Genomic DNA, 72,089 nt, shown 5'->3' with positions numbered 1-72,089 from the left:
AAGGTATTGCGTCTTTTATATCATTAAAAACATACTGTGCTGTATATGGACGTTATTTGTACTATCTAGCTTAAACTAAGCTAATAATATAATGAAGCTATGCTAGCTGCTAAGGATGTTTATGAATCATCTGAATCTCAAGCCTGTTAACTTATGTTAACTGTTGCTGCTGTCTGGTTAACTGTTGCTGCTGTTCAGTGTCCCTCCTCCTACTGTACCTACAGTGTTTGACATTGTGCTGAAATTCACTGACCGATATGGGTAAATAATTACCCATATTGTTGGACATGTGTAACTATTTAATTGTAGTGCAACCTCTTTTATTTTACTAATGCATAATCACAAGTACTGTAGGTAATAATTTGTTATGTTGAACCACTTGTGCCAGTAGTAGTGTGCAGGCTGCAGCAGTTGTTTGTCCTTCTCTGTCTGCTGCAGCAACATATTTTTGCTTGTACAGTAATAATCAGGCTAATCTACTCGATAACTGTCCAGATGCACTCAGAAGCCTCCGATAGCTGCTGGAGAAGGGCCTTCTGACCTGCCACCTTCACCACTCTGAAGCATGTAAGTTCAGAAAATGATTTGTGGTCTCCGATACACTGCTATGTTATTATTATTTTTATTCTTGTTGTTGTTATTATTTCTATTATCACTGAATGTTAATGCTGGTCTTTGAATCAAATTAAATAAAGGTGAGGCAGGTGAGTTCTGTTAATTGTATGTTACTGTGTCTATTGCACTGTTTTATTCAGTGTTTTTGTTTGACAAGTAATTAAACTGTTGATGATGTTTCCCATGGCTGTTGTCTGTATATCCTAATCTCTCCTAGGGCACCAAAATGGCTAGAGCCGGCCCTGATGGTCACTGCAGTCGTTGTTCTATAACTCCTTATAATTGTAACTTTTATTCAGACTTTTGTCTTCATTGATTTGTTTCTTTTTTTAATCTCTGCCTTGCTAGTTGTCACATTTAATGAGAAGATTGCACAAGTCAATACACTGTTAAATCTCTTATAACTCAAATATTATTTCTATTGGCTAAACAGAGAGAACACCGCTGGTGTCAATTCGTTTTTCAAGTGTCTCTCCTGTTGTGAGGTGAGAGCTGTAATGTAGTGGAAAAGCGAGTGCTCGATCAGCTCGTACTTGTGATACTGAGTTGTAATTCTCCTCTCAGTGGGGATCTCCTTTTACTGTTTGGATCATTATTTTCCTCAAGTGTTTGCATTATGCTGATCCCTGCTTTCATTGTATTCAGTTTCAGATGTCAAGTGAGGGTTTGCTCAGCAATGGCAAACACGTGGAAATGATTGTGAATGTTTTCATAAATGGTGATGCATTACTGAAGGACTTACACCCTCTAGGGCAGGATTATGTACCTGTGTCTGTCAAGGATGCAGGAATGATTTTTAATCTAACGCCATGCTTTAAATTCACTTAGTTCAACCTCAGTCCTCTACTAGTTTGAGTGTTTATTGACCTCTGAGAGTCAATCGTCAGGCTGTTATCAGTGCTTTGTCTACTTCAAATTATGAATATTGTCAAACTGGATTATTAGGTGTGTGTCAACAGGTCATTTAAAGGACATTGAAATCTCAGCAAAATGCTAACATCAGCAGGCTAACATGTTCACAACAACAATGCTAACATGATGATATGTTGCAGGTTTAATGTTTACCAATTTGTTCTTAGTTTAGTGTGTTAGCATGATGAGCTATTACAGCTAGTGCAGCTAAAGTTGATGGAGATGTCATTAGTTTGCAGAAAAAGTATTAGTTAAACTGATCTGATGATTAAGGATCACCAGTTACCCATAGAAACAAACAAAGTGGATTGTGCCAATTCATGACTGTATATAACCTAACCCCCTAAAAGTGAAGCCAAAACACCTCGATCGCCCCTTGGTGGCTGGTTGCAGTATAAGTCAAACACCACTCCCCCTACATGTTGTCAAACGAAAAACTTAAAGTACGCATCAAATACTTTCATTTTTCTTTTCTTTTTTGCAAAAAGCAGTATGTAATAATGTATTAATTTTGGTAGTTCTTATCCCCCATGTGTATGTTCAAGTGTTAATTTTTCTGATGGGTTTGGTTTTATTTGATTTGATAAAAAGGTTGCGTAATGTCATGACTGACAGCAGCCCCAGGTCATCCTCATCTGAAAAATGGCCTTATAGGTCGACGGTGAAAGCAGCTTACAAAACCCATATTTAAGTTTCTTGTCTATGACCTCTAGTGCCATAATTATTACGGTAACAAAGGAGGAAGTCAGGTGAAGTATGTAGAAATAAGTATAAAAAGGGAGGACGCCCTGGACGGACAGTTGGGTCAAACAAGATTAATACGACTTCTACCTCTGGAAGTCAACGGTGACTTCTTCTAACTTACAAGTATCATAGTCATTTTGAAACAAATCACGATTTTTTTCTAAACCTAACCAAGTAGTTTTCTTGCCTAAACCTAACCAAACAGCAGGGGTACCATGAAGTTCTGATAGGCCTGTCATTATTACTGCAACAGTCACGTTATAGAACTTGAAACTGCAGCTTCACTGCCAGAACTGCACACACTGTGGTTCCAAACGTCACCGGGGCAACATGGCAGCACTTGTATCCTTGACATTTTGGGTTCATTTTTGTACAGTATGAGGACATGGGAGAGAAGTGTTGTCCATCATTATGTATGTCGATGGTGCCAATTTGTTGAATAGATAATGAGATATTTCACTGGCTAAGTGAAAACTTAGTAACTTAATATCTGCATCAAATTTGATGGAAATCCACCCAACATTTCACTACAAAACATAAATGAATGCGCTTCACGAAAAGTCAGGGGATCATCAAAGGGAGAAGGGTTGATCTTCAAGGGACCATGAATGTTTGTACAACATTTAATGGTAATTCATCTGTTTTGATGTTTCTGTCTTTACCAAAGTGATCGACTGACATTACCACCCGCTGCTAGCATGACTAAAAAACAAGTCTATCTAAGAATTCACTTGTTGTGGCCTCAGTTTCTTGTTTAAGTATAAAAATACTTATGTTACAAAATACATTAAAATGGTAAAACGAAGGATGCTGTTCTATTATTCTCTTGTCTAAATTAGTGATCTTCCTTTGACTCCCAGGCCTCCATCACATCTCCAGTGGGTTTAATGGGGACGTAGTGATTCAGCAGCAATGAGTGAAAGACTCCAGTTTGTTCCCTTGGTTGTAGATGGTTGTTCCCTTGGTTGTAGACATAATCATAATTGCCACCTCCCATGACTCATTTATCTGCTTTAAAGGCAACGGCTGTGGCGGACACAAATTACACCAACTATAAAGCTCAGTCACTCTGCATGCGCGAGGAAGCGGAGGGCAGCAGTCTGGAAGTTAGAGGAGTAAAAAGACGACAGAAACTGATTTCTCCTTTTTCTATCCGCTGCTGCTCAGAGAAGTAGCCAGTCAGCAGAAAGTGAGCCCAGGGATTGCTTTGTGGCGGTGCAAGTAAGGTGAGTAAAAAAGGGAGGGGGGCATCTTATCAGCTGTCAGTTTCCTGCGCTTTCATTCTGGTGACAGATAGAAGCTACAGAGCCTTACTCTGTAAGCGCACTGGCCAATATAGGCACACACGATTGCACCAAATGAACATGCTGTATAGTAGTAACACAAGGGCTCACACATGCATATAGGTATACTTCCACACGTGAAAACACCAGCCCAGTTGGCAGAATGAAATGTTGGCATTTACTGTAACATTTCAGCAAACCACAGATATGTTCAAATATGTACGTGTCACGTGCACCATATTGATTTTTCTAGATGTCAGCTCAAATTTACATTTCACACGTATATGAGATTGCTATCATGTTGAGAGGTTGAGGGCATTGTGTTGACGTTTCAACACTGACAAGCATAAAACTATATATTTGTTGTGTTTGTGGAAGAAAAAACAGCGATTTTTGATGAAATGCCAAGATTTTCATCCATGTTTCCGTCAACAAAACCAAGTGTTTTAAGCCTAACCATGACCTTTTCCCAACCATGCCAACTGGTTTTTGTGTCTAAACCTTACCAGACTGTAAGCACAGCCTTGTCACAACATAAAATTGAAAACTGAACCAGAAGAAACGTAAACTTACAATAAAGAAATCTTATCTTGCAAGAATGTACATTGCCAACATTGGAATACACACATGCATATTGTAGACACTAACACACGCCTATGCCTCCCTGTAAATATGTTGAACCCCCTGGTCATATCAAAAGGATTTCGGTAGTAGTTTCCCTCAAACTCACTTACAGCCAAACTAGAAGAAAACGTGGAAAAAACGCAATTAAAGCTGGCTTTGATGGAGGCCGTGGCCTTGCATTATTCAGAGCTCAGCCGCTGGCCTAAAGGATGCTGTCCGTGTTTTACAGACAAGCTCCTCTTTCAGGCTGTCCAGAGCATTAATTGCTTTGAAGGATTTTTTGGAAGACGAGACGTCCTCAGCTGACCAGTCCACCACAAAATACATGTCGCTGACAAACAAAGAAAATACAACTGACATCTTTCATTTGGCCTGTGGAGGAACATGAATATAACTGCAGAATCTGACCCAACATTAGTGGTTTATAACATTGAGAGTATGTGCCTACAAATGTTAAAGTAGGTGATTATTTACTTTAGGTACTGTACAACTTTCCTTTAAGTAACAAAATCAAAGTATTCAGTGACATCAAGATCAAGTTTTATAACTTCAACCTAAACTCATGTACATCAAGCAGACCTAGATTTATTTTTCAATTTATAGCTGAGATGCTGTTCAACTCCCACAGCTTATTAAATATTTATTAGTACAGGCTAAATTTAAAATAACAATATAAAAAGGTGCTGACAAAAATGAAAATAAATAAAAAAAATTAAGGCAAGTATGATCTAATTGTTGTCATTGAGTGTGTGTGTAATATTGCTGTCATTAAGGCAAAAGTTTCCACACGCCCCCCCCCCACACACAAGCATGCATACACACTTCAGACCAACAACACACTCAAACTGCACCTCCTAACAGTTATGCTGAGCTAAATGTTTACGACCAACATTACCCTTGTCTTGTTTGCAAAATTTATAAAAGCTCACAATTTGCAGTGGTTGTAAAAAGCCATTTTCTCCACTGATGAGGTTTTGTTTGTGAGCCTAGTCATTGAAATTGATTTCCCCCCCGCTGTCTCTGTTTCTGTGGTTCCTGATGTCGACTGTTCCGCTGCTTCAGCAAGTGTAAGAAAACATTCTTTTAAAGGGCACAGTGCTTCACATGAAGTCCTACATTTGGGTTCAATGTCAGTTGTCAGTATCAACAAATATAATGGATCTATTTTTCCTTCCATCTTTGAGGAAATAAATATAATAGGTAGTTGCACTGGTGTCCTGATTCCTTTTGGAAACTCAAGTATTGTACATGTTGAACCCTAAGAATTGTTTTGTCATCAATTTTTCCAGCATAGCACCAACTGCAGCCTGCTGCTATTTTTGGCCTGATCATTGTGTGTTGTGTGTTGTAGGGGTGGGCAGATTGAGACCTTAAGGTTTTATACTAGTAAAGTCATACAAAGTATTGTGTTGAGTATGCAGGATTGATACCAAAATAAATATAAATTCCAACTGTTAATTATGGCCTGAAGGATATTAAATGAATGCAGCATTAAATCAGGTTCTGTTCACATGAACACGCAGGGAGGGGAGTTGCAGGCTTTTAAACCCTGTGTGGGAGTGTCCTTACAGAGTCGTCAAGGACACGTGTGAGCTCTGAGTTTCAGAGTCGTTGACCCAACAGGCCTTCATCTGGGTTGCTAGGACTAGGTGAGCCCAGGTGTGAAGGGTTTAAAAGCCTGCAATTCCCCTCCAGCTAGTTAGAACTGAAGAAGCCTCTTGGATGAGAGGTGAAACATTTTCAACAAACTAAAATAAGTTAAGTGGCCTATGATACAGCACTTAGAATTGCCATGACCTGGATGACTGAGAACCTTCATCAACATGTATGCAATATAACAAGTAAAATATAATTCAATTGAATTTAATTTTATTCAAACAAGTTTAATTGGTGGCAATGAATATGTCTTCAGGAGTAGCCTGTTATCAATAGATTCACCTTATGACAGTACATTAGCTGCTTTAAACCCCCACAACCACACCACATGCAGACTCTCCAGTAGAGGTCACCAGTGCAGTGCAAGGTCATGATCCCTCACTGGCATCCCACAATAAACTTTAACAGTTGTGTTTGATGGATTTGGACCCGGGCCTCTGCTGGGGTGACTGAGTGCTTTTTCCTCTGTGCCACCAAGGTGACCCCTGAAGTGACTGTTTTAAATGACTAACCACTAATGGTATCGACCTCCCATAAATATATTATGGTGATTCAGAGTCGAAGTGCATATGTTATATGAAATAACCTGTGAATGGCTGCTGGGATTGGATGGACCGACCCTGCTTTGGCTGGAAGCATAAACTGTTGTTTTCACATGACATGACCCTAACCTTGAACGGTTGAGAATCTTGGCAGTAAACTGGAGAATTGATCGAAAGATCTCTTTTGAAACAGAAAAGCGAGAAGAGATTTTACATGACGTCAGTCTCTTGTTGTTGAAACCACACGGTTGCACCCTGTTTATTATAATATCAAAATATCAACGCAAATGGTCACTGACACTTCTATATTCCCTTTTATGAGCCTTCATAAATAGTGGATACTGAGTTGCCCGACATAGAGTCCTGTTACATCAGTCTGACATGCAGCTAAGGCCCAGGGTAAAGAAATGTCTCGGAGCTAAGTCGATATTATACAGCTGAGTTTAACATTATGCACTGGAGGAAACATTCATCTGCACAAATAATTTAATCTTGTTTTGGATTGTTACACAAGGTAGAAAGGTTTCATGTGGGATTTATCAATGTGTCAAAGTAAATTAAATCATTTCAAACTTTTTAATGTTGAAATGTTGGAATGCCTCATTGGGATTCATTTTATATTAAATAATTCATGAAGAGGATTAAATTATGAAAAAATCCAATTCAGTTTAAAGAAAATAATGATTTGGTATTTCATTAAATCACTTTCGGTTAACTCTGCAACGTGGACTTGCTCTGTTGTGGTCAGGTCCAGTCCAATCAGATACATTAAATTGGAGTCATGTTTACTGCTCTCTGTGGGGTATATATCTTATACACCCACATCTCCAGCCCCCTCCAGGAAAGAGGTCGGGGTCAGCTTCAGAACCACAGCTGGGTTGGATTAATTACCTACTGGAGGGATATCTGGTGTGTCTACTCTAATGACTTTACTAAATTTAGCAGTTGTATTTGCATGATCTATCCAAATTGCCTTGGATAGATTCCCTTTGAAGTGATGTATTTTATGGACATTTTGTTTAAAAAGTTTTATTAATTTGTTTTTTAAAACAGCCTCCATGACTGACCAGAGAAAAATCCAAGGGTGAACAGACATCGCAGCAGTTCCTACACTGTATGGTAACATTTAATGATCAGCACTGAACACAAATGACGGCAAAGTCATGTCATTAGTTTTGCGACTATTTAGTCATAAACCAAAGAATTGCATGGATTAAAATCTCATTTCAGATAAATTAAGATTGCTAAAGTTATAAATTTAGACCAAAAGACGGTGGGAAAACAGTTATTTTAGGTCAGTGACACAGTCAAGTGACATGCATAATGTAAGAATTTTACTAACCGAAGTAACATATTAACGTTATAATTTTAACCTGAACCACAAGGTTTTTTTCTTTACCTAACCAAGTACTTTTCTGAAGATTGCATACTCCTGTCTGATACACTGTAGTGTCCACGTTGTTTTTGGAAACGGTGATGTATGTTGTTTGGGGAGTCCCTGGCATTAAACCTATTCAGTCGTTTAGGTATGATAAGGTGTTGTCAAAATCACAGATGTCAGCCTCACGGTGGCACTACATTAAAAGTCAGGAATCACAAAAGTCATGAGGATACACCGTGAATGCCACCAAAGTATGCGTCGATCATCTGAGATGTGTTGTGATATATCCCATACTGTCATCCCTGGGAGGTAAAAGATTCTTATTCATTAGAGAAATAGTTTCACTTTGTAGCTTGTTTATTTACACTTTTTTCAATTAATTTTCAGTCACACAGATTTGTTTAAAGATCAAAATGACTGTGTTTTGGCACTAGAAAGCAATGTTCAAAACTGGCATCACAGTGTGCTTTAGGAACAAACAACAGAGGCTGCATCAAGTATTTCTCTACATATATTAGTGGTGTGGACCGGGATTGCCTATTCCTATTAGTTCCATTCATTACCCACTGGAGGGAGGCCTAATGTATCTTCTCCCCTGCCACCGTCATAAGCCTCAGATTGGTTCTGGGTGGTCGGTGGACTGCAGCCCGCTGCAGAAGAAGCATATTGAGCTTCTCCACAACTTTACTTGGGGTCATTTCATCAAAGGAGGGGCCTTCTGATTAACTTTCTCTCAGCCTCATTGCTTTGAGTGCCGAACAGATAGTTTTCGTGGGGCCTCGACTGTCCCCTGATTTTGTACATTAACATCACTCTGCTTGATGAGACGTTCAGAGAAAAGTACCAGTCAAAGCAAATTATGTAAACAGCCATCATAGATGGATTTTCTAAAAGTAGCTTCACCGAAAAGGATTACAAAAATCAGTCAAAGTCTAAAGGTTGATGCAGGTAACATGACGTGATTGAAGTACAATACATAGGTTTACATTTGGTCAGATGGGACACTGAGGCTGAGAGTGCCTGGCCTACTGGCTCAGGGTTTTTGTATTTTTAGCCAAAGGCTGCTGATGAACTTACGCTCAGCCTCATTGCTTTGAGAGCCAAACAGATTCTTCTTGGTCAGCCTCCTGTTTCAGGCCTACGCATTAGTGTTCCCCCACGTGATGAGGAAAAAGTCAAAGTGATGAATTTTCTCCAGCTTATACTCCAACATGATTCGTATAAGTGAGGCACTGTGGTCAGCTCAAGTATTCACTTGTTAATCACAGTGATTAATGCACGTAAGTGTTATCAAGGGTGCATGATTTGCATTGGTTAAAAACAGCTAAAGTTTTATGCAGTACCCTCTAGGTGCCACTGCCTCAATCATGATCTGATATCCTCCTCTTGGTATCCAGCAGTCACCAGGATAAAATGTTGGCAGGTGACGCCTCCACAAAACACTGATATGCTCATTTGTACATGTCATAGGCTATGTAATATATTGACATTTCTACAAAAGGTGTCATATCATGTTAACATTACATGTTTATGACCTGACTTTCATTTCAGAAAATGGTGGTGGAGTTTTAGGGAGAAGGCTGCCAAGCCAGTGACCGCAGTCCAAGACTACGTTTCAACAATTGGATAGGTTAGTTCCTTTATCATCCCTGAAGGGAAACTCTCTCAGTGAAATTCATTAATTTGGTGCGATAATAAAAAACAGGGTAAAAAGACATGACGCTTCAACAAATCACATGTTAACACCCGTTGTATCACAGTACCAGTATTGCATCAGTGGTCAACTTAACACAAGTTGTATCACTGTATCACAATTTTGCACAAATTCCTCACGTTATAAGCTAAAACCAACTGGCATTGTACGAGTGACACCACTGGATATTTTTAAGAAGCCCTCCAGCCGTGTTTGTGGCAACCAAAACATATTATTATATATTTTAAGCCAAAACATGATCTTTTCCGAACTCTAACCAAGTATTTTTTGTACCTAATCCTAGCCAGAGCAAAAACACAGCATTGGTCACTAGATAAAAAAAAAAAAAAAACTGAACCAAAAGAAACATAAAGTCACAACATATCTGTGGTTGGCAGTACTGGCAGATACTGTCGTATCACTGTCTTGAAATAAAAGTTAGGATGAAACGTAAAGAAAGTGGAACTTCTGTCTGATTTCTTAATCTCTCTCAATCATCCCAAGGTTTTAATGTATTTTTTGGTAAAAGAAAAAAATCTTTATTCTCACATTGGCCTTATTTTGTAGAACATCAGATGTGTCCTCATTGTATCTCTGTATGAGTGGGAAGCCAGTGAGGGATCACTGAAAGTGGTACAGGCGATTCGACACTGGGAGACAAATCCCTGAACAGATGCTTATATGTCAGTTCACTCTAATGGTTCATTTTCTTACGTGAAATTCATTTTGGGATTATAGTCTTACAATGTAACAGCTCAGCATGCAGAATTTTCACCAGTTTGAACCTGATTTACCCACAGTTTAGTGCGGTAATAGCAATTCATTTCTGCAAAATTAGGTGGCTTTCAAATCATCAATTTCTCATTTTGCTCTTAATTTTCATTTGTGAACACACACATTGGCCAAGCACACATTTTCCCGCAGGGGGAGCTTTGGACGTCCAACCTTTGGATCTCCGTTTGACAGTATAGATCTTCTTGTAACAACATAATATACATCCAGAAACACTTAAACCCCCTGGGCAGCGGGTGTTGCAGGGGTGGGTTACCTTTCTGCAGGGTATCGCCATGCTCTTGACAGCAAATGGTGTCAGCTTTAATTGGAACAAGCACAATGTAATGGAGCGTGTCAGAAGGCTTCCACTGTGCCTGAGAGGAGGTATGGCTTCTAGGTTTCTTCATGGTTGGAAGGTCAGAGCGGGAGGGGTGGGTGCCACAGTAAACGCACGCAGACGGAAAAAGAAAGGAGAGAAAGATTTTATTTCCCTTCATTGCAAATCAAAGATGACACGAAAACCTGTATGTTTCTCTACAGAGAGGGTTATGAGGCGTTGCAACGGATTCAACAGCCTGCATCAGTGTCAGGCTAGTATTCTTGTACTCCTTGATTTTATGTGGATGGATGAAAATACATGTATCTTTCATGGTATCGGGCGGCAGTTAGATGTTTCTTCCCATTTCACAATTTTTGAGACACAAATGTGATCACACTTCAGACTGCAGAATATGGTAACTGAACTAAGAAAAACTTTTGGAGAGGCAAAAGTAATGTTGCTCTTCCTCTATACCTAAAAAATAAAAGATGAAGAGAGTGAAGGCAAGAGATAAAAGCATACGGACTGGAAATACAGTAAGAAAGAGCTGCAATAAGTTTATGGCATTGCAAGTTAATAAAAGGGAGGAAGACATTTTTGATGAAAGGAAAGTCTAGATGGAAATAAAGTTAAGGCAAACTGGGTTAACTAATTAGGAGAAGAGACAGAAATATCCAAAAGAAATTCATTGAAACTGCTGTATCATATTAGTTTTCTTGACTTTCTCAAACAGCTGTGCTCCTCTCCAAGATAAACAAGTGAAACCTTTTTTTAAGAATGAATTTTGTATTGTTTACTTAGCCTATATTCATGAATATTTGACAAAATAACAGAAAAAAAACACATTTGTTACCAGAGTACGCACCTGTCTCCCATTTGTTGAATGATTTAGTGTTTTCATTCGCCAACAGAAATGACCGTGATATTGTTTTGACCTTCATTCGATCTGTTTGCAATGTAATGATGCAATGCAGCGATGAGGTGCAAGATTCACAATGTTTGAAGCCGAATCCAAACTTGTAAAGGTCAGTTTTTATTAATACAACTTCTGAGTTCTGTCTCACAAAATAAAAAATTGAATAATTAAAGTTTACAGAATTGAAACCATTGTAATATCTTAATAAGCGCTGCATATGTAATATTGGAGAAGTTTGATTTTAGGTACAAATATGACACGTTGTCTGCTCTAAAGCAATTTTTTCATACTGTACTTGCCTGTTTTTGCTGACTTCTTCCTTTACAGAAAACCAAAATGCTGCCACACACAGACACAAGAGTTTAGTTTGAGCTCAGTTAGTTTCCATTGTATTGTACGATTATTTATCAAAGCCTTTATTGAATTCTTAGGCTTTACTGCGAACAAACTATTAACAACTTCATTCATGATGCACTGCACTGTATTTTCCCCTTCTGTTTAAACAGCTGTGGAACCATTATTCCAAGGTCATTTACATTTACAGATACGAAAAGTCTGGCAGCCCGGTCCTCCGCTTGTACTTTAAGCCAAGTGAGTTAACATTCTGCTCACATGCAACATGCATAAATGATCTTAAGTAATGTGCGCTCGACTTAAGGTTAGAAATAATAGATCAAAGCGAGGATTTTGACTGCATCGATTTCGATTCATGTGTTACTTCTGATGGTAATAACTGATGAGATGGATGCTGTGCTGTTGCGTCAGAGGGGTAGTGATGAAAATAGCTGGCAAACGGAGGAACAGGAAAAAAAAAAAAAGGCTTCCAGTATGACTAAATCATGAACACACGAGGACACAGACGGTTTTGCAAGGGCTGGCGCAGGGATGATGAGACTTTGAAACTAATCTCTCTCATATATTTATGCGCCTTTTAACTAGCATTCTGGCTTGACAGATGGGATTGTACAGTGTGATTGGGCCGTCAGGTACACAGTTGTAAAAAGTCAGAGATCCCTGTGAAGCTGTGGTGGGGCGGGGAGTTTTACAGGTGGCCACTGGGTGTCGCTCTTCAGTCTTGGCTTTGACGTTCACAGCAGCATCACAGCCTCCTAATCACGGAGAGATTACACATTACTGTAAATACAGCATCCTCATTATAGCTGTTACTTACAGGAACAATCCAGTGGCAATGTTAAACGCAGACTTACATTTGTACAGTTTCTGCACACAGCTGTGACACACACTGGAAATATTGCTGTTACAATGCAGAGACTATTGTCGGAGCCCCAATTATGTTTTACCAAAGTTTGCACGATCAAAGAATAATTGAAATTAATAATTGGTTGTCTCTGAATTTAAAAGAATAGTAGTGATCTGATCTGAACTTATACACCACTGTGATAGACATTTCTACATTTATCTGAAGCATTAACACAGGGTTAATTAAAGATAATTGCAGTAAAGATTGAGCTTTGTCATGGCTCTAAATACTGTATTTAAACAGGGCAGATGTCAGATAAATGCAGGAACGTGTGCGTCATACAGTATCTACCTCTTCAGCACTTCTTAAGGCATAAAAATCCATCTTTTCCTGGAGCTTAAATGCAGGCAGTGATGTGCCGTTTGCTCCCGTCCATCGTTTTTCTCCTCTGCATCCTCGTTCCCTTGGCAGGAACAGGCGTTTAGCCTCTGCGCCTCCTGTTTGCTGAGCCAGTGACAGCTCGCTCCACCGTGCTGCTGTGGGAATAACTCCCTGTGTGGACCTGAACACCCTGGAGACCATCCACTGCAGGGCACAGCCAGTTAAATCAGAGAGGGATGTTGTATATACAGTAGATATATATTCTGTGGCTCCTGCGAATGGATTTCTCACTGATGGACTGATAAATGCAAGTTTTTGGTTCTGCTAAGAGCTCATCGCTTGAAGAGGCGTGGGTGTTTGGGAGGGGGAGTGTGAGTTTGGGGTAAGAAATTGGGAAAGCAGGAAAATAAAATAGAGCAAAGTGGGAGTTGCATCACGCTGTGATGTGCCGTGGTGAGTGTCTCAGACTCGGCATTCAGCTCAGATACAGGGTGATAACAACAGAAGAGGAGGCTGTGGAATCAAAAAGATCTTGATCATAACAAACCTCCGCTCCTCTGATGTGATGTGAGACATCGTTTGACTGTTGCGAGATTGCTCTAAAAGATGTTTGGCACTGCTCCCATTAACCATGCAGGCATTAAAGAGAATGACTTGGGGCAGAGGGTGTGTGTGGCCCGACTTGATTTAGTACACTAAAGGTAACTACTTGAAATGTAATTTACCTGTCGGGGAACTGGAGCAGAGTTGCTTCCTTTTCTTTTTGACACACACTCATTTAGGTTCATCAAGGTTGTCGGTTGACGCCGTTGCTGACTTTAATGTGGGCACTTAAGGCTAAACAACTGCGTGCTTGGCTGCTTTGACAGCTATTTTCTCTGTGTCTACATTTTTACTGACTTCCAGTGGTGATGGATTTAAAGGTATCTTACAAACTCAAAGGCTACAGAGACTCTAAAGACTCAATCCCATTTCCAATTTTTACCCATTCCACTCGTTTTCGAGTGACCCCTCTCAGAAGTTACAAGGGGTAGTGGTTTAAACCTCCCCCTGTGAAATAGGACGACCTTCACAACCCTCATACGTCATCAGTCATCATTGATTGTGTTTATATAAACAGTTACGGCATCTTCAGCTACATTTTTTTCTCTTGCGTTACTGCGGTAACCCTGGTATTATCACAATGCCACTTGCAATTTATTTGATGGAGATAGAGAAGCATGGACACTTGCAGTTCATTCACAACTTTATCCTATCAATCAAGCCATCATGGCTTCTTTACCTGACCACTAGCGGTGCTTTATAGGCTAACTGGCTGGCCAACACTGGATTCTTGTGTAGCACGTGGCGGTGCTTTTGAAAATTTGCAAAAGATCAAAAAGATCAAAATGAGAATCTGGTGCGTTTCTGTAAAATGTTTTGGGAGAATGAACTAGGCTACTTAAAGCGTAATTTCCTCAGAGGATGACGCGGTGTAGGCTACGTGGTTATGGAAATAAACAGAGGCTAGAGGTAAACAAACCAGGAGACAAAATGGAGAGAGGTCTTCAGGAATTACTTTCAATAGGGAAAATTGTAATTGTTCTTGCTTGTCAGCTAGTATCGGCCATGTTGCATGCTGTCTGGAGACGATCACTGTCCGGTCATCGGTCCACATGTGCCTACTGTCTTTCTGTTTTTGCAGACAGCAGAAACAGCTGATCAGTCATGTGAGTTGAATGTTCACTATGTCTCCATCAAACATTTTGTGCATTAACTCAATAGCGCAATAGACAAAAACCACCTCAAGCGAGCGGACAAATGTTTTTGCCGTATCTATACAATTTCTAATGCGATATTCCTCAGGATGCACATAAAAATGCTTTATGGAAACACGGCTAGCGTGGCTGCCCTAACCTGTTAACATTGACGCCGAAATGAAAAGCAAGATGTTTTGCCATGCCCGTGCATTGCTCACGCATCCAGTGTGGCCAGCCTGTAACAATAGCAACCCATTCTCTTTCCCTGCCAGTCTGCACTGATATTAGAGGAGCAGTAGAAGCTCAGCAACTTCACTGCTGGACTGGCTACATTTCACGCATCAAAGCTGGCTCTGTGATGTTTGTCTTGATTGACAGATGATACATGGCAAAAATGGATGTTGTTTAAAGCATATAACATCAAGCTGCGTTTAAAAAAAGCCCTAATTTTTTCAATTTAATGCTTGTTATTTATTTTGATATATTTTTGTACCTATGCTTGTTTATTCGGCTTTTTTAAACATTGAATGCTTTGGGTTTCCATTTAAAGGCAGTCTCAATTGGCAAGCAATTTAAACATAAATGGAGGCAGGTAACAGATAACAGTCAGATTTTATTGGAACCAATCACAGGAAGGAAAAGACCCTTTTCACAAGAAACATTTTGATTTCTCAAAGCAGGAAAAGCACAGGTGTGACCAATAACGTTTACAATGGCTCCATTCTATTATGTGTCCAAGTAAGGCATGTCAGTGAGTGAGCATGCACAATACTGAGCCCTGGAACGAGCTCATCTGAATGGAGTACAGCCATCATTAATGTGATAGATTCAACCGGTGCTTTTCTTGTTTTGACAAATCAAAAAAGGGTCTAAAGCTGAACCTCGATGGCAGTTAAGTCACTTTGACAGTCTGGAAAATGAGAGCGGGACAGTGGGCGGCTTATATACTCTGAATGCATGTGGGATTGATCAGGGACAGGTGGCTTAATAAGGGAATAAGCAACAGGTGTGCAGGGAGGAGACAGGGTCAGGTGGCTGGCACTCTGAGGACATCTGGGGACAGGTGGGGAATGACAAGGAGAGTTCAATGACAATGAAAAATGCAGTGAAACAGAGGAAGAGAAAGTAGAACACAGCCGGTGTCCCAATGATGATACTTTAATATTCAAAAACAATACCTGAATGGGCCTGGGAGTTAAACAAAACAATATTTGACTAATTCAACCAGCACATCTATGTTGTTTATTTGTTTTTGCAAGTCTACTGTACAATGATACATTTCACACATAGCATACATGTACATAATCAACAGAAAGAAGTACCAAATGTGACTGGGAGAGCAATGATAGCACCACATCACTGAACAGAACAAGATAACAGACCCATAATTATATCTCCCATTACTGTTTGTTCTCTGGTGTTTTAGGATGCATTTTAATTCAAATTGTGTGGGTAGCACACATGCGTACAGACACACTGCAACCGCTGAGCAGCTTCCACTCAAGCTGTTAGAAATTAAGAGCCTTACAAAAGCGCTGTGCTGCAGGTGGGCAGAGCCCTGTAGGAAGGCAAGGATTTGAACTGGAAACCCTCTGGTCACAAGCGCAGGGTCTTTATGGCTGCCACAGTGCACACAAAGTACAACATCAAATGTGTCATGTACCAGTGTTTGTCGCACACGTGTTCGAACCAGCACGAACATGTCCTTCTGCTGGTGTGTCAGAATTGTGCTCACCACGTGGAGCACTGTGTGATTTTAGTGGGAGCTGTCAGAGTGAGTGAACACTGTTCTAATTCTACGACTTCCTTCTTCTGTCATTTTTCTCACTTGTTCTTCACTTCGTCTGCTTTTTTAATTGCCATCTCTCTATTTCTTCTTTAGCTGTCTGCTCCATCTTCCTTGTTACTTGTTTGTTTGTCCTTGCTGTACATCATTTTCTCCTACCTCTTTATTACTGTTGGGTGAGTTACTTGTTACATGTTACTTACTGAACAGCAGGACTAACACCATGTAGTTACGAGACATTATTTTCCCTTACTCCACTGAGCTCCATCAAAAGTGACCTTCCAACAACTCCAATGCTGCCACACCCACACATTACATCTATATTATGGATGTGCAGAAAGAGAAAACAAGGCATTGTGGTTCAACAAGCAGCCAGCCTGTGGTTTGGAGCGAGGGCGACGCTTTGTGTTGAAAGTGGTTGGCTCAGGTTAAAATAATTATTTTAATAGTCTTCAGCATATGTGATTTTATGCATATTAGGCATTTAGACTAACTTACCTCAAATCATTGATTTGATTTTAGAATCTTTAGAAACTACTTTAGCAAGCAGCATCTTATTAGGCTATATACCATAAATTCTGCAAATAAGACACAATGACTAAGATATTGTAGCTAGATAGCTAATCAGTCCATGTACTATCACATTCTGATTTTAGCCTACAGTGTAGGCTGATTACATCTAATAACAGATTTCCTCTACAGGACTCTTACATAGCCTGGGCTTACAGTGTACTCTTAGCATATCATATTGTCCCAGTTTCACACTGAAGTTATTTTTCATTACATACAGGTCAAATCACAAGTTAAGCGTATGGTTAGTAAAGCGTGTTCCCTTGCCCAGCAGTGGTTGGTCCTCCAGAGGGAGTAGGCAGAGCTAATGCAATGGACTTCAACTCACTTGATTGCGATGTGCTGTTCCTTCTGCCAGCATTGCAAGTAGGTTTCTATGGCCAAACAAACCACGTAGATGATAAAACTTTAAAACCAAGTGCAAATCCAAAGACGTCACACAGGGGACACTGTGTGGATCTCTGGAGATTAAGGTCCAAAAACAAACCTGCAAGAGAGAACAAATTGGAGATCTTAAAGATTGTTGCTTTGAGAAGTTATGGGAAGATGTTTTGGTAAGGGCTAGTAACTTCCACCACCACCACCACCACCTCCTGCACCAAGCTACATAATCTGTCTCTTACCAGTCTTTCATCTGCACACAGAGATGAAGCTGGTTTACATAATAATGTTATCATAGCATGTTACTGAGTAATGCCTCACCATCAACCACTGCTCTGTTTTAATGATTTTTCTCTCTGACCCTCTCTTGTCTCTATTTTCTTCCTCTTTTCTCTGACTTTCTCCTCCCGCTCTCCACTTGTGTCTCTGTCACTTCTTCCACTCATTGTCACCATCTCTGTCTCTCGCTCTCACCCCTTCACTCCATCTGCCACCCCCCCTTCCTTTCGATCTGTGTTGTTTCTCTGTTTCCATCTCTCTGTTTTCACCTCTTTTTCTGGTCTTCCTCTCTCCGTAGCTTCTTCTCACAGACAGTCCTCATTAGCAGCAGCAGCCTCTTTTTGCTCCCTGTTTGCAGCCAATGGGCCATTAGTCTATTGCGTGCAGGGCAATAAATCGCATCAGGCAGGATCCCAAGCGCCTTGACTTCCTCTCCATGTCGGCCAATCAGGACAATTTGCTATGGTTTGGTGAGCAGTGAGGATTCGAAAACAGTATGTCTGGTGTTAAATCCAGTATGGCTCGATGCAGCGGCTGTATATCCCGAGCATTACATTATTGAAGGATTTGTGTTCAGAAGATGATACTGTATTTTATTACATTGAATGGGATGAAACTCAGGAGTATCACTAATGTTTTTGAGCAAAATATAGATATCTTATCAGATAGAGAAACAAAATATAACTTCCTGGAGAAAGACAGTTGATTGTTGAGTCTCATTCCCTGGTTGTCAGAAACTGAAGCTCTAGTTGGTGTCCAACTTGAGCCGACAGCTCAAAGCATCAGTGTTTGACAATCTGGGGATGAGACTCAACAATCAACTGTCTGTCTCCAGGAAGTTATATTTTGTTACTTTTTCCAAATATTGCGATGGACTGAAGCATCCTACTGAGTGAAAAAGCTTACAATTTATTTCTCTAATGCAATTCAGGTATTGATATGTTTCTGCTCACAGATAATACACGAAGAGAAGTGATACAAAAGCATAAAATACAATTCACTATTATAATGCATTAAAATGTGATTATAAGTCACTGTAAGTGGCCATTGGGTAATAAAGTAATGAAAGCCCTGTGTTAAAGTCTGATGTAATACAATACAAGCTGGCTCTAGATCTCTATATGTGGTCATTGTTTGTTGTTGAAAAAAATATATATATGTCAATTGAAGAAAAGCACACAAAATGCTGTAAAATGTATTTATTGAACGGGTACTAAGATACTGTATCTTATCTAATCATTACTCCATTAGTATGATGCATTATACTCATATTGGTGTATTAATGAGTTATGACTATTGTTATAAAGCATTATAAATATTCATGAGTGCTTATAACTATGATTATACCATGCTATAGGTGCATTATAATGTTAATAAAGCATTGCTATGCATTATAGACAAGGGTGTCATAGAAAGAGTTACCAAAAAGACACTGGGCAAAAATTAAGTCCTTTATGAGCTTGATTTTTTTACCAGGACCAAAGTGGTATGTTTTGCATCAAATAATTGGACCTCTAACTCTGAGTTTGACAACAGCTTTTTCTGGTCCTGCTTACTCAAACCACACACTGCCAATGATTGCAAAGGAAGCAAAACGACCTTAATTCAGCGTTACAAACTCAGTCAACACTGTTACTGTGACAAACTGTGGCTTACTTCTAGCAGTGTGGGTGGTGACACGTGTTTTCCCCTTGGGGCTTACCATAGCCATAAAAACTCACTGCAGTGCGCTGAGATGGTTCAATACGACTACACCAACCTGTATGCGGACACTCTGCTTGACTTGCATGCTGGGTCACATAAAAAACGATTTCCTCGGCACTAGCAGGCTTCCATGATGGTGCCCTGTGCAGTTTACTTATATCACCTTACTAGATATTTCAGTACTGAAGTAAAAACTTTTCAAACATGTTTCTGTTTCACTACTATTTGGGGCTGCCAGTGTGTGAAGTTATGCAGCTTTAATGATCCCTGTGGGGAAAGTGCTGTTGCAGCAGCTGCAGCAATAGTAACAAGAAAGAAGAAGAGCAAAGAAGAGCAGAGCATGAGATAAGAAAAGAGAAAATGGATGTTATGAACACAGCACTTTTGACATTTCCAACAGTCAGTCGTATTAAGTCAAAAATATGTAAATTAAAACTGCAAAACTAGGTTAGATTGTTCATATGAATGGCAAAATAACAGCAGCAGACGAGAACTTATTAAAACAAAGATTTTATAGGATTTCTGCCTTATCGAAATGTGTCGAAGGATGAAAAATATACATTTATATAAAGAGTATAAAAAAGGAAATATGGGAAAGTTTGCAGCATGTGTTGAAGGTGTGTAGACACATGCATGCATTCACATTAACACGTGATACGGCTGAGAAACTAAATCTGTAATGTGCTTAATTTACACTGTTTATGTTTAATTCAACATTTGGATAGACACTTTATATGCAGACATACTCAGTGCATCCCAGGGGAGATAATTAGCTGTCCTCATCTGTACACGTTACAGCATTGTAAAAGATTTAATGCTGACGATGCACACAAAACATTATTTGATTGGATCATGTATTGGCACATTAGATGAGTATTTATTTATCGTCCTACCAACTCATTACGTGTTTTCTGTGCATTGTTTGCCTCAACCTTTTCCAGCACTGTGTATTAGAACATTATCATAATGAATGTACAATGATCCAGACAGTAACATCGTCCTGCAGCCGAGAAACATGCCCAGAATACAAGTCAGCCTTTTTCAAGGGTGAGGACAAACATGCATGTATTCTGCCTCTCTGATCATACCGCTGCTAAGGACTGAGCTGACCTTTAAGGTTTGGGTAAGACAGCAATTTGAATGTTGCCGTGACTCTGCTACAGCGAGGGCTTCATTTCCATTCAGACTCCGTTACCATGCAATGTTGAATGATGGCATAATTATGACTGCAGTGGTACAGATTGCAGGCGGTGATTAATTAATAGAGTGTGTACAGTATGTGTATATGAATGAGTATAAATGTGTAGAGTACATCTGCATGTGGTAGAAATCCCACATGCTTGTATAACTATGCAGGGAAATTAACTTGAGAGGGTTTTATTTGCGTGGTGCATAGCTGCGCAAATGTGTATGTACACACAGTACGTCTATGTTTGAGCTTTGTGTGTCTGTACATGTTCTTGAGTCAGAGGGAGAAGCTGTAGTCATGCATCTGCAGAGAAATACTGTAGCAGAATCACTGAAAGCAACAATTACACGACACACCCACCACTGACGAGAAGAACATTAATGGGAAGCATCTGACGTTAAGGAGACCGATCTGTTGGACAGCTCACGTGAATGAGAACACTGACGCAAATTTCATTTGTGTGTCAGTCTGCAGTGTAGCCTACTGTATTGTTGTCTGATACAGTTTCTCTCTGGCACTGCATCAAAACTGAGATAATGGGAACTTGTAGCCACTCAGAATCTAAATGGTGACTAATCTCCCAATAAAATGGCATCTTACCTCCTTAATTTGATTTATTTCCTGTTGAAATCGAGGATGTCAGGGAAGGACATAACCTTGGGGGTGTAAAAGCAAGGAGAAATTGGTTATGTTGAGAAGGACAGAGTGGGCAGCGTTGTTAAAAAATCTGTGGCTTTACTGATATCATTCTTCCTAAATTGAAAGTCTGACAGTTTTGTGTAAAATATAAACACATAACATGCTTTTTCTTAGCGCTACAAGGCACAAGCTACATCATCTTTATAATGTGTGAATATATATTTTTTCATTTCCTTCAGCACACACCTCCCTACATGTAATATTTCACTTTCACTGTACAAGGTGGGCAGGAGCAGGCGGTGAGATCTAAAGGACGAGAGTTTCTGAGGTCTTGCATTTTGCTCCCTGTGCCTTGTAAAAGGTTATGTGCTTCCCAGTCGCCCATTGTAGAAAAAAAAAATCCAAGCTTTTGTGTAAAGCCATCATACTGTTTACAAGTAGGTGTATGTACAAAGAATGGAGAGGGGAGGATGGAAATGTCAGAGAAATGTCAAATGCCTGCTGGCTCTGTCTGTTGTGTTTCTCCAGCTGAAATGTTCTCTCCAGGGGAAGAGGGTCCCGGCCCGGGTGACTGTGGTGGTCCAAGGTCACACTTGTTGGTGACATTGAACCAAACCAGCGCTAATGTGGTATGAATGGATTAAGTGAGAAATAAATAGATAGGTGAATGGAGGGGCTAGGGGAGGAATTCATAAATTATTGATTGACGAATAGACAGGAAAACGGTTGATGGTTCAAAACAGTGGAGGGACTGAGAGATGAATAGGCAAATGATTGATGGATAGATAAATGAAAAAGTGGATAAAAGGATAGTTGATAGAACTGGGAAAGAATTGATCAGAGCAAGAACTGACAGATAATTGACTATTAATGAATGTGCCGATGGATGGATGCAGCCCAGTTGCCGGAATAAAACATTGGCATTTTAGGTGTCTGCAAAGCATGGATATATTCAAGTTTGTACATGTCACACATACCGTATCTACATTTCTGCAATACATGTTATATCACATTATGTGTATATGAGCTGACTTTAATTTGGGGAAGTGCAGGACATGGAGGTGCGTTACAGCTAGGCTAGATGGAAGCCAAGCCGGAGACCACTGTTCAGGACAGCATTTTAACGTGTAAGCGTGAAACCAATGGATAGTTTTCCAGCCCAGTTGCATGTTAACAGTTAACATTTCTAGAAACCACAGATACGCCCAAGGTTGACATTTGTACCAAATGTGGCATTACACGTTCACATTAAATGCTTATTAGCCACCTTTGACAACGGCTGACCGCAGTTCGAGTCACACCACTGGATATTTGTAATGACACCTGGGGACATTCTAAGCCGTTTTTGTGGCAACCAAACAGGTATTTAACGCCAAACCATGTTTTTTTCCCCTCACCTTAACCACTGTATTTTGTGTGCAAACCTAAGCGAGCATTAGCACAGCGTTGTGACAAGAGATAAATAGAAAATTCATCCTAAACATATATAAAGTTGCAACATAAAGAAACATTAAGTGTTAACTTATCTGTGGTTTTGCAGAAAGGTACTTGGCTAACATTTAATCTGGCAGTTGAGTTGTGTTTTAGACGAAACATCAGGACATTTTCCAGCCATGTTTGTGGCAACAAAACCAGATATTTTAGATCAGACGACAGAACAATCTGCCATGTTTGTGGTGACAGAACCAGGTAACCCTAACCAATTGGTTTTTGGTCCTAAACCTAACTCGACCATAAGCACAGTGTTGTCACAACATGAAATAAAAACATCAAACCTAAAAAATGTAAATGCAAGAAGGTACATTGTCAACATTTATTCTGATGATTGGGTTGATGGATGAATAAGTGGAGGGATAGGGCTACTCAAATGGACTTTGGATGGATTGATGACTGACTTAATGGATGGATGGATGGATGAGTAGAAGTGCTGTTGGATATGAACAGGAGGGATAAATAGATAGACTAGTTTGTGGAACGGTGCATGGCAGATAGATGGATGAACAGATAAATGGATGAGCGGAGGGATAAATTACCATTAGTACATACATGCATAAATGATGGACAGTTACATGATTTTTGTTTTTCAAAGGGATAAATGAAGGAGAGGAGAGAGAAGGAGTGTATAATTGATGGATGGACGGTGAACAGGATGCGATTGTATAAACTGATGGGGGGTTGATGGAAGGACAGACAAATATATGGACAGATGGAGATGAACAAGTGAATACAGCTGTGTGCTAGACGATGGAAATTATTTTATCACACACAACCAACATCACAAATCAAAGCCCTCTCTGCACACCCCTCTCATTGCTTCCTCCCCTTCCATTGGCTACCGGCGGCAGTGAGAAATTGCCTGTCTTCACTCTTTTGATTTGCTTGTTTGTGGGGTGCTAATTTATGGCTTAATCAATTATCCATTAAAGCCTCTTTCACATAAAGACTAGTGATGGTAGTTGCCAGCAACACTGTTGTGCTTAATATGCATTAGCGTGCCTATCATCCCCCACTTCCCCCTTTATTGTTAATGGGCCGAGGCACTGTTCCAGCTTTTATTATGTGTCATGCATCTGTGGATTTTTCTCCCCTTCTTTTTGCTTAATGGCTTAACTGAGGCGCAGTACTGCGCTAAATGTTATGTATGAGATCTCCATTGTAAAGTGACATATAATTTATTGCTGTGCTACCATGACTGCTTAAATGACAATTTCAGATGTTCCATAACTGAAGATTGTCAGCTCTGACCAAATACAAAACAGAATACGAACAATATTATCTCAACCAAAGGACTACTACTAGAACTAAAGGTGGGCTGCCCCTGTAAAAGAGGGCTTGTTGGGGTGCCACAGTAGCTCAGTTGGTAGGGCGTGCGCCCCATGTACAGAGGCTGAGTCCTCACTGCAGCGGCCCAGGTTTCAAGTCCGACCTGTGGCCATTTGCCACAGTATTTTCAATTGAATTAAATTAATTTGCTGCGTGTCATCCCCTCCCTCTTTCATCCCGTTTCCTTTCATATCTCAAGCTGTCCTATCAACTAAAGCCATAAAGAGGCGAAAGATATACTGTATTAGGCCAACTGACCCTTCTTGAAATACACACAAGCATTGCAATGAACAAAACAGACAGCATAGGCACAATGGCATACTTTGCATACAGTTGCGGTCAAAATTGACATACACTTACACAAAAAATGTACATCATGGCAGTCTTCACTTCCAATGATTTCTACAGCTCAAATTTGTCTTTGATGGAATGAGAGGAACACAAACTACTTACAACAAGAACATTCATGAAGTTTGGTTCAAATCTGAATCTTTGGTGGTTACAGAAAGTTGTGTGAATCAAATTTTCTTTGTAGCATGGTCTCTTTAACTTCTTCTGAGTGACAACGGCTGGTGACTTTTCTGGGACCATTTTAATAGGGCTTGTTTGATACACCCACTAGACTCAGCCACGAACACTACAATGGGAAAGTCTAAGGAGCTCAGCATTGATCTGAAAAGCCCATTATTGATTTGAACAAGTCGGGAAAGTCACTTGGAGCCTTTTCAAAGCAGTTACAGAGCCCGAGATCAACTGTGCAAACAACTGTTTGTAAGTATAAAGTGCATGACACAGTTGTGTCACTGCCACGATCAGGAAGAAAACGCAAACTACCACCTGCTGCTGAGAGAAAACTGGTCGGAGTCAACCAAAAAACACCAAAAAGCAAGTCTGCAATGTATCAGAGGCTGCTGGGAGATGGGCGACAGTGGCCACAGTCAAGTGTGTTTATGCATCAACATGAGCTGAGAGGCTGCCGTGCAGAAAGAAGCCCTTGCGTGATGCCACAGCGAATGCTTGCGAAAGCTAAAGGTAGTCCAATGAAATATTAGAGTGTGTGACTTTTTGTTTTGGCCAGGCAGTGTACATTAAAATCACTCAAGGATTCTTGTCAAATAATGGAATATCTAAACACTGACACTGACGCATGTCCGTTCGTATAAAAGAAACATTTTAATGAGAAAAACTACAGAAAAAAGATGCTCACAATTCTGAATCTATCCTCTGTATGTGCACAGCAGCAGTCAACCGCCAACATGTTTCCACAGAGCTGTCATCAGTGTTCACGCTCTTATGGGGATGGACTTAGCACTGAAACGTGCCCATTGTTGACTGCTGCTGTGCACATAAAGAAGCATTAAATCACGCTATTCCAAGTGCAGACAGCTCTATAATATCCATGAGTCTGCGCCTTTTTCATATGCATTAGGCTTAGCCTTGTGAGTGCCAGTCTTTTGTGTTACATGTTAATGAGAAAATATTCTGTGACTCACACAGCGGGCCTGCAGCTCTGTCAGTTAGCATTTGACTACCTGAGCTGAGGAGCTGTACAGGTTCAGCTTAACCAGTATTTTTAGTGGTTAACACACAGTTGCATGATTAGTCTGGCTTTATTAATACAGTTAAACTGCAGCAATGTTGATGCATAATGTGAAGATTCAGACAAATGCCACCTGGTGGTCTCTTTAAAGCTGCAAATGCAGTTTTTCTATTTCCTCTAGCAAATGGTACAACAGAAAATGTATGAGTTTTTTAAACGATCTTTACAGATGGATATATTTTTAGCATGTCCGGCTGTGTGTGTTTGTGTGTGTGTGTGTGTGAACACTTTGAGCCAGAGTGACACAGAGGGAAATACTTTGACAGCTGTTTTATGAAAATGCCATTAAATCTGATAAAGGAATTCATTGAGGATAAATTCAAATGGCTAACTTGGTGCATTAAGGATAATAACGCCCTGCTGTCAAGGGACTATTTCTTTGGCAGAGGGTTCATTTATTTAATCATATGCCAATCACGACGGACATAAATACAAGTAAAGCAGGAATAGTCAGAAATACACATAATCACACGTCCCTGAGTTTGGGTTTTATCCAAAACAGAGCCATTGAAAACCTATGAACATGCATTAACTAATTAAAAAATTAAGACACTGGGTCCAAAAGTGACCTGATGAGTCTGAAATAGACCTGATGATAATTAGATCCGTTGACACCACAAATTAACAAAGCAGTATTCCAAAACGGAAGCAGATGTCCAAAGAGTCACCGCAATAAAATGTTTTTTCTCCTGTGATATTATTACACTGGTCAGAGCTGATAGTCTGCTTGGATCCGTACAGGTATTAGGCATTTTGACACGCAAAGCTGAGACCTTTCGCAACAGAATATGAACCAGTTTAGATTTAAGTTCTGGTTAAGGTCTGGGAATACAAACCAAGTTCTTAGTTGAAAACTAGAAAACAAGTGGACCTTTGAAGAACTCTACCTTGCATTCACTTGTGAAGAGGAACTTTGCTTTAATAATTTTTTTTCATGCTCTACACATGAGCACAGATTGTAGTAAAACCACTAGCCTTGGTATAACACAGGAACCCATCAGTAACTTTCTCAGAGAGCCATAAATGTCTTCAACTGACTGTCAGAACATCACCTGACTCCAGCAGAGATACAGTCTGACATATCTCCCCATGACAGTAGCTGGGCTAGCTTTGACTACTAGCTCTGTGTTGATAGCCATGCCACATTTAGTCTCGCATTGCCAGGTCCACAGGTCTAACTGCACCAATTCTCATTCTGCTAATGAGGGAAAAGCTCTGGATTTTTGGCATTTCTTTGAACCAGTCACAATTGTCTTTTGATTGGCACAAAACAGGGTGCAACAACTGTTTTCCTAATTTCAAAATACCGTCAGGGTCATTGTTTATCACATGGGGAGGCAAGCCCTCAGTTTAAATTGGCTAAAACTCCACAAAAGAGAGGCTAATGGCTGCAAGCTTGATTAGGTTTGTACCGTTATGGAACAAGTCATTGTCAGAGTTACTAGACAATATCAGCGAGTAGGTTGCAAGCTTTGAGGTTGATGTTTGATGTATAGGAACAGGGTTTTTAAAAACAGTTACAGACAGATAGCAGAAGGAGGGGAAAATAGGAAGAGAGGACTCCTTACTTAAAATTATGGACCCTGACATGCAGTGATGTGCTTGCAAACTACTATTAGAATCACAGATGTTCCCAAAGCCACTAATTTATGCAGTATCTCTTTTTTATATTTGTCCCTCTCACATAAGCACCCTCCAGAACTCTTATTACTGGTAGTAGGTCAATAACCATCTTTACCCAGCACCTCTCATCCCCCATCCACTTGTCGCATATGTCATAGATGACCAGGTATTCACAGCATTACCACTCAGTACTCTGGCAGGCAGAGAAGGTGTAAGGACACTGGGAACACTGTGAGACAGGCCTGGCAGGACAGAAAGCAGCCCAGACATGACATGACGGCCTACACAACACTCCGAATGGGATGTTAATGTGAAGAGGCATTGTCTTTGCCACTGACTCTCAAACTTACTTCAGACAGGTGTAATAATCTGTGCTGCGGTATCCCTCATGAAATGTAAACACTAAGTCGGGGATGAAAAGCAGCATGAGAACACAGTGGACTGCTACCATACAAAAATTCAGACACGCAAAAAGACAGACAGATGCATCTCACAGTGTTAACCTCAGCAGAGACACTTTCCTCGCAGTGTCTTATTTACTGTATGCCTTCAGACTGCCTTGCTTAGAGGATATGACAGAAAAAAAGGAGAGTATGAAACTCTCTGGAAAAGAAGATATGAAATACCATGGAAACACGCTCTCAGTGTAAAACAGGATCTGAAAGTTCAACAGTATTTAAATCAGAACATTGAAGTGTCTGCTGTTTTTAAGATACCAATGCAAGGTTATAAAGATGTCAAGAAATACACTATTCAGATACTGAAAAGTATCCACACAAACACACCTGTGCCTCGAGCACCAAACCCCTAAAAACTTGCACACAAACACCCAAACATCACCACTCCACACAATAAGATATCCTTAGCATCTTCCATTAATCATCCGAGGTGAGACAGGCAGGCTTATGTCTCCTCCCTAGTGCCAGGGTTTTACCAGTTATTAAGATCCAATGGCAGGTTCAGGGAGAACCGGGGTAGATAGGGTGAGAAGGTTTTAAGAGTGGGTGTGTTTGATTGATGGATGGGTTGCTACTATGGGGGGGCCAGATCCTCACATTTTCAGCACTTTTCATGGATGATAAAGCTCAGGTGATAAATAAAAAGGGCTTGCGAAGCCTCTGCTTGTTTAATACTGCTGATGTGGTGCTGGGTGATGGGGGCTGGAGAATGACCTGTGTAACCTTACATATCAGCTGGTGTGGGGTGATGAGCTCGGAAACATAAACAGTTATTTATCCAGGTGCAGCAGGATGTCATGGTGCAGTGAGCCCCAACCATGAGCCACTAAAGCCCAAAAGTCTGCAGGTTTCCACTGCTGTTAAATCAGCGCAGTTGCCAGAATAAAATGTTGGCAGCTAACGTTTCTGGACATTTCGCTAACTCTAACCCTTCTACCAAAGCAGGTATTTTAAGCCAAAACATGATCTCTTCCTATCTCTAACCAAGTGATTCTTGTTCCTAATCCTACCTAGACCACAAAAACAGCCTAGTCACAATATAAACCTGAACAAACATAAACTGCAACATAAAGAAATTTAGTTTCTACATGTCAGTGGTTTGCAAAAACATACATTGGATACATTGTAATGACTTTGGTGAAATCTTTCCCTCTAGCACATCACTTTTGTTAATCTTAACTTTTCATCTTCTACTATCTTGAGGTCAAAAATCTCACTTTGTTCAATATTCTGGTTTATGACAAATACCCACAAAACTTATGACATCCCAATCAGCCTAAACCGTTCTTGCTAATTAGTGTCTTATTGTGGCACTAAATGGCATAAAATCACAGCCCAAGCTGTTCTAGAGAAACATGTCAGTACAAAAGTCTACACTGAATACGGATATCAAGTGGTGTGCAGTTTTACAGAACCAAGTATTAATTGTTTCAAGTCTACAGACCTACTGTGGCCCGTGCATTGTTGTATTTGATTGAATAACTTGTTATTCAGAAAGCTGTTTGTCCTTGTGTATCTGCAAGTGTGCCTGCAGCCTACATGTGTGTTTAACAGTGGGGGAGAATACTGCTGAGGCTTCACACAACAGGGCAAAATGGCTCCCATTATCCTCACTGTGACTGCCCCATGAGTGTGTGTATCTGTATCACCGCTGGATGCCTTTCGCCAAGAAATCCTCCTCATGTTGGAGACAGAGCCACACCAAGCCACAGCAAGGTCCGATGATCACTTTGAATGATACAGGAGCTTATCTTCCTCTTGTTTTCCAGAGCTGGGACCAGAATAACACTGTCACTTCCTTTATTTGGCTCATTTCTCATGCCTTTAACCCCCATAAGAGACAGCGTAATTACAGACACACTGAAAAGTCATTACGCCAAACAGCTAGTTGTACTGTCGCATTTTCTCCTGTACCTCCCCTTAATTTGAGCCTGGCTTCATCTCATTGTTGCTAATGATGATGTAAGGGGGAAACAGAGGAGACGCAGCAAGTTAGTTGCCACACACACACACACACACACACACACACACACACACACACACACACACACACACACACACACATCAATATCAATTGAAGAAAAAAGATATTTGGAATGAAGCAGATTATTTACAAAAAGTAACCCATAAAAATGTGGTAGTAATTAAATATTAAGTACTTTGACTATAATTTAATGTAGTCTGTATATTGATGTAACATTTATAGATAGCAATAAAGACTAATTAAAGATTAAATATAGCAGTTTTCTGAGGGTAAACATAGAATATAGAGTTATTTAATTAATCAAGCATCTCTATAACCCTGAATTAATGTGGTGTTGTTTTACACATCATTGACTTTTTTCAGCAAGTATCATAATTGAATTCCCTTTGACACTTAAAAAACATTTGAAATGCAACCTATATTTGATGTAAAAAGTGTTTTATATTAAAATCAACAATAAATCAAGATTACGTTTATTTTTTCTTAAAAAGACTTTAGATCGCAAAAAAAATCCTATAATGTCCAATACTATAGGAAGGTTATTCTACAGATCCCTAATATTTCAAAGAATGACAACTGGCTGATTTCAACCATATCTTCCAGCAAGAACTCATCCATTACTGCCTACAAAGTAAAACCAAAGATCCAGTGTTATGCTTTATTACACATAAACAAACAGGATTAAACACATGAATATGAGAATACAATAGAGACATTCCTTCATTAACATGTTAAATGTTTTCAATTAGTAAAGATGTATGTTTTGGCAGTGCCATGAGACAATACCTTGCCTTACCCTGCACTTTACCGAGATGATGACAAGGTTATATTGGCCCTTTTTGTTTAATTGGTGGAATTGGATATTTTGCATTTAGATTATTCTTCCTCAAATGTAGAAGAATATTATATTATTCCACAAATGCTTTTTTAATGACTTATTGTCTCAATTCAGAATTGCCTCAGCATAAAAGAGGGACAAGACAAAAATGCAGCCTCTGTCAGACAAAAAGACACGCTATCCAAATTGAGACATATTTTGACTGTATGCAGATGACAGGTCACTATATATTTCAAACCTAGTCACAGTCACAGGTTCTCATTTGTCATTTGTAATGACATACTATGACATAATATGAACAAGTCTGTTGGCAGACATTGTGGATTCTATTGTTAGAGTAGATACACATGAGTGGTGTATTGCTATTTTCTTTGAGACCAACATGACGGACAAACATCAATGGAGGATTGTGGTTAGTTTCTGTCAGCTTTAATTTGTTATCTGTCATTTTACCTGTGTCATGACAATTCCAGCGATGTTGCACTAAATCACATTTTTAAACAACACATTAATTCCAAGAGTTTTTAGAATCAACTACTGTAGAGAAGAATTCCACAAAACAAACATTTTAATTGTAAATGTTTGTACTGTTCAAAGTGATTATTGTTGTCATCATTTTCTCTGCTTTCTCATTAGTGAGCGTTAATGAGCAACTGGCTTCTTGTCTCCAAATGTGGTTTGATTATTGGGATTTTTTTCCTTTTAATTTGATACAGATTTATTTACAAAAGATATCTTGGTCTATTATAAGTTGCTCCTGAATTGTGTGCTAACTGGCTTTTTCCCACTTGATCATTTTTGTAAACAGCAAGTAGGAGCTTTGGAGTGCATGTTTCATGTTGTACCTATTGAGAAATACTTGAAATACTTGATTTTATTGCATGTTCAGTTGTGGTCAACATGGAAACCCAGAATCTTGGCTCACCATAGCACATACAATCACTAGACCAACAGTAATGAATGTAAAGCCTAAGTGTGTCATAATTAGTGTAATAAACATCCTTGCATTTTCTACACTCACCTGTGCTAAATTAAAGCTGAGACAAAATGTAACCGGGGCAGTGTGCAAGTACAAACAGAAGACATGAGGGAGAGCGGGATGTGATTCGGCTCTCCTCAAACTGCTGACAACAGAAAGAGGAGCAAAACGAAGAATCAGAGAGAGGAAGAGAGTGAGCGGCGATGAAAGAAAGAATGTCAGGTGAAGATAAAGCTAGTCTTCCTCCCTGACGTGCAGTTGCGGCCACTGAGAAGTTATTACTCAGTGGGGTCAGATTCAATCTTTTAATGCCTTCCTTCCACCGCCCCACAGGTGGACCCATTTGCACAAACACACATGCTCTCTCTCTCTCACTTTCACACACAAACACACACACAGAGGCCTTTGGTCGATGACCCTGAAAACAACTACATAGGTAGGCAAGCACAATGAACACACACTAGTAGCACCTTTCAGTTACTCCCCCCTAAAAAACTCATTCAGCTGTGATCAGATTCTCTTTCATAGCACAACAGCTCCTCGCAGGTTATTTTTTATTGATGTTTTAAAAAGTCCAGGTACACTGATAGCACATTGGATTGGTTTAAAGGTCGATGCTTGTGTTGCGCTCCCCTTCTTCCCTTTCCTCTGTCTTGGTTCCCTGTGAGGCAACGCCCCAGTCAGAGAATCGTTTTTTTTTTTCTTTTTAAGTGTTGCCATGGAAACTGTGTGGGCATCTCTATCAAACAAGATAAAGGGAGCGAAAAAAAGAATGTGAAAGAGAGAGGTGTATGTGGTACAGAGACAGGTGTGTGTTTGTGTCAAAAGAGAAAGGTGTGTGTGAGAGGGGGATGGAGCGAGAGTCAAGCAGGAGAAAAAAAAAACCCTTCTGTGGTGACTGTTGTAAGTGGAATGTGTACGCAAACACTGAAACGCAGTGAAATCACTGCGTTTGCTGCCGTCCAGCTGTCAAGTAAGTGTCACCCTCTGAGTGACTTCTATAGCTGTTTCTCCCTTACACACTTGTTTTAAATGTCCAATTTAATGCAGACACAATGGCTTGCCTTGCCTTTCTGTTTCTCTCTCCCAGTTGGTCTGCTCTGTTGACTGCCTTCATCATTGTATGTTTTATAGTCAAATTGCCCAAAAAAGCAAACCTCATGTTTTGGATTTTTTCAACCGATTCTCTCTTTTTTTTTTTTTTTTTTTACAACAGCAGGTGATTGTTGATTCTAGCTTAACCAGTGTGGTACCTAATGACATCACAACAAATAGGTGCATTTATAGGCTTGTATGAGACAATGGCACAAGTAGGCCTACATGAAATAGTAGAGGTCACGTCACAATTAGTGCGTTTTCCAGGAGGGATGTAATACCAGGGAACATCTCTCTCTCTCTTTGTTTCTCTGCAGAGCATGTGTGTTTGTTAGTAGACTGGAGGGGTATAGCTGAGGACATATTGTCCACTAGCTAGGCGATAGTGGATGGCATCATCCTCTTGGACGGATGAAATATAAAAGTAAAAAAGAATGCTTAAATTGTCGCGCTGGAGCAGAGAAGGCGTACCCAAATGCAGTAGACGCAGGAAGGAAGATCAATGGATGAAGTTTTACACAGGATGAAGGCAACACAAGAAACAGGCAGACACGACAGCGGGATCGGGGACACAGGATAGATGACTGCACTAAAGACTGGACTTAAATACAAACTAAACTCTGGAGGGGTAGCAGAGGGGGCTTGGCTAACGAAGGAGATACAATGCAGGTGTGGAGAGAAAGCAGACTGGGGAGGACAACAAGAACACGGGAGGGAAACAACAAAAGACACCACAAAAATCCAGAAAAAACATGCAGTGTTTATATAACTAAAACTGAAATGACAGGAGTATGACAATAATGGGTCGCCAAATATACTTTTGTCTAGTCTATGTGTGGGAAACACAGCGAACCAACAATTGGGTTCAGATCTTTGCAAACAGAGCAATAAGGGTATAATAAAGAAAGGCCTTTAAAGGAAAGCAGGTTGTGATATTAAAAGTCGTTTTACCATTATTACCTCTGGCTAGGTATCACATTTTCAGCCAGGTGCCTGATCAGATGTGATGAAAATAAATGGTTGGTTACTTGACATTTGAAATGGATCAACTGATAAAACTCCATGTTAGCATGTCTAACTTTATCATAAAAATACTAGTCTGACTCATCAGATGTAGACTTTAAGCTTTCTGTTGACCTGGACTATTACAGTCAACATTCTCTTCCCTTCCACTGTGTCGTGTTACTGTTTTCAAAATCCGCCAACACAGCGTTGTAGAGGTAGGTCTGACCTTGTGAGACTATAAAAATACGACAATATCTCTGTATTACAAAAGAAAAATAGGTAGGAGAAGTGCACATTTTCACAAAGTGCTCTTTCCCAGTTCAGGACCTGGATTAGGCCTGTGAGAATATTAAGGACATGACAGGTGCAAGTTTTATAATCCATAAGTGTTAGAGTATTAAATACATGAATGCATACTCTGGCTAGCTCTTGATGAGCTTAAAGCAAGAGCAGTGATATAAAAGGTTAGCTCTTGATGGGCTTAAGGAAAGAGCAGTAATATAAAAGGTTATAATAACAGCACCCTTGTGGTCTGTGTGTGCAGGGTGGCCTGAGGGAGAGCCTCATTCTCAGCCTGAGTGATTTCCCTAATGGAAACCCAGCTCCTAACTCAGTGACAGAAGTCAATATATGGTAGGTGCCCAGCAACACCACAGCCTTCGAGTGGCTATTGAATTGCAGAGGAATAAGTGCTTTGCTCATGCACACCCTAACATTAGTTGATGAGGGAGCTATTACTCTGGCTTGGAAAAAAAAGTCAAACCTATAACTCTGAATACAGGCTATAATCACTGTCTTCCACTTGAATCTGAAACGTTTCATGGATTCGAATCATCAACAATCCGATGCTTTGGGACTGCTTTGGTTCTGCACACCCACTGAAAGATGCCCCACAAGGTCAGAGGAGATAAGTGTCAGAGGTTACTGACCCCTGCCAGACGAGAGAGTGAGGAGGAAGGTCACAGCATGGGATTACAACATAGAGCTCAGGCTTCACAATCTCCTCAAGCAGCTTGTGATGAGGTGTGATGAACAAGGAAACACGTTTTTTCTGTATTGTATCAGGTAAAAACAGTGCAGATACCATATCGCTAATCTCTATTTCCCAGTTATTCATTAAAAAGTGCTATTCAAGGAGCAGCTTGACAGTGAACCTGCACCCAAGTCCCATTCCTTCCATACTGGTATAATAATATAAAAACATCTTAAATGGCACGGCCCCTTTCATACTTCACCAGTGACTTAGAAGTCACAAGAGTGAAGTCATAGAGGGAGAAAAAAAACCCATAACAAAGGGAACATAAACATGCATATTTAAAAAATTACATTGTGGTTCTAATATGGCTATTCATGAGCAGTAGTTCGCCTGGCAAACACACTGACCTATTCAGCCTCCTTCTAGGTCTTCTGCTGCTCCTCTCTGTCTAGGCTTTTGTCATACAAAAATTATAGATGCATGCAATCAAGACTGGACTGAAGCTCTGTTACACTACATGCAACTGAGATTATTCGCAGGCGAGTTTTTAGCATTTCCGTGCTGTTTATTCATCACTTTCCTGGTGTGTGAAGCTACAGAAGGCTACATTTGGCAAGTCTGCATTCTTTCTTTTGCACTCCTCCATGTCTTTCCTCTTCTCTTTTCAGGTTGTTGACAGGGCGACATTTGGAGTTAAGGTTGTGAAACGACATGAAATGTTTTATAAAGCATCAAGACAAGATAAGGGGGCTTACTTGGGTTAAGAAACATGTAGTTAGACTCTGACTGATGCAGATTTTAATTTGAATTTATTTAAAGTTAGAGCAAAGTTGCGACCGGTTATCTGTCAGGTTCGACCCAGCTGCTGTGTGGAAGCCATCTCAGCTGCACTGTAGCTATAAATAAACCAGTGTAGCATGCTGACACCTGAATGTCACACCATGAGTGCACAATATAGGATTTTTATCATCCAGGCAACAGAGAAGGCGATGTATTGGTTTAATCTCACATAAATTTGGAAGATTTGTATTTTCGCCCGTTTGTACTGTATCATTTGAGCTCGCTCCTCTGTTATTTCTGTACTCCAAAAGAACACTGTGTGCAATCATCGTGTTTAGTGATGCAGATTTTTATTTTACACACACACTGGAATTGATCAAAAATAATGGCAGCATTGTGGTTTGAGATGACATCTCACTCTTTGAAGTCAATTTAAGCAAAAGTCATCTTTTTATCATAAACATGCATATTTATTCTGTACTGTGTTGTATACAATTGGAATACCTGATGAAATAGTTAATTGGTTAAACGATGTAATCATGTAAGATTTGAGTTATTATGGTCCCACACTAAATGTATGCTCACACTTTTGCTTGCTGCATAGTATGAACATTGTGAAGTGATGGAAAATATGTGTCTCTAGCTGAAGTGAGATATCCGTATGGCTGACTTACAGGGATTGTTGTACTTTGGCAATTTCCCTGATTCATTTACTGTAAGCAGAGAGCTTCTTGTTGGCTCAGCCAAGCAATTTAATGTCTGTTTCAAGCCCAGAAAGCTGCACAGATAGTTTCTGAAAAACTTTCACTGGAAGAAGATCTGGCACATTTGTCTTGAATCTTAAATCATTTCAATTGTTGACGTTGACATAAACCTAATTTGACCATGTTAACGCTCTATAGCTAATCATAACACATTTGAATCTTATGCCTGACCTTCTGTTGACAGGATAAACACAATATTTCTGCCCGTAACCTTGGTTGGGATCCATGTTCTTTTGGTATGTTTGTTTCCAGAAATTTGAGTAAGGTAAGGAAGATGCGCAGTGTAGAGAGATTAAAATCCCAGCTGTCAGCAAGTAGAATCAGCAGGCTGACTGTGAGAGAGAGAAGAGGCAGAAGAAGAGATTGAGAAAGAAGGATTGTTAACAGATCGGTGCATTAACCACATCAAGTGTCCAGAAATCAGAACAGTTTGTCCCAGATTTGGAGGGAACAACAGAGTGTATCTGCAACTAAAAAATGTGACAAAACGTCTACAAGAGATTTTGTTATTCTCCTTCATCTTTTACAGATCTGCTTTGTGTTTTGTTGCATTGACAGCTGTTTTAATAACACACGAAAAGTTGATAGTTATCCATTTCTTTTTTCATTTTGGCACAAATGGTTAAAATCTTTATTAAATCAGGTCCTAAGTAGGGGAGGTTATTTAAGAGCATACGTGTCTTTGTATTGTTTGACTCTAATGAACATGCACATGGCATCGAAACTTGAGTCCTTCTTCCTTCTATACAGTTTCGTGCCTAAATCTGTGTGTTCCAGTGTACCTCAGACTATATTTCTGAAGCTTCTCCTGATCAAAGAAGGGCAATTACTGTAGCAGCTCAAACTTACCTGAATCAACTCCAAAACAGATGAAAATAGGCATTAATGCAAAACTAGCTAACATGAGTTACAGTAGATACAGCAACTGCTTACAGCATAGGAGCAGCCAGAGGAACCTTTCTCCTTGTATTTAGTTCTTGTATAAATGAATTGTCTTGTATCTCTTCTTGTAATAGAGTTATTAAACACGTTTAATTGGAAAATCTTTATAACTTTCAAATTGCAATACATTTTTTCCCATGCCGTTTAAAACAATAACTCCAGGCTGTGGTATCTCATCTAATCTCATCCAAAAGATATTTTTCAACCTTAATGAAGTTCTCACATTTATATTTCAGGGCACAGAAAGTCTCCTTGGAGCACAAAGGTATAACCTTTTAAGCTCTAGGGGAAGTTCACAGCAGATCTGGATATGCTGTCAGGGAAGGGAAAGCGCCACTAAGAATTGTCACATCAGGGGTTAAGTTTGCACTCTCATCTCAGGCGAGTAATGCTGATCAACAACTGAGACACAAATCAAATGTAGTTAGAAGTTTCAACCAGAAGCTCTTGCTTACCACTAGACCATAATTCAACCCAAGGCTGTTTCATGTCGCGAGCCAGGCAGCATTCATGCTACATTAAAGGTTATTTTTCTCACTCTGATATCAAAAGGAAGTATTCAAGAAAATATCCTCACAGGGGTGTCCTCAGTTGGCATTTCCTCTCAGAGAAGACAAACAACTCTCAGGACGCCGCATGTTCTCTCCTCTGCCTTTCACTGTTTTTCGCTCTTGCTTGTTTTTCTCCTTTTTTTTCTTTTCAGACCTGGTCACACCACACATTACTGTTCTTGTTGAGCTCTTGTCCTAATTATAAGCGTAACAGTGATAAAACATAGTGCTTCATGCCTGCCTGGTTTATGACCTTAATTTAAAGAGCTTTGCACTTTTTTTTTTCTAAGTATGGATGTGCTGCAAAGCAGAGGTAAGACAGTTCATAGAGAGATGGTTCTCTATGATAGATTTAAAGAGCCTGTGTTGGCAGATGATGAACCAGAACAGTTTTACTTTATTAACCAGAGAATTAGTGCTTTAAGCTGGGGCTGGGGATGGTAAGATTGAAGAAACCAACAAGGTCATGCAAAATTTTGAGAATATTCAACCAAAAAAATCCCAACCCCTCCCTCCAGAGCCACTGCTCCAAAACACATGACCGTGCAACACCTGTCTACACCCACAGCAGCTGCCCTGTTTCACCACAATGTCCCACAAGCTGCATAAGCATTGTGTAATAAATACATATATAAATAAATCTGTTAAATGCCAAAGTGCCACAGTCATGTAAACACAAGCAAAATAGCCATCACAAATGTACCTAAGTCTGAAAAGGCTACCCGGCGTGGAAGTTACTGTGTGCTTTGTGCTAACATTAAAGTCGAACAAAGCTGTTGCTGGCACCGCAGTTCTGTTCTATGGCTCAGGGGTTGTGTGCTTTGTGCTAACTTTAGCTAGTATGTAAGTATTGGTAAATTTTGGCTGTACTCTCGCTGCCATTTTTGTGCCACTAGCTTGCTAATAGCTTTAGCAATAACTTTCATCTGCCTAGCACAGCATGCACAAGTACACACAAGCAGGTGGGTATGTTGATAGACAGACAGGTAGCCTGGTAGGATAACTTATCAACCCTAGCTTGAAAGACACAACTGACACAGTAACTTGACTGGAGTTACTCACTATGCTCCTCTGATCAGAAATATTAAAATGTACATTTAGTAACATTTATGCTCTTGCTGACACCGGCAGCTGGGGGAAACTTGTGCTATGATGCTTTTCACTGTGTTTATACTTTAACACATTCAGTTCAACAGCATGAACCCAGTAAATCACACACACAGGACTACTTTTTCAGAGGGCTTTTTAAATTAACAGCAACTGGTCATGACACAGCCATTACTAGTCTAGCTGAAGCAACATTTTAATTATCTCTCACCACTACAGGGAGCAAGACCAGTAAATGTGTCAAGAGCGAGAAGGTTGTTTTAGCTCTTATTGTGGGCCCACAAGGTAGTACAGATCATTACAGGAAAACTAAGACCATGAGAATAAACCTGAAAATACTTGATCCCATTATACTCATTGATGACATGGAGCATTTAATTTGGGCAACATCAGCAGCGATGGAGCAACAGACAAGTACATGATGTGAGCAGTTTTGGTGTAGGAAAATATTTCTCTGTATCACCGCACAGAAGGAAGCTTGCATCTACATATGGAGCATTGGCTAGCTAACGTCACAACTTAGCATAAGGGAGGATGCTATCAATGTTTACATCCAGCACTGTCATGAATGTGAGCCTCTCGTCCATGAGTACAGGCGTGCTTTCATCTGCTTACAGCAGAGGACATAGTGGTTTATTTTACACTGATTAGATAAATACATTGATTGATTGAAAACAGCGCATGTGATAGATGTTTCAGAATATTGTTTCCTGATATGTAATATTTATTTGTTAATCAAATCATCATCCCATATGTGAAATATCAAATGTACATGCAAGCAATACATGGATCACTAATTGTCCCCAGGTTAGATTTGATGATTTCTAGCACTGCACATTACCACAAGACTATACAGCTGAATAATCAATCATGCAGGTAAAGAAACATCGAAGAGGACTTCTAAGTTGTGTGTACAGTAAGTGAAATGAAAGAAATGCCTTAAAAGTAATTCAGATGTTTCATTAAGTCAATGCTCTTCTTAGTATTTTTTTTTATCAAGAACAGGAAGTCTGTTGTCCCTGAAACGGCTTGCTTTACAAGGGGGTAAGTGTGGCACACAGCAGATGTCACAACTCTATGAAACTTGCAAATATATCAACCTCACAGGAATGTCAAGAACTGTAAGGATAAAAAAAAAAAAAAAAACATTAGGGAGATTGCTGTCTTTCAAACAAGAGATTCACTAATAGAGATAAAATCTTCTTGGATAGATGTCATTATCACAAATACCTGGCTAATTTTATAGATATATTTTAAATGTTATAGCAACTGCAATCTTCAGTAACTCCTGTCCTTTATCCTTGCTCCACATTAACAACGAGAAGATGTGAGAACGCTTGCCAATTTATCAGAAATACGGTGACAATTCATCTACAACAGAGCGCTTCACAACAGGCTTGTGTGTTTATTGGCTGATGAGTTAGACAACTCGGGGGCTCCCTCTGAAATGGAAGACACAAGACAGACACATTTGTCAAAGCGGCAAAGTAGGTTAGGGGGGGAATAATGAGCCTGGTTGGCACTAGCTCATTGGCAAGGCTGCCTGTCACAGCGATGCCACACAGCAGCTCCCAGCCCGCCGTCTGCTGTTGAGATAAAGAACAAAACTAGACCGACGTGGAGGAGGCCTTTCAACGTGACATGTTTCACTTCAATTTATTATGTGTCACAAGCCACTAAGAGGAAGCCATGATATCGGTTCAAGACAAGGTGAGAGATGACAACAAGCAAGCTGGTGAAATGTAACACACAAGCATGCAATGCGAAACACACCGAGCTTACAGCAAACATGAAACACCGCCCTGAGTTTCTACATCTTTTCCACACTGTCCTCATTATTTCAAGGTTCACAATTTGTTCTGTTCCTCTCTTTTTGTGTCATCACATCATGACTGATGTGAGGTGAAACCAGATTACAAACGATGATGACTTGTGTCATTTTTTCTGAAATTGTCTTCCTTTTTTTTCTTCTTAAAACTAGTGAAATAGTCTGCCACTCACGCACACAGTGTGGCTCAGTCAAAACAAAAGATGTAAGCAGCGTGGGATCATGGGAGTTGTTGTCTTGCCGATGAAAATCTACCTGACATGACTCACATTATGTTTATGTTTATGAGAGAAGGCAGACAATATCTCCAAAACTTGGCAACTCACATCAAAACAATCTAGATGGATAAACAGCACACCACACCACTGCTGGAAAAATGTGTATCTTTGATTTTTAGGAGAACTGTCCTTTAACTGTTTTCAGCCACTTCAACCACAACTCTGTCACTGAAAATGATGTAGGTGGGATGGATATGTCACTTTCTATAGGTTATTATAGTATTATTACTTGAATTCAGGTTCAACTGGTGCCAGAATCAGTTAGTTCTATAGTTACCACAAGACTTTGTATAGCAACCATTAAGGCACAGTGTAATTGTAAGTACACAGACATATTAAAAATAGATAAAGGATAAAAATGTCCTTCAACTAGCCTCTTCATTGAGGTGTTAATTCCTTCTAAGCAGCTTTAATCAGCAAGTGAGAGCTGTGGCATCCTGTCAGAGGTTGCATGTCAAGAAAAACTGTGCGCGCACACATTCCTGACAGTCGGTGCTCAGGTGTCCATGCGCACAGCAGTCGCCCAGTCCTGTGAACTATACTTTTCATAATGGAGCAGGCAGCACTTTATTTTCTTTCAGCAAAAACCTCAAACAAAAACTGTGTCCCGGTGGAGGAGCTTAACTCTTAATGCTTCACACAAAAACTTTGCCTCATTTCCTGCACACTCAGTTTTACTGCCACTTTTTCAAGTCCAATCCGATCGAATGAGCTCTTTCCTCCTTCTCTCCTCTTTTCTTCTACTCTCTTCTGAGGTGAAGGTTGGTAGATACTGCCTATTTTTAGCCTCAGCTGCATTGCCTTTTAGCTTTAGACTTTCGCTCTGAAGCAATTTTTTTGCTCATGCACAATGATCCTTTAGCTCTTTCTTGTTCGCTGGCATTCCTCAGGGGGATGAAGCTACAGCAGTTGGAGGAGTTTGGCAAAAAAACTTTTCTTAACTACAACTAAGGCATGTGTTTGGAAAGTTACAGCAAAGGATAAGAACTCTGTGCTGGGATATCATCTCACAAGGGTGTCTGTCACGTATGCAGGGATTGGTGTTAGATACTTGCTGATTCGCTCAATGTGTCTGAGTGCCATGTGCTGTGTGTTATGCTTGAGAGGGTTCTGAGAACATGTCCAGATGGTGCCGTCTTCCCTTTCATTCTGCAAGCAACTGGTTACAGGATGGTTTCAAGTGATCTGGTACAGACCACATTTGCTTTTAACATTAACCTGAAACTTGCAGCAGAGTGGCCTTGAGGTTTTAGAGACTATATCACATTAGGAAGGTCACTCCGGATAAGAGAAGATAACCCACATATCTGAAACATAATGAACCAATTTCAATTCTGTGTAAGAGGAAATGCATGACAAGTTAACTGGAGGAGGCGAATGTCGGAAGAGGAGCACAGCTTCACTTAAGGCACCCAGAATGGAAACAAATATGTGATCAAACCTCCGTCTTGGGCAAGAAATGTGTCAAAGGAAAAGCCGGCATCAAAGAGGACTCTATCCTTTCACCTAAGATTTTCTCTGCTCCAGTTAGGTTGTGACCAATAAATATTTCAGCCACAGAAGACGTTAGTCAATTCTGACTTCAAAGAATGGAACATACGAGTTTTATTTTCAAGGGACCTACACAGTCTCATTATTATTGAAATAAATCAGTATAATGTTGTTGCCATATTGTAAGTCAGTCTGCTTCAACATGTAGGAACCACTGTCAAAATCATGTTTATGTTTTGCAGTGTTGCTGTATGGAAAATGTTAAATAATCTTACCAGAGGTAAAAAAAATTAGTGTACGAAAGTCAGAATGAGTAATTTTCTAACCCTTACCTATTCAAATGAATTTTTGACACGTCCACACATCCAGCGACATCAGGTTTTCTTCTGTCTTTAAAGCAAGCTGATGTAGCTATGATACAAGACAGCACGACTGGAAGCCTGTTCGTATTCTGCATGAAACAGTTAACGACTAACTACTAATTAACGACTGATGTAAGTGTCACAAAATGGTCAAATTATTGTACATTATGGTATTGTTCATCACAGGGCAAAATTAACATAAAATTCCATTTATTATCATACATCTGGCAATGCTGGCATCTGGCAATGTGTAAACATGTTCGTGATCGGTCAGGCATGATTATATTTGCTAAATAGTTTTTTGTAGATCAATGATTTGTATTTCCCATTGCACTGTGCAGTCAGTGGACAGTAGTAAAGGCTAAAGACAGTACTGTATATTAAACAGAAAGTGTCACATAGACATAATGCATAAAATAATTGTTTTTGCTGTGTAGATTCTCTCTGAGCCATCTGTATTCACATTTTGAAGGGCACACAAAGCAGCTTAACATGGTAGCAAACACTATCGCTGTGCTTTGATAACTTTAGCTTAATGCCCAGAAAAGTGTTATCTCTCTCACACCTGTAAGTGTATGACTAGCGCTCTGCCTCTTTTCACAAGAAGTGAGGAAATGAAATGTTCACAGATATCATAATCCGTTTGAAAGTCATATTCATTCTTGAAGATCCAATCATTACTAAAGCGTCTGTCATGAAAGAGAAACAAACAAACCAACAAAAGACACATAATGTTCAAAGATGTCATATTGACATTCAAGGTGTGCTGATTAATTTACAAGTTCAATTCATGCTTTGGAAGGAAATGGAAGGAATACGTAGACCTCAGACCTACATTACTGAGGGCTACGTCAACAAGTGGCCAGTGAGGGACTGGATGGGAAGACGACATGTATGGATCCCTCCTTCTGGCAAGAGCTTCATTAATCACGAACCCGATCAATGGCTGCACAGGAAACAGGGGCTGCCCACTTCCCACTAACAAACAACACAATAGATTTTTCCCTATTCCATCTCTCACTTGTTGTGTCTTTGACCCCGTTTGTCTCCAAATGTGATTTTACCCCCTGCTGAACACAAGTGTGAAAGCCCTGTTGTTTCAGAGGAAATAAATGGAAAGGACAGAGTAATCCACACTGCGACCAAGAAACAGCGGACAGTCAGTCACTTGTATTGTGCAGTAAACCAATGGTGTGAAGGGTGTGGATATCACAAACATCATAATTGAACTAAATGAACTGTCAACAAATTTACACTCATAAACACAGTGCCATTGTTTAATAGTTTCAGTTTCACAGCTCTTGTAATAAAGCCATTGTACCATACGACTGATAAAAGTGCCTCTTTTCTGCTGATTATATCTTACCCTTTGTTGGTGTTGTGGATTGTCTCACTTCCCTTCAACTCAGATAAATGTTATGGGTCCCAGCACTGGCCAATGAGCCATGAAGCACGCCTGATTAATTGAAAAATCTAAGGAGATAAAGACCATACTGCTGCTAAACCGAGGAGCACAGAAGGTAATGAAGAGATACAGGCAGCAGTGCTGCAAAGCTAAGAGGCAAAGAAAGGTAGACAAACCACTAATATTACTGAGGGTAGTTAGATTTGTCTGGAATATCTTGATGATTCATGAAAGATAAAGCACATGTCTACAAGCAAATACATATACCTATAGTAATTGATGGTCACATCCTTCTTTTGATTGGTTGCCCAACACCAAGAAGGCGGTTCTTTAATAATATTAACCTGTCAGAGATAGATGCTGAGAGAAGAGGAAGCAAAGCACAAGAAAGTTGGCGTACAGCAGAAAAATGAATAACTTTGTTTCGACCATGAGGGGCAATGAATAATAACCCTTCTTCTTCCTTGAGGTGTTTTGGTGCAGTGTCTGTCTGCATTTATATGCTCACCTGAACTGGAACAAATACAGAGCAGTGAGCAGTCAGTGCAAGGTGTCTAAGTGCAAGTGGACACTGCAGGAGACATTCCAGGCTCATTGGGGTTCAGGTTAAGGCCAATATGCATTCTTGATTGTTGGCAATCTCCTTGACAAAACATATTATTTGCCTGGAATTATGTGCTGTTACCAGTAGATTTAATGCAATTTTACATTTCACTTTGGTCTTATTCCAGTTTGTTAACCCAAGGACATAAATAAACTTACAGGGACATAACAAGATCAAAAGTAACGACAATTGTGTAGAAAGACCAAACTGTTTGATAGATAAACCAAAGTGTTTTGAAAAATGTAATTTTAATCAGGTCATGTGGGTGATGAAAATTAAGGGTTAGGCCTGTTAGACCATGAATATCTGGACAAAATGCATCTTAATCCATCCAGCAGTATGGCAAAACATTCATGGTAATCAATCCAATAGTTCAGTTCAATTCAGTATATTTCCATTGTCATCCATAGAGCCATGCTGCACATGTGGCTGAAAATCCAGTGTCAATGCCAATCCATGTGCCAAAAATAAAACTGATACTAGAAGTTTCTATAAAGCCTCACATTAAAATTGTATTATTCCTCTATTATCCACATTTGGAAACTATTTGGTGTTGTTAAGGTTTAAGCCGACTTGATGTGTCTTGCGGTGGGCTCTGCAAACACACAGAAACATTGAGGTCTGTGGCCACACTAACTGTGTGCTTCTCCTTATTATTGACTGACTCATTAGTCTGTGGGAACCCTAACCCAATCACTTCCATTTCCACTTGCAGAAAAAAGCACATGTGCTGTACAGTGGCAAAATCCAGTTATTATGAATGTTTTAACGATGAGCCATCATGTTTGGCTCTTTCTGCTTTCTTCTTTGACAGCAGCCTTCCCATGTACTTGCTGTAGACTGGTCCACAGTGTTGGAGATCATTGGCGACTCCCGCACAGAGCTTGGCTCGAGTACTCACTTTTATTGTTTCGTTTCCTGCAGAAAATGGGCAATCACACTGGAGCCCAAAATGAATTATTTTGATAAAAGGCAAAAACTGACTGTTCAACATATTAAGTTTCAAGCGTCAAAGACAGAAGTGTTCCGCACTCATGCATCATCCTTATACAGTATCAACACCCTAACCCTAACCCTAATCCTAGCAAAACCATATGAATGTGAAAAAACTGTGAATGTTGGCAATATGCATCATGTGCTGCAGGTATCTCAAGCGTGACTGTACTGTAAGTACGTTCTGGATGAAAGATGCAGAGGTAGAGGAACTGATGAGCCTCCTGCCTCTCTAAGTATAGATTTTCTCCAGCGGTAGGTACCCCACTGTGAAGCATCTTATCTGACATGGATTTAAGGGCAGATAACGTGTAGAAACCCTTGTGATTTTACCCTACCCTCACACCCACTTCCCTCTCCTCATCTCCCTGTACTTTATCACCTCATTAGTGCACAGCCCTGGAGGCTTCTTCAAGGTGTTGTAGGTGTAACACATCCAGATGGATGCGTCTAGTCCTGCCATTTCATTTGTTCCATGCTGTTTATAGACGATTCCAACATCCTCCATGTGCTGCTGTGGTACTCCAGGAGCGACGGCCATGTGAGACGGAGTGTTACCTACAGTACAGTATGTTTCTACAGTACCCCGCTGAAGACTTGAAAGGTATGTTGTGTAGGAAGAAAAGCCGAAAGGTTTCAATCAAAAACTGTTTCCCATGCCGCACTGCGAGTCATGAATCCCCTCTTAGGAGAATGTGCCTCTTCTACTTATATTCAAACACAACAAAACACCAGGGGACCGGAGTTAAGAAGCTGTGTACAGAGCAGTGGTTTGACAGCACAAACTGTCAGATGGCATCTTTATTATGTTCCATGAGGAGTCCTGGAGGACTGCACAAACATCTGTCTCCCCTCTTTGCTGCCACTACAGTCATATAGAAATCAGCCAACTTCACCCAGATGACAGAAGAGGACATGATTAGAGAACAATGCAGCCTAAACAAACGTATTGCAGGGGAGGAGATTGATGGAAGTGCATTTCAAGGGCGTTGTTCGAGTGCTGAGATCCATGCATTTGGTTTTGTTGTTGTGTAAAGTATGTACATTTACTCAAGTATTTCTTTGAGCACGATTATGTCTTACAAAATTAACTAGATTAAACACAGGTGTTTTCAGTTATGTGGCTGATTAGAGATATTCAGGTTTGAATTGTCCAGAGCTGTGCTGGTATATAAATGTATTAGTAAGGATATAGTGGCAACCACAACCAAACTTACACAAGATCAAAAGATTAAAGAAATATCCTCTGTTGGGTGATTTGGGAATCCATATTTCAACACTCTAATGGGTATAATTTTAACTTTTACTTTTGATACTTTAAATGTATTTTGCTGGTTATACTTTGATACTTTTACTCAAGTAGAATTTTGAAAGCAAGGCGTGAAATGATATTGTCTAGCATATGCTCGAAGGAGTTGTACACGTAAACCTGTGCGCTTTGAAAATGATTTTAAAGGCATATTATCACACACACGGGTAACCAGAAACACAATTTAGTGGACAGCTACTTGCGTTCGTGAGTCAAAAACAAAAGTAAAAAGCTCTCCAGCATCAGCACTCATGGTGTTGCCAAATGTGCGTGTGAAAAAGGATCAACATTAGCATTCAGAGTCCACTTATACCATATTGTAACAGCAGGCTTGTCATTCCCTGTGATTACCTCAGCAAACGTCAATTTCTATACCTTGTAAAAGTACATCTCCTCGTGTACTTGCACGTGCATTATTTAGACAAATATTCTAACTTTACAGCTAATTCTTTGTAAAAGCAAAACAGTTTGGGACCTGCTAGTTTATACATTCTTAGAAAGCATGCAATTTCTCATATTCCCAAATGTTCGTAGAGTTTAATTTGGAAACGTTCCTTATATGTTCGGTTTACAGCCTTAAATTTGTCTCAAGGGTTTACATCATAAACCTCTTTCCTTTGAGTCCCTCCGAAGAGTCTCGAAATGCAGGTTCAGTGTAGGAGGAGATGTGGGCTCGTACTGTTTCAAATTGAATGGAATAATCTCCGTAAATGTGACTCATAAAGGGCACCTGCTCTTGGGTTCCTGCTGGGAGTTTTTTTTCCCAGCAGTTGGTTGAAGATCAGGGCTGAAAATGGAGCAAGGGGCCCAGTGGGGGTCCACATCTGGAGTTTGCGAAACATGAAGGCCGAAAACTTAAGGCTTCAGGGCCAAATTTAGCAGCCGTGGGGGAAAAAGGTGTGGGCAAGAAGGCTGAGGTACCATCCACTGTGATTAACTCAGAAAATGAAGAATTTCTTTTCAAAACACCACAAATCCATAAAATGACTCCGTAAATGTCAGCATTGTGTGACATATTATCGGTTTATTGGACTGAATTAATTTGGTAACTTTAACTTTGATTAACAGTTAAAATCATGTTGGAGCTCACTGGAGGCCTTGATTAACACGTAAAAGCTAAATTACACCTGTTTACTGAGGATGTGAAGATTACAGTGTGCACACATCCACACACACCCTTAAATATGGTGCTCAACTGAAGCATTATAATGCTCTCCCTCTTCAACATTTCACCTGTACAAACAGGATACAGAGACATTTATAAGACAGCAGAGAAAGAGCCTCCATTTTTCTTTAGATTGTTACCTTTTGTACTTTAGGAAATTCCTTTTGTACTTTGGAAGAAATTGCCAAGGTGGCTGTCTGAAACTCAATTCTCTTATATTTTTTCCAAGTGTTGTGACTTGTCTGCTCTGCAGGGGAAAAAAAAAAAAGTTATAGATTTTTCTGATATTGGTTTATAGACGAACAGCGACAACATCAAAACAAACAAATACAACTTGGAGCCACTACTGCCAGACAACTACTCCAGAATTGATTTGATGTTCTGTGCAACGTAAAAGACTCAAGCTGAACAATACAAATTTTAGTGTCTCTGTCTTTATGAAGTTCAACACAACACAAAGAAAATACACAATAAGCCTTTCTGCTTTTGTTGGTTTAAGCTGTATATTTGTATGGCTTAGCTTTACATGGAGACATTTTTACACTGAAATATATTTTCAGGCCAACATAATATGAGTGAAGTAGCGACATGGGGTTTGGTGCCTTGCTGAAGGCCACTTGGCCCCAAGTTATATTGTTTCTGTTAAGATAAGCAGATAACAGATTTATGGAGTATTTGAAAGATGATAAATGAATGATGCCCCAGGTGAAACAAATTCCTGTAATATAGGACAGTGTTGTCAGTGAGAATCCCTGATAAGTGACATTTGAGAAGAAAAATATGTACAATTGTCAAGGTTTTAGGTTGATGGTGCCTTAATGTTTGAATGAAATTGATGCTTAAATTGTTCGTTTTTGCGGCATTAGTAATACATGTCATAATTTTAACTTTTAAGGACAAAAACACCAACACTGCACTCAATTTAAAAAGGACTGGTTGCATTGCTAGGCCTGTCTCCACAGTGCTGGAGAAAGGTATGGCTGCACCAATTTTCATTCTTGCATGGGAGGGAAAATGCTCTGACTTGTTCGTATTTCTGTAAACCAATCACAATTGTCTTTGATGGCACTAAGAAAAGAATGCAGTGACGGTGACTCCAGCAAAATATTGTCGGGGTGAACTTGTTTTGCAGGCGATTAAATCCCGGCTAAAGAAAAGGTAGGAGCTTCTAGTTTGTACAAGCCCCCAAAGCCCAATGGGCTTGTACCAAAAGACTTCATCTGCTGAGTCAAACTAAGGACAAACAGTTTAATTGTGCGAAGACTTTGCGTTCTACATGTGTAGGTGATGATTTTATAGCCAGCTGTGTGCAACTTATCTCTGCAACACTTAATACAATCTGTATAAATTCAGACAAAATGCTGTTGAAGTTCAATCGTCTGCTTCTGACCCAATAAACATATGCATTTAATCATTTCTCTTTAAATATTTCCACATCTAGTTTAAGAAGAAGTCTGACAATAGTCAAAACTTTTGTTCCTGCTGCATCAACTCCTCTGTCACCTCTTCATTTAACCTCTTTGTTTCCTCTCTTCCTCTGATGAAATCTTGAAACTGGCATCACTTAACAGAGGGCCCAAATGGACTCTCAACCCACCAGCTCCTCAGTTACATCTGGCAGTGTACCAGCTGTGTTAGTGTAACTAAGAGTTACTCAATAATAACTTCAGCGAGAGCAACTCCTCAAGCAGGAACCTTTTGACACTACTAATGGCAAGACTACGGGCGATATCATTGCTTTAATTCCTTTCCAAGCAAAGGTCAGAAATACACAAACCTTCTTGACCTGTGTGGCCGAACCTACCCATCTCTTTTCCCACCACATACTCAGGTCCTCCTGGGCTCAGTCCTTGTCTGACCTCTCATTTCCGCTCAGTTATCGGTGCATGCAATAACTTCAGAGGCTAACCTTCCACTATCAACTTATTCTCTGGGAAACTTTCTCAACATTTTTCTTTCCATACCCAATTGACATCAACATGCTGCAATACAATATCTGTCTCCTACAATGAATTGTATCACAGCAATGTACAAAATCTGTTGAATCAATACTTGTAAACCAAGTAATACTGTAAACCATCCTATCCCATTGAATGGTAGCTCTGCACAAAACTGTTCTCTATATTGCAATTGTTCTAGGTGCAGGAACATATGTGAAATCTTTGAGTGTGGGTTTTTAGGCTTCATCATGGTGCAGATGTTACAGGAGAAGACTAGGGGCATGAAAAACATCCACCCACCCAAGTCTATACTTCAAACACATACTAACAAATGATGGTGTTCATTGAAAAGTCAGGGGATCACCAAAGTTATTAGGCTTTATCCTCTGGGGACCATGACTGTATGCATCCAAACCTTATTTAGATATTTCAGTCCGGACCAACTAAAAATTGTTACTCTTACACTAGCTCAGCTCAGCTACACTACAACTTTGAGTACTACTGCCGCTGCGACTACTACTGTTGCGTCTACTAGTGCCACTGCTGCCACTATTCGCTGATCCCACAATTTAAGTGGTCACTGTTGATTTGCAGTGTTGTCTTGTGTGTACCGTTACTAATTGTAGCTGGATTCATCCCTCATGAGCGCCGTGTCAGTTGCCTTCATTATAAAGCCTTAGCAACTAAAAAGTTGCTTGAAGCGCCTGTTGCTAAGCTCCGTCTTCAAGCCTTGATATTGCTTTCTCTATAAATAGGTTTATCTCTGCTGAGGTCAAACTGCTTCATTCAGCTTAGTGAATACGAAGTCAGAACCCCATTTATCGTCAGAGGAGCGGTACATTTAGAAGATTTACATTTTAGTCATTTAGCTGACACTCGTATCCAGAGTGACTTAAAATGAGTCAGCCAATTGGGGTTTTCTGTCTTTTTGAAGGGTACTGGACAGATTAGTTAGTCAGTTAGTTAAGCTGTCAAGTGCCTCTAAGTCCTTGTCTTATTGTACTTGGGAAAACATTCAGGTATGAAGTCTACTAATTCCTATGTACTTTGTACTCAAGCGCAAATCCAGTGCTAAATTAACTCGTCTTATTCTAGTTTAAAACCAAACCCAAACTATCAACTAACTTTGATCTTCATTCCGACCTGACAAAGTCCCCCAGCTACTAAAATCCTAACTCACTCCCTCAATCCTATATTCTTAAAATGAAGACTAAAAGCTCCACCTTGATCTTCAAAATTTTCAAGAATACAAACAACTTTGTATTAATTTCCCTATGAAAAGATGTATTCATCAAGGTTCAACTTTAATTAAAGCTTAAGTTCATCGAACTTCATTAAAGCTTAAGTTCATCATCCTCGCACCTGACTTTCCATCGGCATGGGGGTGAACATATCCTTTAATCTTAAGGCTAGTTTGAATCCTGCCTTTCCTCAATGAGAACACGCCAAGATGTTTCTCTTCATGAACAAAAGGTAGTGTTGCTGTGGCCGATTTGTTTACCAGTCACTTACGTTACCAGGCTTCTCCTTCACCTTGACTCTGAAGCCCTTCATCTATAAATAGGCTTATCTCCAGCGGGGTCAAGCTGCTGCATTCCCTTTTGTTCTTGCAAGCAGTCGATTGTTTTGTAATTGGGTGTCTCCATTCTTTTTCCTTCTCACATGAAAGCGGTTTTACATCATACGTGTACATTTGCAGCATCACGCCAGTGGATCTTACAGCAGCTACGATTTGCTATTTTTTTTTTAATCAAGCAGCCATCTGGAGGGCTTAATGAGTACTGCCTTGCATTTCCCCTGCATTTGTGCTCGAATGAATGAACGTATACATGTACATAGATACATGTACATGGACATGTACATAGATACATGCTTGCCAACTCAGATGTATACACGGTGTTCTGTGTGCCCAGCACTCACGATTTCCCAGCGCTCACTGTTGCTCTGCTCAATGTGAAAGTCCATGCGTTGTGAATATAATCAGCTCTGAGTTGTAATTAACCACAGTCATTTCATTTCCCATGGTTCAAGGTTCTAGTCACAGCAGCTTTCTCTACATACATGATAATAACCTGTATGATAACTGCAGCTTCAGTTGTTTCACTTTGTGACCAGTATCACTCACAGTAATTACATTGCAGCATTATTCAATCCAAATGACTTGACTCACATGGCTTCCACAGGCTTCTGCCCTTCAGAGGCTGTAGTCACTAGAGAGGACATGCCTGTTTCACCGGCCCAACTCCAAGGGTCTGAGGTGGAGCCCAGAAATAATCGCCTCAGTGGCCTTTTGTGCACTCAGCAAGCCAAGATGGGGGAGTTCATTTGCCGTGAAAATTTATATCTCCCTTTTCCTTGGCTCCTGGTGTTCTCCCTTCCCCACCACACACATAGCCGTATGGGTATTCTTCTTTCTGTGGGCAGCAGCCGCCATCCCTGACACGCCACATGTTTTATTGCCCACTAAAGCATAATGCTCCATTCCTTTTTGATATTGAATTATTTATTTATTTTCCTGTGCAGCCTGTGAGCCCCTATGAACGATTGGGTGCCTCGGGCCTGCTGCGACATGATCTCGGGGGGTATTAAATATATTGCCGGTATTTGTTTCCAGCCTCTAAGTGGATCGGACGACACTGCAGACAAATACTCATCCTCCAAAGTAGGAGAGCCTCGACAACAAAACAAGTATGTCCTCCGTTCCATAATCCTTATTGCATCCAGCTGTCTGGTGGGGGTAGAATAGAAGACTGTTATTATCAGACTCAGATTGTTTTGTGTTTGCCCAGTATGGACTTTGCACATGAGCCCTGTGACGCTGCACCAGTGTAGAGACTCTAATACTATGGATGATACTGCTACTCTTTAAAATAAGATTTACAGTTAGATATTCTGTTTCACACCCATTGAAAGCAACATGCAGTTCATGAAAACACGTTTTTTTTTTTTTTTCCAAAAACAAACATTTTTTGTTTGGACACTTGCTCTTTAATAGCAATAAAATCCACAGTCTTGCTTATGATTTGTCAAGAAACTGTTCAAAAATATATAGATACAGTAGAGGATAGATAGATTGATAGTATAGAGGATACAGTATATTGAGACTCAATGGCCATTTTGTTTCCTGTACATTCATCATTTTGACATAGATTGTTTTTAGCTGTTTTCTTTTGTTTTTCCAATGAAACTGATGTACCCTGCTGTTTTGACACAATTTTCTGGTAATTTTGAGGTTGCATTAGCCAGCATACAGTGAGCATTCATTTAAGCAAGTGTACAGAGAAAGCTTGGCCTGGGTCCTTAAGCTTCAAATGATGATGCCCTCAACTACCCCTCTAATAATAATGACAAGTAATTGCCTCTGGTTAGACTTTTTCAAAATGTAGCTCGCTGACAAACAGTTTACATGACATCTGAGTTTTTGGACTGTTGTTAACATTGTGAAAATATGGCAGTTTGGTTAGGTTAAGGCACCTAAACAACTTGGTTAGGTGTAGGAAAAGGTACTTTGGGTTAGCATTACTACATTATGTCATGTATTGTAAGATACATAATTTATGTAAATTGACTTACTCACGTAACATTACTTCAAAACAAGTCTATTCAAAAATCTCTGCGACACAAACCCTGGTCTCCAGAGGGAAAGTCTGGTGTATGACTCATCCAAGCATCCCAACCACCCCGATCTCAGACTTCCCTTGCTCTAGAATTGACGCTAGAGGGGTATAGGGTCAAACTTAGAAGCGTAGGGCTACCGACTAGGCTGCTGTATATGATGAGTTCGGAATAAGAAGGGACTGGTGCTGCTCGTGCACAATCCATCTCGCTGCTTAATGCTAATGCATGTGGAGGAATTCTAATAATAGACAACATTAAAGGAGTTACCAGAGTCTGTTGTTTTGCTGCATCATGATGCCTCATGTGGCCTTATTATTGTTATTACAGCTTCTTGCAAAGGATGATGAAAGACATCCTCCATTAGAACACACATTGTCTGGCCGAGGCTAGTGGAACAGAGGCGTTAGCTGAAAAGCAGGGGAGGACTTTGGCTCTTATCTTTGCACATGAGAGCAACACCAGACCTATTAATTCCTTCACAAAATTTGAGATGTGGGTGTTGGTTTAGAGAACTGGAACCAAGTAATTAATTTAATGCTTTATTAAAAGAGTTTTGGGCAGAGCAGGTCCATAAAGTACAGAGCTGTTCTGTTACTTTCAAGATCACAAGTCACACATTTAATACCTTCTGCAGCAAAAAGAGAAAAAATATGTAAAGCTTATCATGTGGGTTAATGTGACTTCAAATGACATAGAATTTATTTATTTATTTTTACTGTGGCTAAGAGGGGGGAGCTGGGAAGGATATCCTGATTGGATCTGAGAACTCGATGACACGCCGTGGTAGCGACTTGTCAATCTCACAACCATACCGTACTTTATCGACTATTTTACTTTAAATGGGACCATAATTTGTAAAATCAACGTCATGCTGTATTGAAGAACACCTGAAACTAGAAATTGAGACCTAAAACTCATTAAGAAACTGTTTACTGGGGTAATAAATCAAGTAAGAAGTGGGGTCATTTTATCATAAGCTTACATACAATCAAACTTGCTTTTTGCAGCCAGTGGAGTCGCTCTGTGGGCAATTAGAAAGAATGCAGGTTTGAGGCACTTCTGCATCGGCTTAACTTTTAAGACCGGAAAGCTCCATCCATATTTTAAACAGTCACTGGCTCTATAGCACTGTTGGTGAAGTAGAGGAATCCACATTTTATCCACGATTCAAGGCCAGCATGTCTTGACAAAATTGTAGGACTTTATTGGAAATCATGACTGACAAAATCCGGCACAGTATTGATGTGGAACAGAAGTGCTGGACGATGGCAGTATCTCTCTCACACTAACCTCATCTCCATATCTCTGACTTTCTTATTACTAACCCCCCTTCTTTCTCTCTCATTCACTCTTTGAAGCTGTAACAAAAGAGAAAAATTGAGAGAGTTATCACAGTTTTTGCATAACCAGCCCATCAGTCTCGTACAAAATCATGTTTATTCATTTTGCCCTCAGGGGAGAGGGGGTAAAAGGGAGATGATTAAATTCTAATTTGACCTCTATCATAATTTAGCTGAGCCTATTATGATGTCAATCATTTGAACTCAATACTGGAGTGAGCAGAGAGCGACCGTGTGGCGAAGGGAGAGGGGATTATAGACAGTTTGGGGACCACACAGTCACTGTATCAAATTGGTTTTACCCAGCAACATGTCATTTTTTCCCCGGAGAGAACAGAGCTTGTTCAAATGTTAAATGTGTGAAGCGAACATGGGGCATCAAAGGAATGATGGACTTCACTGTAGCCAGTGAGGGTTGCTTTTCACTGTGTAAAACCGTTCTACATCGCGGGAAAAAAATTGTTTATTACAAGGGCGAGTCATGAATGTGGCGAGCTCCTCAGGATGGAAGTCTTAAAAAAGTATTTGCCCTTTTTCTATCTGTCCGTGTTATCTGTGTGTGCTACTTACATCCATTTGTCCAGGTGTATACAAGCTGAACATGTATTGTAAACGTTCTCAAACCCATTGGCCACATTTGGTGCATTGAAGGTTATACTATTCTTCTGCAATACAAAGCAGATCACATCTACAGCGTGTGAAGAACATTCTCACAACATCTCCTACTGTAAGTGCAGTTTTGGGATTGGATTTTGAAGGAAGCAAATGTGTTGCTATACAGTACCAGCATGGCTGAAAATACAGGCCTCTATCATTTTCGGTTCATTAGGAGACAGAATAAAATCCAAATAAGAAGCTAAACTAAAAAACAAGAAACTGCACACTAATGCTGGTTTTGAAAAAGTGATTTAGTATTGTGCTAAAAGAGACTCATAAAAATGTTTTCCTTAGTATGGATCTATTTACAAAATGGTTGATTCCATAATTAGCATGGTGCAACTTTTTTGTTAGACTTTCCCTACCTGTAAATAACCATGTCATAGCTTTAAGCTAAGCTTTCGGACTTAAGGAGGTCCTGTCTTTTTTCTGCAGTCAAATAACACAACATTAAATGGTAGATCAACACGTCCTTTTGGTTGTTCCCATCCGACTGGATGCAATACAGTTTAACAATACAGTTTAAAACAGCACCACAAATTCTCCAAAGTTACCATAAAGTTGTATGAACTCCTCTCTGAAACAATTTTAACAAAAACAGAACCATATTACCTTTTTGAAGGTTGGATTTATTGCAGGACTGTTGTATCAGTGAGAGATGATTATCCAAATCTAAACTATTTGACTTTTCTTTCGATGTCAAGGTCATGATTTGATTTAATCTCTAAACATTTTTTTTTAGCATTGATGGCTACACCATTGTTGGACTATCATGTCTTGATTTGTAAACATCATTGGTTTTATGTCCTGACTTCTGTCATCTGTGGATTGCCGATCCTGTTTTTGAACAATTGAAATTTAAAGCTCATTTAGAACAATTTGAAATTCAAAATCGAATTTGTGATGTCCCTATGTATTAGACTGCATTTATTTAAGCTAGGCACACAATAAACTGGCAGTGTATATGTTGTTTATTTGGCAGTATTGATCCCATTTAGTCTCCATCTATCGCACCTCTGCTGATCTATACAGAACAGCAGGTCTCTTTTGATGCTGCGTATTGATGGCTGAGGATCCTCAGTGTTGTTAACATGGTGATGTCTCGCTGCCGGGGAAATCTCTCTCTTTGTTTCCTGTGTTTACTGTGTCGTCGGATCGCCTGTTGTTGGTCTCCGTAGTGGGCGGTATGATGTTAACCTTGTTGACTGATGAGAGGGTTTGACTGAAGTGTGCACCATACAGGACTGCACAATGAAACGCAGTTGAATTTAAACTGCGTGTCTTTATCTTACTACATCTGTCTGGACTTTACTGTATATGTGTGCGTTTGGCTTGGCTGAATATATTTCTTTTCATCAGAGGTTTAAAGAGTAGCCGAGCACGGGGATCTACTCAGCGGGCGGAATCACTCCTCAGAAGTAGAGGGAGGTCTGCTGGGGTTATCTCCCTGGACCGACCGGAGCATGCTATGGGGATAATGCCACAGAGCATTTGATTTGATTCCTCTCTCTGAAAGAAGAAGAAATATATAAATATATAGTAAGTCATTTCAAAGAGCTAGCAAAAATCAAGCTTTTCATAAAGCCCGGCTTGGAAAGGGGGAAAAGAAGTGACATAAACCCTTAAGAACTTCAATTCATCACTGCTTTGATTTCCTGTCCTCTCTCTCTTTGTCTTGTCGTTCCTTTTTTCTCTTACTTTGTGGCTATCAATTTTTCATGAAAAAGCTGCGCATGAGCATTAAGTGAATGTATTTTTCCTTTTCATTTGTATTATGAGTTATGAAGCATTACTTGAACACAGTTTTGGTAATTTGTGTGTTTTGCGTCCCATTGCACCAGTACTGTCAATTTCTGTATCATTCCTGACATGTACTTGTTCTGGGTGTATGAACAGCACTGAAAGTATTGGGAAAATATTTGAATTAACAACATTTAAAACTGGGTCAGAGCCAATGTGTTTTGGTGCCAGTGCGGTTTAGTCACACTGAAATATAAAATAGACACAATAGTGATAGAAAAAAATAGTTCTTCAGAGACAAGATGATACAGGAACATAAACGGCAACAAATCTTTCTAGATTGCTTCGTCTGCCTCTGCACAACACTCTATCACCAGGTTGACAGCACAATGAGAGACATAATCAAATTCACTTAGGTACATCGCTTGTGGGATTCCTCGGTGATGATTTTAGTGAAATGAAATTTAACAGCTGAGCTCATTTGTTTTTGCCAATTCATCTTTCACCGCCAAGTTAGAGTGATAAATTAGTTTCCATAATAGCAAGAGGGTAAGAGGTTAAAAAGTTTGCTTGCTCCAGCTTCATCGTTACCAAGTGAATGATGATAAGAACAGTGCCCCTTCTATAAAACAACCCTGGTAATGACACACGCGTAAAGATAGATAGAAAGATGGAAGAGTAGATAGAGAAGAAAAAGAATGAAACATTTTTCAAGTAAAAATACATGCAACCAATCAAAATGAAATAACATGCAGGGGAATCTGCATTAACCAGTGATATTAAAAGCGTTAAACTAGTAACTAAAGTTATAGAATAAATTTAGCGGAGTGAAAGTACAGTAGTTTCCTCCAAAATGTAGTTGAGTGGAAGTATAATGTAGCAGAAATAATCACGTAAAGTACAAGTACCTTAAAACTTAAGTACAGTACTTGTACTTGGTTACATTCCATCACTGATCACGCCCCAGTTGTTTGTCGGAAAAGTGTCACACTTAAAAAGGGAGTAAGAGTGGCTGAAGTGAGGGTTTAAGCCTGTGATAAAGATATTTTAATTCTGTTTTTGAGCCATCACTCACTAAAGCTATCGGAATAGATTGCTTTAAAGACATTTTTTGTGGGCTCACCATCTTCCAACATGATGTGCTATGACACCATATTTTATAATCACTTGATGGATGACTCTGTATGGGCAATATCTGTGAAAACAAAACATCAAGAGACACTTATTTCCTCTGTGGCAACAAAACACTTGAGCCAGCAGAAAACTCTTATCAGTGACTGATCTGTCTAATTTATGCCTTGGGTCATTAAATGTATATTTGCCCCAAGTTTGGTATTTTCAAAGCAGTGTAACTGAAGAAACATTTTGTGATAAGGCAGATAAAGTCACATATTTTTAATTTTTCTTTTCCTCTGCCGGTTGGTCACAATGAGCAGTAAGCACATGTAAGGTTCGCCTTTCAACGAAAATCTTCCAGCTGCAGGAAAAGCAATTTCTCTTGAACAAACAGAAGTTTTTTTGAACACTAACAGAGAAAACTCAACTACCACGCAAAATTTAACTGAAAAGACTAATAACTGCTCACACTGTTCGGATTGTCAATCAGAAACATAGCCACAACAACAGAACTAAACATACCCGTAGATGGAAAAAAAAAAAAATTGGATCTCAAGGATTCTGGCTTCAAGAGAACTTTTCACACATTATATCTAAGCACGATGGGAGGGAGGCTGTTAGTAAAGTTGTCAGATGGGGGATGGAGAAAACCCTAATGGCTGACAATCACTCATTGATCTCTCAGCTCTCCAGTAGCCACATCCCTAAGGCTCATCCCTGACCACCCCCTCTTTCTTTCTCCTTTCCTCCCCCTCTGTCCACAGCGACGCCCAACATCCCGCAAGGTCTCATTGATCTGCGTCCTTCAAGGGCACGGTGGTCGTGCGGTTGGAGGCATCCTGCAATATGGACTCTTAGACGGTCGAACAAGTTAAGATGATTGCTTTGCACCGTTTACTGTAGAGAGTCAGCAGGGACAATGATCAGGGGACCGCACAGTGTAGTACAGCTCAAAGATTGAGGGCTTACCCATATCTCCACCTCATTACCCTGTTATTCCAATTTGTAGATACATTCCTCGGGACAGCGTCGCCCTGAATCATAAGAGGAGGTCTTTTCTTCTGCCAATAACGTGGAAGGAAGGAAGAAAACACACAATAACACACACACACAGATGGAAAACATGGTATAAAAAAGCAATTTCCCCACATACAACCATCCATCTGCCCTGCTCCAGTAAGGTGATTTTAATAAAAATCCAATGTATTTGTATCAAATATGAATACCTGCATCCACCACCTGTGTAATTATTTTTTACACTGTGCAGTAAATCATGCCTGGCGGTTGTGTGTGATTGGAGGGACGGCTCAATCCAAACCAGCTGTTTCAAAGGCTACCAGGGTTATGTGTGTTTTACTTTCTATCAACACCTGAGGTTGAATTCATTGTTTCTTTCAATGATGCTCCCACCTGAGCAATTTTCTCAAACACATGGATAACTGAACATGGAAACTTGTAGTTGCACCCTAATGTTGGTGTCTAGTGCTGTTTTTGCACCAATACTTTCGGCTGCGGCGAGTCAAACCGAGCCGTGACGATTTGCTTTTCCATCACCAGTTTTACTGCACCGTACTGATCCAAGCCGTGCAGAGCTGTGCCCACGATGGACCTGCTCAGGAGTAGGGCCAAACCATGCCCGCCTCCTCAAGCGGGCTGCAGTGTCGACTCACGACTGTGGCCAACCAGTAACAAGCATCGGTTTCCCTCTCAAACAGTTGATCTGCAAATCGATACTCAACTCATGTCTGTGCAGGAAACCTGAGAGAAAGACGTTTTTACAAGTCTGTGTGTTCGGCTCTCAGTACTTTTGTAGCTTCTGACTGAATCTCTTTAGTTTCTCTCACCCTGTTTGCACTTTCAGACATCTGCTGTTCTATCATGTTCACTCTCAGCTGTTTCAGGAGTCATGTTTAGTTACTGCTGGTGAAAACATTTCCCATAATGCTGCTTCATAATAAAAGCTTTAAATGACTAAATAAAGGGGGGCTTTTATTGTGGAGGAATTACAGTACATGAAATGTATTTGTTACTGAATTAGCGGAGCCACATTGTTAGCGGTGATTCTTCGATTGTACTGCACGGATTGAGACAAGACATTGGTTTAAGACGCACCTTCCAGCACCTTGCTGCACAAAACAACAATTTTCCTTTTTGTTTTGGCCTCTTGTTCACACGCAAACGGTGTTTAAGGTCACCAACACAGAAATTCTTTGAAATCATCTTCTAAAGTAAAGATTTCAATGTATCTAAATGGACATGTAAAGAGAACAATAATGTCATCACCTGAATTTGTGCATACCCATTGTTGTTTTGTGTAATAAGCATGTGCCTGAAACAACAACTCCAACAGCAGACTGCCGGTTTGTTTAGCACCAATTCAAGTTCTTTGTTAGCTCTGGTAGGTCTAAATACAGGTTTACAACTTAACTCGGTGTCACTGGTATGGATCATTTTATTTATATAGAATAAGCTGCTCACAATGTTATTTTCTTGTGTTTGATGTGTTGTTGAATTTATTGCGTATTGTAGACTAGAACAGGCCCAACAAGCTTGTTTGAGCACTTAAAATTTATATTTTGTAAAACAAAGGTTGTGGAAAAAAAAGTCCTTTGAGAAAAGCATCTGATTATGTGTTTTGAAGGCCTTAATTGAAACTTTCTTGAAGAAAATGAAAGAAATACAGAATGTATATTGGGTGGAAAATCATGTAAAATAGCATTTGGAGCAAACTGGGAGCATTTCTCCCAGGTCACTGAAACCCTTAATTCAAAACAAGACTAATGAGGCACAATTTAATGTAAAGCAAAAATGCTGGCTGTGCGCTCAGGAGAGCCAGATGAAGTGTTGCACTGAAAAAAAAAAAAACGCTGCACATGTGTCGTGTCTGAAAATCGACGCTGTATGATCAACACTGCGACTTTGCGGTTTACTATCAGTTTCAGTTTTAGAAGTCGGAGCAAGTACGCTGTGAGCACATGCCATGATCCATAGGAGACAAACATACAGTGAATATTATCGCTTAGGCCAGATAAAGATAAGAGCGACGATGACGTTGCCAGCGCCTTTTTGTTAAAGTTGAGAGATTTTCAATTTGAAACGTTTGGAGAGTGCTGCCGCAGACGCTCGCTCGTCATTGTGAACAATTGTAAAAAGATGCTGGTGAATACTATGTGGACACTGGCCCTGATAAACCAAAAGAGGCTTTTAGTTAAGATGTCATTTTTAATAGTTCTTGTTTCATTTACTTGTTAATTTCAACTGTTCTGCAGCCATGAATGAAGGAGATGAATGGGCCATCTGGTTGATATGCAGTATTAGATTAAAAATAAGGCCCGTAACAGTCAACAGAGCATTTCTTGTCATGTAATTGTGCCTGGCAGCTCCTCAGTAATCATAAATTACATGCAACTGCCATTCTGCCATCAGTCTGCCACACATGAACGTGTGTGCTTCTCACTCTACATCATGGCGTTTCTTAAAGAAAAACACACATGTAATCAATAATGTACTCTGCTGATATTAATCAGCAGGTAAATTACAGAGGCCCGCAATGTGTGTTGCATCACCACCCTGTCTGCTCTCCATTATGCTCCCTCCCTCGCTTCTGGTTTGCATATTGCTTTAGATCTCATGGTGACTTTCTCCCTCCCCTCTCATCCATCTCCTGGTTTATATTTCCTTTGAATGAAATCACTGTTATTTCTGGAGCCACCATCAGGGATGCAGGTATGTAAGTCTCTGATTAGATTACGCTCCTTGTCTTTTAAGAGGAGGATTTATGCCTTTTCATTATTAAAGAGAAAGCATTTAATCAATAATTATTGGGGGGGAAATTTATTGCAGGCACAGTCGGGTGAAAATCTTTGGGCCCAATGTTATTAACTGTGACAAGGCCTGTGGCTGCTGAGGGCTTGGATCTGGGCCCGCCCTGTGAAGACAGGCGGTGGCAAAGCAATCACTCTGCCTGCCTGGGTGGATGGAGGCCTGCAATCTCTGCCAGCTGCTGACAAGAAAGACATAAGACACTCGTGCCACCTTAAATCTCGCGCGCGGGGAGAAGCCTGTATGTTTCACAAAAAGGACGACAAACACACGAGGATATGCACGCTAACGCGCGCGCGCCGCCTCCACTTATACGTCTGACTGCTTGTTGCTTCACTCAACAGCAGAAAGCTGTGATACTGCCAAGTGTGAGCTGTGTACTTGTCCCTGAAATGATCACAGGCAGCCAGAATCTCCCTGAAGAAACAACTTGGTAAAATCCAAGGCGAACAAGTTCACTCATCACTGCCAATTCCCCATCCACTAACTTGTGTGGATTTGTTTGAGCAGCACAGCTTGCTTTTTTGATGTTTATTTTTTTTTTCCTCACATACAATTATGTTCGGGCATACCCAAGGGCCTCCTCTACTTCTTCTTCCTCTACCTCGGTAAAGTTTTATTTGATTGATTTTCAGCAATTTCGTCTTGTAAATCCACCATCTCTATCATGCTTGGCTTACTGCGTTCATGTCCGCCCTTGCTGTCGACACTGTCTCAGCTAAGAGATGGATGAATGAAGGAGGGGTTGAAGGGAGAGGGGAAGAAAAATAGGCTCTGATAGGGAAGGGAGGGAAGCCAGTCCTGTAAGAGGCTTAAGAGCCTCCTGGAAGCTGTCGTTTGGCTTGGGACCGAGTGCTGTTGTAGAATTGAGTTGCTCCTTTATCTGCTTTCGGCTTTGTGATTCCAGGCAAAAAGTCTGACCACCGCTGCTCTGCTTGGTTGGCTGTGGCACATACACACAAAAACACACAAGCACACACAACCACAAGCTTAAGACCCTCTCACACACGACTGACTCCATCTTTAATTTCTCAGTTTGAACTTTTTAGTTGCTGTTTGGAGGCAACAACAACAACGACAGCGGGGAGCATCAAACAGACTGAATTTGTTCATTTCTCTGGGGATGATGTTTGCACATCCCAGACCAGTTTTCTACCAAGTTTCTCATCCTCATGACTTAGATTACTGTTGTGTTCACTGATGTGGCAGCTCCAATGTTTATCACCTTCTCCAACAACAGCACAAAGGACACAGGTTTGATTTGGACGAAAGCCAACATTTGAAACTCAGTTAACCCTTTCATGCATGGGTTGTTAGATCACAAAGTGACTAAGTACTTTTGTTCAATGTTTGTTTTTACTCTTACACAAGTGAAAGATCACACCAATAACTTTTTTTAAAGTACATGTTATTTTGATGTCAACAATAGTGGACAGTGTGCATCAACAGTACAAAAAGTGATCCGAGAATAACTATTTAACATCTTTTTCTCAGCAGACAGTTAAAAACTATGTGTTTCAACTAAAAAGAATGGATGAAACAGGATGAAAAACAAGATTTTAATAAACTTTTTCTTTGTACATTATTTTGTTTGTGCCTGAAAATACATCTGTTCACTCCAGTGGATGTTATACACCAAAGGGTATACTCTGCCTAAAGGGTCTATATTTGGTAAAAAATAGGTCTTTATTTAGATAAAATCTGAAGTCTGAATATCGCTGTTTAACTAAACTATTCATGCGTAAATGATGTCATAATTTTGAATAAAGCATACAATACAAGATGGAAAAAACATAGGAAGTCCACATTCACTTGAGTAGGCAGAAGTATTTTCAGTCACATACATAAAATGTAATAAAAAAAAGAAAAAGAATAATAATAAGATTAAATCTGAAGTACAGATAGAAGTATTTCTTTGACCTGATTTTTTTCAAGTTGTACCAAAAAGGGAGCATAAATCACTGTAAATGTATGCAACACTGTGACCTCGAGGGATATAAGATATATCATATGCTGTAGGTGTCAGCTGTAAGTGAGAGAAGGCAGTTCCCAGTCTTTGCACCTGCACATGTGACAGACAAAACAATAGTGTTATTCTCATTTAAAGTTTCATTCAGGTAACAAGTCTAATTATCTTGTTTAGAGGATAGGACTGGTATAATTTGCTCTTGGTATTATCATCAAAAGATCAAAAAAGCATGAATCTACTTTAGTGAAGAGTTTGGGGTCAATGGCAGTTAACAGCACTAAGTGCTAAAACATAATATTTTACCATTTAGTCAATCATGTTTGGACTGACAGCATTTCACTTTACAAACCAAATAAACATTTTCATCTTGACACCTGTGGAGTGATCGGCCTGCTTGTACCTTGTTTTTTTAGATTTTAACAGCTGCTTGTAAATTAAGTCATGAAACAAGTGCAACCATAATAGTAATAATAATTTTCAAAAACGGATGAATTATAATCTTTTTTAATGAAACATGCAAAACATGATAACTGACTTTTACAGATGGACATTTTTGTGCATTGCACTGCTGAAACAAACCAGGATGAGCAGGTAGGAGTTTAATCTTGAGATAAAAGAGAGACTGAGAAATTACATCATTCAATGTTTTATGAATTGAACAGATGAATAGGTGTGTGTGTGTGTGTGTGTGTGTGTGTGTGTGTGTGTGTGTGTGTGTCAGGCAGCTTGAATGTAACAGGCACTCAACAGACCGACCTTGCATTCTTTTCAGAGTCAGAATCCAAGATGAGGTATATTTATATTCTGCTCATTTATGCTTGACTAAAATGTAAATTTTACACAAATGTGTTAAAAGCCTCATTGACAGAACATCAAATTATGCACTGAATGAAAACTCTCGTGAACATAAATACTATTGCTATTAAAAATACTCTCACTGTGTCATGAATCTACTCAGGTGATCGACTCTGGATGACAACTCCCAAATAACTCGCATATTTTCAGCAAAATCCTCGATTGCAGAGCGGGAGCTATTGTATGGGGCCTATGGCTTCCTTGGTACACACACAGTGAGATAACCCATCCGGTAAAAAAGACAGTTATTTTGTCCCTTATTTAGTCCTGTTTCATCAAACAGCGTCAGAACAAAGACTTAATTTCAAAGCTCTGGTTCTTCCTCAGATCGTCACTGATAAAGCCAGGTCCATTTTTCACGGTGTCAGCCTCTGTTTATATAGTTTTTCTGGATAAATGTCAACCCATGACCTTTTTTGAAGTAATTCACTCTTCACAGACGGCAGATGCAGCGCCTGCCTTTGTGTTTGCTGGCGAGGTGGTCTTTTGCTGCTATAATCCTTTAGGTTTCCTACCCTACCTGGACATGCACACACACACACACACACACACACACACACACACACACACACACACACCAAACACACACATACAAAATATACAGAAATGAAAACAGTAACTGGCAAATGGTATTGAAGAGCAGGGGGGGAAAATATCTATACTTCATACGTGTTCTGTACATTTTAAACAAATTTAACCTGCCCACTATAATCTGTCCACAGATTCAGTTTGTGTTTAGATATACCTCAGTGTCTATAAAACTAAAGTTCTGCCTTTTTGTTTTCACAGTTCTGCCCTTTTTCTCAGAATTCTTGCTTTAAAAGGCTTTCACTACTATTACTATTTTCTTTTTTCAGAACAATTGTCCAAAAAAGCAAATTAATGTCTTAAATCTGTTTCAACTGTTATCTTGTTGCATTGAGCTTTTATGTTGCATTGGTACACCAACACCTCGACCAAGCGGTTTTGTAATATCCTGATATTTTCTCTGGATTTCTGAGTCTTCATGCTCAGTAGAAAAATGCACACAAAAGCAGGTCAAGGAAACTGCACTTATTTTCTCCACTATTTCTTGCGGTTTACTCTGGTTTGATCTCTCCTTGCTCTCCGTAGCGACCTACAGTATAAAGACATTAGTTAATGTGCCCCAGTTTGATCGCCAACAATACCGTTTGCAGTGAATTGTTAGGGGTTAAACTAAGAAGTCCAGATTCACTAAGAATGGCCAGCTTGTGTTTGGGTGTTCATAATTACCCTCATTAGTTTGTAGAAGGGAAGACGGACTACTCCAGTTTGGATTTAATGGCTGCACTGCATTGTGTGCTCCGCCGCCAACAGTAATGCAGGATGGTATTACAAAACGCTTAAAAACACTCAGGAATTCATCGAAACCTTTCTAAACGAATGCTGTTTTTCAAAAGCGCCCCTTCATTTTCGGTCACTGATAACCTCCGTCCTGTACCACTTGTTCTTAGCCAGTGTGTCCTGGAGTGCTTCTGTTTTAAGATGAACAATAGAGGGATACAATATTTTTTTTGAATTTGAGATAAAATAACATGTGCAGTGACAAAGTTTGACAAATAAGCACCAGACAGAATGTAACAATCTGGATAATCTGCCAAAAGAGGGTCACTTGAATGAGGTGTGAATAAAGAGGACTGCAGCAGTCTGAGCCCGGGCACACACTCCAACACACTTTTCAAATCCTATCAAATTTTGAAAGCAGTGATAAGCCTGCTTCTCTAGGCTACCACATGGTATTGTAGTACAGCATATCCTCCGTGTGGTCCTGTAGCAGCGTGGCAGGAGGCCCAGCGGAGGGTTACATGGTTGGTTTGGCTCTCCGTGCTGCCACCTGTTCAGGCAGCCAAGAGTTCAGTCAAACGAGGCTGTGAGTGAGCCGAGCGTTGGGAACGAGCAGCGTTTGACCGAAGCACCCTTCACGCTAAAATCACATCGCAGGTGAGAGGTACTCAGACACGTACTCACTTGTGTAGACACTAGTGGATGTGCTCATACAGTAAAGCATGATAGCCTCTTTAACATTGGACATGTGATTCTTCTCTAATTGATGGAAAGAGGCCCTCTTAATCACATGTTTTCCATGCATTTGAAAGTGTTGCTCAGAGCAGTGTCTGCTTAATGAGTGTGGCTGATGGAAACTCATTTGTGTCCCTCTTTTGACCTGTTGGCCCTGGTAATGCTAAACTAAACAGTTATCTAACCAATCCTGCATGAACTCAGGGCCATGCTGGCTTCATGACAGTTCAGACAACGCTTGTGTAGGTGTTCAACCAATCATTCAGCTGATCTCAGTCAGGTGTGTCAGTCATTAGGCTTCATCAGTGCACACAAACACATCATCAACATAAAATCTACAAGAATGGTCACAGAGTGTTATGGACATTAAACCAGAAATCCTCTCTTTTATTTCCCTGCATGTCCTTGAGATTCTGACCTCCTTTATTCCAAAATATCTTAACAATGTTATTGGCTGTTAGATCTTTTACAAAGAAAGGTGCTACACTCATCTGATATTCTCTTTTATAGTTCACATGTTTTTCCCCCTGTGTGATACAAGGAAAGGTGATCATATAGGCTATGACATTCTTCAACCTTTTAATAATTTGCCCTTTTGCTGTAAAACATGTTACTAATGAATAGTTCCCATCAGGCAAGGTGGATAAAAGAGCCTTTGATGTCAGGAGGAGGAAAATCACAGTCTATATAGGCCAGCTCGTCTGGTATTACAGACTGTAGGTTTCATAAAACTGCATGCAATGAGTGTCTGATGTTTACATGTGCACCTTTGTTAGTTTGACACAAAGGTTTTGAGTATACTGAGTATATTGAGTATACAGCATTAAACCTGCTGCACATGATAACCAAGGACATAACTGTCCACAACGCCTTTCAGCTACAGATGGAATTAAGAAATTTGTCCTTTGCAAATTTAAGAAAAAAACAAACAAAAACAAAACAAAAACAAAACATACACACACACTGAGAACAACACAAACAAATGTCATATGTCAAATGAATAACACTTGTAATACAAGTGTAGGGATGTGGAGAGGCTGTTTAACCTTACCTTAACAAAAGTGTACAAAAATAACAAATATTGTCAAGGCAACCAGATTTACTGACAGACAAAGAGCCAAGAGCCCTCACATCTGCCACAAATACAGTTTCATCTGAAAGATGATATACGTAATATACGTAAAACGCCACAATAACTTAGCTTTGACAACACAACTAAGACTTTAATGTAACATTTGCCGTTTCAGGGTTAGCAAACTAACTGCAACTTACTCTCTCTGTCGGTGTGAAATCTGCAGAAAGGTTGAGGTGAAGGTGGTATCGACTCGGGTGTCAACCAAAACAATGTCTTTTTTGTGGAATCAAAAAACTCCACACTGGGTGGTAGTGGCTAGCTAGTTCATTATATCACTCATTCACTTCTATCTTTCTGTAGCTGATACTGTAACTCCCCACTCTCTTCTTACAGGGTTTCAAAGGTTCCTGCTTGTATAGAAGACAAATGATTGAATGACTCTGACATTGAAAAATCTGTCCTCAGTTGAACCCATAGCTTCATGACCTTCTCTCTGACTGTGGCTGAGCTCCTCACCTCCCCTACAAAGGTCAATGAGAATCACAATTTATATCCCCTTGGCTCCACCTCTGCTTCTGAGTGACCCCATTAAATCCAGGAGGTCAAGAAGTCATTACATGTCTTGCTGCTTTGAGGGGCAGGCTGATATCAATAGGGATGGACTCCCCCAGCACCTATTTTCCCTTTAGCTGATTAAAAACGACACCATACCTGTTCATCTTGAGCACCTCTTCTAGGAGAGAGGGATTTGATTACAAATTGTTTAACATTGTTCAGTTAATGAAATGTGAAAGGGAGAAATCAGATAGAGGAAGATAAATGGAAAGCCTTCAAGCTCAAATGAGTTACCCTGTAAATACCATTTGAAAAATGTAGCAGCTGCCTTTAAAATGACTGCCAGACTGAAAGCAAAACTCGAGTGAAGTGTACTTGCTTTCTCAAGGCCTCTCTCCAAAACTTAAAAAGAAGCAGTGTGCACGGTGAAAAGATTCAGCAGAAAACACGGAGGAGCAAAATCTCATTCAATAATGATACGAAGTGCCTTCATGAAATGAGATAATCTGCTATTTGAGAGGAAATGTTTGAGCCGGATGTGTCATGGGTTGACCTTGAAGATAATGATAAAAAATAAGTCAATTTTATTTAACATTAATTAATGTCTGTGGTTATTTAGCACTGTGGTTGTTTAACCTCTGCTCCTTTCATCAAAACATCTACTTTTGCTTCTCTTAACACGCCTGGCAGCTCTGTCCTTGGTGAAATAGTGTAGCGCGCAAGACAGATTTCCCAGTTGGATACAGGAAGCCTGAGCAGCAATATCCACCATGGCTGAACACAGAAAAAAGCCATTCTACTAAACATCAAACTTTGTCAACAAGAAAGAGAAAAATGACATCAACACCGACTGATTGGTGAGTGACAGGTGATTGACAGATGCTCTCTGGACTGTGCAGTGCAACAACCACAGCAACAAAGATGGTGCAAAAAAAGAGAGAAAGAAACTTAACATGTTTGAAGAATACTGTCTGACTGATATATTTCAAACAGGCTTTTGTTTTGTTGCATAGTGTTTTAATTATTTTGTGACATTCAACCTCTTACGTGCAATGGGAGATATAAATACTCAAAATGGTGAGAAAATACATAAAGGGAGGATACAGAGATAATTCCAGATGATTTTACTCGCTGTCATCAGTAGAGGGCACTGTGAGCTTTTTGGTCAGTTCGCCCCCCCCTCCCACCCCACATACCCCCCACATCAGTCCTGCAAGTGGACCAGTCCGCTGCCTGGCCTGCTGTCTGTTGGTGTAGGAGATTTAAACAAAGAGGGTTAATATCAATCAGTGTGTGTGTAAACACACTCATAACTCACTTGAGTAATGAAGCGGCAGTGAGTCAGCCTTTTTCCTGTACGGGGATAATGGTGTGTGTTTGTGTGTGTGTGTGTGTGTGTGTGTGTGTGTGTGTGTGTGTGTGTGTGTTTGTGCGTGGAGAGGGAGGAATGTGAGAGACGAGGGTAGCCTACGATAAGAGTGTAGGCATGGTGTGTGTTATACAAAGAAAGGAAGAGGAGATTGGCAAATGACCTCACACAGATTTGTAAGCAGAGAGTTGCTGGATCTGTGTTCTGTTTGGTACTTACACAAGCCTTCTATAAATACATTTACAGTGTTTGAAGGCTTAGTAAAAACCAGCGATGCTTTCCTTCATTTGCAGTCAAACGCTGTCTCATTTTTTGGACCTTGAAGAAAAATGCTTGCATTATAAATCAAAGTATGGCTCAAACGTTTGGCTCAGGAAATAGTTCTTCTCATCAGCGAACTCATCATGAGTTTCATCATTATATACATGCATAATAATAAAACTGGCAACGGGGGAAAAAAAACTAAAAAAACATTTAACGTACCCTATTTTTCATAATTATATGTTATTGTAAAAAGAGAATAATAAATCCCCTCACTAAAAATACACTGTGATCCTTCAGCATGTTTTACCCTTATTTAAATCAGAGAAGCCCATGAGGTCAACCAATCAGCATTCAGCATTGTGACTGACTTAATTGATGCTTTCTCGTTTGCCCTGAGTGCGTGTCAGTGGACAGAAATGACACACATTTTCAACTGACAGGAGTGTCATGAGGAATAATAATGTGGGTACATACTACACTACTATATCTAACAAAAATGATTGTAATATTTCTTTCTTTATATAAAAAAAACTGAATTTACTCTAATCAAATAGACATTCAGCAGAGTATCTACAAGAATGGTCACAGACCATTAAAACCATAGGATGCAAGAGTGGTAAGGAAATGCATGTAGGTTTCTACAAACCATAGATATGTTCACAATTGTTTGTGTCATACGTGTCACATCAACCTTTCTACTATACGTGACGAACATGTTCTCACTCCCAACTCGTCAAATACAGTAGCTTGGTCATGCGAAGGGCTCCTTGGTCAAGTTAGCAATAACACTCAATATGCTACGTAAGTCTTTTATGATGAGGGACCACAGCATTTCAGCATTGTGAGCATGAAAGCCACCATCATTTGTAAGCTGTCGGGACATGTGTTTTTAGCAACAGGAGCTGGTAAGCCAAAATGTGATTTTTTTCCTAACCCTAACCAATTGGTTTTGTTTTTGCGCACAAACCTAACCAAAGTGTCACAACCAAACTGAAAACTGAACCCAAAGAAACGTGAAGTTGCAACATAAAGAAATGTAAAGTTTGAAAATACCCATGGTTTCTGTGCTTCATGTTTTTCTTTTTGTTCTGTGTGCTCTGAGGCTTCTTGCAGAGGATGGGCGTGTCTTCCTTGGATGGCTGGAGCTCCTGCTTCTCACCTGCAGCCCATCCAACCATCAGCGCCAGCTCAAATACTCTGGTCTTCTCTCCACTCGCTGCAAAATTGTTTCCACTCGTCGGCGGGGTATTTACGGCTACGCCACTCGTGTTACTCCCAGTGACTTTCTTCACTCTTGTGTTACTTTGAACCATCAAGACTAACATTTGCAATCACCTCGTAATTCCTAGAGCCTGTGCAATGCCAAGCTCCAGCCTCACAGCCACTCTGCAGCCCAGCCACCTCAGATCCCTCTGTGGATCCACCGCTTGTCACTCACCTG

Source organism: Pagrus pagrus (genome assembly GCF_965226575.1).
Source record: "Pagrus pagrus genome assembly, chromosome: 6".
NCBI lineage: Eukaryota > Metazoa > Chordata > Actinopteri > Spariformes > Sparidae > Pagrus > Pagrus pagrus.
The sequence above is the reverse complement of the archived record's forward strand: the minus strand, read 5'-3'. Positions refer to the sequence as shown.